General features: G+C 35.4%; 1 protein-coding gene across 1 annotated transcript; it reads left to right on the plus strand.

Annotated features, from left to right (window-relative positions):
* The first annotated feature begins 14,762 nt into the window (after positions 1-14,762).
* LOC149773245 (neuronal acetylcholine receptor subunit alpha-7-like) lies at positions 14,763-55,594 on the plus strand. The gene is made up of 9 exons (XM_089946558.1): positions 14,763-14,775; positions 16,829-16,974; positions 21,448-21,492; positions 27,550-27,659; positions 43,956-44,212; positions 44,896-45,090; positions 47,304-47,390; positions 49,073-49,182; positions 52,847-55,594. The coding sequence occupies exons 1-9, from the start codon at positions 14,763-14,765 to the stop codon at positions 53,339-53,341; spliced, it is 1,458 nt and encodes a 485-aa protein (XP_089802684.1). The 3' UTR covers positions 53,342-55,594.
* Positions 55,595-72,089: the final 16,495 nt, after the last annotated feature.

A 72,089-nucleotide genomic window follows, 5' to 3' on the forward strand; every position in this document is an offset into this window, starting at 1 on the left:
ACTTGCAAGTAAGTACCTACTGTATTTAAACTTCAAGAATGGCTGTTTAAAGGATTATGCTATGAGATATAGTGAATCTGCCGAGTCATGTTGTATTCACGAGTGAATCACAATTAAAAGCGCCCAAAAACTGGATATTTTTATGTACATATTTTAATTACACGTAACCCAGATCCGGAATGAAAGCAGCAGACATATCAATTTTGCACAATATAATGTAACTACAACTGAATATAAAGAATGTACTTAGAAACTATGGCTTGCCATTTAAATGTGGGATGTTATTGGAAACACAAGGAAATTATGTTTCGTATAAACTAGCTCTTTGCGGATCATTTTGAAGTGGTTCCAAGTGATTAACTTTTGCTCTTCAAATTAAACTTCAAAAAGGCAGACAACAATCAGTCGAATTTATGGGAATCTCGAAAATAAAAATGTGTTTTCAGTGACCCTTATAACTCTGAAACAACCGAAGATCGAACAAAACTTCTAATCGTGCAACATATCAAGGTTTTAAATTTCTGATGTATATCATAATTATTAAGACCTTTTACATTCAGTCTGTCGTAGCCGTCACAGAGATTCTGATATTGGCACCGGATATATCATCGAAAATCATTGACATCGACCATCTATTAATCCTTTTTTACTCAAAAGCTGTTTTCCAAACGGTGAACATCATATTTATACAGTTCCGCAAAATGGTCTGGTAATTAAACCATTATTTAAATATACATTAGATCCTGCTTCATGCCAAAAGATCTATTTGATGAAATATCCACGAGAGTGACTTCTTATTTATTGCACCGTCTAGAAACTGTAACGTGTTCCATTAAAGAGTAAATCTGCTGTTCCCCATGTTTTAGCTAACTCTTCACTCATAAGAATGTACGTCAATAATTTTCTTACTAAATATTTTGGTCTCTTTATCAGTGAATATCAAAAAGGAAGATAAGAGGGAGAAAGAAAACCGAAACATTTTTTGGAAGAAATATTGTTAAAGATTTGGCTAGGTTTAAAAAGTGCATGCCCAAAATAATGTTAGTATTCACACATAGACTCGATTAATTATTATTTATCTTATATGGATTGCACCGGTTTGGTTCCAGTATTTTCGTAAATATCAATAAATACAATATACTTTTTTTTTTTTGAATAGCATAAGCTACAAAGAAATGTGATCTTGGTGTTTGACTTCAATACTATCTTGAGAATGCCTGTGTACCAAAAGTATTCTGCTTAAAGTCAGACAGACCGATCCGGATTCATGCTCTATCCAAAGCAACGCATAGCTAGAGGGGTGAATATTGACATCAAATGATGAGACCTGGTATAATTAGAAACGTTTTTCATGTTCGGCAACGTCAATTTATAGATTTGTACGGGGAAAAAAGAGATCGATACAAATATATAAAGCAAAGCGACTGTTCAGAAGTGACACTACAATGTCAAAGATCAACTGTATAATACTTAATCTGAGACAGCAATGATGGATTTCTCACGAAATTTGTAAGTAATAGTTTTTTTAAAGGAATGGTTTACTATAAGAAACGAAATGAGACATGTACCTACATTAACTTTTGAACATATTCAGGACATACTTTTCATGCAAGTAAATTATCCGAGTTCCCTAACTGAAATCTAATTTATAATCGCAAGTTACGTTAAGTTCGGTTGCAATGTGTCAGTTGAGGTTTAAACGCAATTTTCATAACGAAATTTAAGAAAAATACGTCACTGAGAGTATCATCCACGACCTAGAGTACTATCCAAGAAGGAGAGTAGAATTCGAGTACTAGAGTAGTAACCAGGAGCTAGAGCAGTATTCAAGAGCTATAACAGTATTCAAGAACAAGAGTAGTATTCAAGAACAGGAGCAGCATTCAATAACTAGAGCAGTATTCAAGAACAAGAGCAGCATTCAAGAACTAGAGCAGTATTCAAGATGAGAGTATTATCAAATAACGAGAGTATGATTCAAAAACTAGAGTAGGATCCAAGAACGAAAGAAGGATCCAGCAATTAAAGTAGTATCCAATAACTAGAGTAAAAGCTAAGAACGAGAGTAAAATCTAAGAACGATAGTATAATCTAAGAACGAGAGTAGAATCTAAGAACAAACGTAGGATCCAAGAACTATCAGGAGTTTGCTTACTGTGATTCCGCTACAAGCATGAGAAATTTCCATAATGTTGATGCAATCCTGAGTATCCTATCTACTGCATGTTTATTAATCTTCAGTTTCTTTCTCAAAAATGTTCGAAAGTAATGAAGCAAAAGAGTCTTTAAAATGGCCTAGAGTTATAGTGTTTGAAATTAATGGAGCATAGATTCTTTAGAATGACCTAGAGTTAAAGTGTTTGAAATTAACTGAACATAGAGTCTTTAGAATGACCTAGAGAAATAGTGTTCGAAATTATTGGAGCGTATAGACTTTAGAATGACCTACATTTATAGTGTTCGAAATTAATAGAGCATAGAGTCTTTAGAATGACCTAGATGTACATTGTTCAACAAAAATGGAGCACAAGAGTCTTTGGAATGACCTAGAGTTATAGTGTTCGAAATTAATGGAGCATAGAGTTTTTAGAATGGCCTAGAGTTATAGCGTTCGAAATGAATGGAGCATAGAGTCTTTAGAATGGCCTAGAGTTATAGCGTTCGAAATGAATGGAGCACAAGAGTCTTTAGAATGGTCTAGAGTTATAGTATTCGAAATGAATGGAGCATAGAGTCTTTAGAATGGCCTAGAGTTATAGCATTCGAAATGAATGGAGCACAAGAGTCTTTAGAATGATCTAGAGTTATAGTGTTCGAAAATAATGGACCATAGAGTCTTTAGTTCGATTTAGATTTATAACGTTTTTATACTGTAAGACCAAACTCAAGGTAACATGTAACACTCATTTTGAAGATAATAGTCCCTTCAAATGCAATACAAAAACAATCAACGGATTGAAGATATACATTGCGATTTACTACTGAAAAGGGATGAAACGGCTGAAATTAGCGATATAAACTCAAATAAATGCAAATAATCAAAACCATAATGTTAATATCAAAATACCGCATACATTTATGCTGTGAGATGCATCAAACACTTTTCTGTATGCTTCTCTATAAGTAACTATTAACAAAGCAACTGTCATACACTTCGAATTTAAGAGGTCATACTCGTGATAGTTCGCTAACTGTTGCATTTTTGTTGTAGAGATTTTTTTCATCTGGCAAGTGTAATTAAAAGTCTACAAATTTTTCATCTAGATTACTCTGCAATTATTCTATTCTTGCTTTAGTTTTGATATGTCACCCATAAAGACCAGTTGATTCAATTGATGAGATCTCTACTCATATACATATTACTTGACGACAAATCTACACATAAACAGACCACTTGGTGAGAATTCTACTCAGACCCATCAGCGAGAACTCTACACAGACCAGTCAGCGAGAACTCAAAATACTTCAAATCAGCGTGTGAATAATCATTGTGAAGAATGCTGTCCTGTATTTATTAAACACCCACACAAAGTAATTGCGGAAGTTTGGGATTTTGAGACATTTCTGAACCCTAATTGATGTCAATCTCCTTAAAAGCCAAACACTCCTGCTAGTTAACTGGCGTTTCAGCTACAAATGTTATGTTTTCAAGACAGATGTGACACAAAAAATAGTAGGCAAACGTTTTTGCACGAAAGTGACGAAATAAGTCTTCATTAATGCCATTTTATAACAATAGAAAATTGTCTGGGATCGCTTTTATCGATAGTGATGCCGGATAATAGATTTGGTAGGCGAGTTCCAATCATTAATAACTTTTAATTAAGGACACTAGTGGTTAAAGCGACTGTTTCGGATGCGGCAGGTCGCGGGTTCGAACCCCGCCATAGCTATACCAAAGATTTATAAAAATGGTACTAACAGCTGGCGCTCAACATTAAGAGATTAGTGTTGGGACTGGTCGGCCTGGTGTCAGGATAATGTGACTGGATGGGACATCATGCTACATGTCTGCTGCATGATGTCTCAGTGTTAGACATCACTATTAACTACCACACTGCAGACATAGTAGCGATATGACTGAACAATTGTTAAAACTACGTTTAAAATCCAAATCAGCCACGCACACTCTTTCGTTGTAAGAAAATATATGTGGTACTGATTACAAAGAAATGTATATTTCGGATACTTTACATGGTCCATTCTGTACCATAACGCATAATGAGTGACACCACTTTGTTTTGCCTTCCCAATAATAATAATAATAATATTAATAATAATAAAGTGGACTCTGTACAGCGACTAATCTTTAGAAGCTGTCGGCGTTTTTCAATATTAGATAACACATATAGACATATACAAAAACATAATACCTTGAAATTACAAAACAAAATTACTGACACTTATTAACGAAGTAAACATTATTAAATCTGTAAGTATGTTCTAGTAGTCGAAATACGTGAGTTTTAAGAGCACTCTTGAATGAGATCTCAGTGTCCTTGTGTCTAAGACCTATGGGGAATTCGTTCTACTTAGCTAGGACCCAGTACGCGAAAGAATGTTGTTCGTATGACTTTGTTGTAACAGTGTGAACAATGTGAACGAGAGTGTCGGAAGAGAATCGTAAGTTTCTAAATGAGGTCTATACCTGGGTAGGATCAATTAGGTATATTGAATTGGAGCTAGCCAACGACATGTAGCATAGTGAACACAAAGTTTGTTTGATCTGGATCAGACGGGTAGCCAGTAAAGGTTACAGAGCAGGGGGAGGTGTGTTCAGTTTATTGTACTCTAACGATGATCTGAACAGCGTGCTTTGAACGTTTTAAAGTTTCTGTACCAGATACAACCAGATAGAAGTGAATTACAATGGTCCAGTCTAGAAAGTACTGAGAAACATCAAATGTCTTAGTGGCATCGACGGAAATAAAATTGTCAATGGCCAGATATACAGTCTGCTCATTACATGTTTATGTAATGATAGCGTACTTTCGAGAATGACACGTAGATTTAGTACTGACTGTGTGAATTTAATGTTGGTACTGCTGATACTTATTGTCTGATATAAGGCATGTGAATGAGAAAGTCTTTGCGAGGTAATCATGATGGCTTCAGTTTGATCATCATTCATTTGCAGCTTGTTACGCATGACTTCACATCAGAAATGCACCTCTCTATGCCCTGGATCGTAGCATCAACTTCAGTTTGATCATCATTCATTTGCAGCTTGTTACGCATGACTTCACATCAGAAATGTACCTCTCTATGCCTTGGATCGTAGCATCAACTTCAGTTTGGCAGCTAGATTTGTATATTTGACTGTAATCAGCGTAGAATTGTTGAGACACCGGATGTCGATCCATGATACGTAAGAGTGGTTGAGTACATAGAATGAAGAGAATGGTGCCGAAAAGATAACCTTGTGGAACACCAAAACATATATCAACTCGGCTGGACTGTTTCCATTTACGGACACAATTTGTGTCCTGTTGACTAAGCAGGATTTGAACTATAGCAGGGCTGTGTCGTGAATATCAAATACACGATAGAGACTGAAGTAATACTATAGTAGGGCTGTATCGTAAATATCAAGAATTTGCCGGAGATTGAAGTAATACTATAGCAGGGCTGTATCGTGAATATCAAATACATGGTAGAGACTGAAGTAATACTATAGTAGGGCTGTATCGTAAATATCAAGAATTTGCCGGAGATTGAAGTAATACTATAGCAGGGCTGTATCGTGAATATCAAATACACGATAGAGATTGAAGTAATACTATAGTAGGGCTGTATCGTGAATATCAAATACACGATAGAGATTGAAGTAATACTATAGTAGGGCTGTATCGTGAATATCAAATACACGATAGAGATTGAAGTAATAATATAGTAGGGCTGTATCGTGAATATCAAATACATGCTGGAGACGGAAGTAATACTATAGTATGGCTGTATCGAAAACATCAAAGATTGCTGGAGACTGAAGTAATAAATCATCTTCTATTGTGTCAAAGGCAGCAGACAAGTCAAAAAGGGAGAGGACCGTAATCTTTCCATAATCCAGAGCATTGAGAAGGTCATTAGCTAATCTCCGAAAGGCAGTTTATGTACTATGGCAAGGTTGATATGCAGACTGTACATTACTAAGAAGACTACTTGAATTCAGATGAGATACAAGCTGGCATATAACAACTTCTAAGATTTTTTTTTAAATGAATGAAAGGTTAGAAACAGGGTGGTAGTACTTTAGATCATTACTGTCTGATGTCGATTTCTTCATTAGAGGATTTCTGTATTTCTGTCTCTGTATCTCTGTCTGTATATCTCTATGTCTCTCTGTCTCTGTCTCTCTCTTTTTCTGACCTGTTAGTATTTTTGATGCTATTGCAAAATGCTGTAAGTAGTAACTTCGTTTTTGGTTAACGATAATAAAAATTCGGATGGCAGAGCAAGATAGAAATTTTGCAAAGCCTTCTTCAACTTCTGAGTCGTTTTGGAATCTTTTTAGTTCCATTAATTACTGAATTTTAATATGACTTCTTCGTAACAATCGCAAATGAGTGTGCCACGCATATTCTCAGAATGCTTTTTCCAAATTATTCTGACCCTTTCGCTGAACCTATATGAAACCAGCTTTTTACAAATTAGATACCATGTTCTTAAATTGCAGATAGATGCAACAAAATGGAAATAAACGGCAATACTAAACAAATTGAGAACTATACTGATAAATCAAGATTAAAAAACCAAAGTTTGTCCTAAATTTGATTTTTAAAAAATAATGTTTATTATACTCTCCAAAATTATGTACTCCCATTTCAGCCTTTTTGCTCACTGCTTTCACCTGAAGGAAAAAGTTTGAATAAAATGTAATATTACGCCTGGAAACAAGTCATTAACAAACTTTGCTGAAGATCGATTTGCAAATATAGATAAAACTGTTTTATTTAGCGCTGTATTTTAATAAATTTGAAAAATATAAAGAAGCGCTTATTAAAGTGTCATGTCTAACACCCTTCTTTAGCTACAAAAACGTATTAATCCTCACCGCCAAGATAATGGTCGCAATGGTATAAAAAATATGTGTTTAAACGCATTTTATATGTTCATTGGTAAATTGATTGTATTTCTTTTATGCTGTGCGAATTTGTTGCATGAACGATTTTAATAGTACATATTAAATTTAGATTCCCAATGAGACATTGCTTTATAATATGTACTCTCGTCTTTTGGGGGGAAATACAAATACAAAACTTCTTCCCGCATTGCCAAGTTTCTTAATATAATTAAATGTGCATTTGCTATGACGTATGCCTTCAGTTTAAAAATGTTGAATAAGCTGACAGTTTGAATTTTTTTTCTTTAAAACAAACATTCCCCAAGCTTATGTCCTTTGAATATTCTTACAATCTGATGAACATCACTGCGTCAAATGTCCTTTTGTACTTCGTTACATTCCGATGCACTTCACTGCGTCACATGTCCCTTTGTATTTCCTTGCATTCTGATGCACTTCACTGCGTCACATGTCCCTTTGTATCTCCTTACATTCTGATGCACTTCACTGCGTCACATGTCCCTTTGTATCTCCTTACATTCTGATGCACTTCACTGCGTCACATGTCCCTTTGTACCTCCTTACATTCTGATGTACTTCACTGCGTCACATGTCCCTTTGTATCTCCTTACATTCTGATGCACTTCACTCCGTCACATGTCCCTTTGTATCTCCTTACATTCCGCTGCAGACACCTGCGTCAAAGCCTTGAAACGTTGCATATCATATCTCTGTAACAAACAATATACACTTTGTCACATAAAATACTAAGAAATTTGTACAGACATTATTAAACCAGAATATATCTTAATCCTTAGAAGACTCTCCCTGGGACATTCTTCAACCCTATAGCAACATGTACGCTTTTTACAAAAAACAACGCAAAAACATGGCTAGGGCTATATAGGAGAGGGAACTGTCAAGGTCTTTTTAAATTAAGCGACGTTGCGAGGCACGTGCAAAGATGATGAAACGAGTGGCTGCTTTACGGGACGAAGATTTACATTGAGCAGGACTATAATCCATTCTGAAACTGTAAATTTGGAGGCAAGGGATATAAATAATATTTACAAAGCACGGTTGGATTTTCTATGGATGCCAGAAAAGTTATTTTTGTAGCTTTTATGTGAAATATCCTAATTACCCAAAACTATTTTCCTGACGTTAAGTCACTCCATAAACACCAACCTCTACTACCCTGTCATATGTATCCAATGATAAGTTAATGCAGCAAACGTTCTTCTCTTTCTTCTCTCTCTCACACACACGCAACACAGACACACACACACACACACACGCTTTTAAGGTTTGTTTGCAACTATTTACTAAGGATATCCTTGTCTGATTAAATAAAACCTGGACAATTTCCTTTTAGAAAAGTGCTATATATGTCTGATGCAATGCCCTGGTCCCTTTCCTTTTAGAAAGGTGGTGTGTATATATATATATATATATATATATATATATATATATATATATATATATATATATATATATATATATATATATATATATATATATATATATATATATATATATATATATATATATATATATATATATATATATATATATATATATATATATATATATATATATATATATATGATGCAAAGTCTTGGATTCTTAACTTTTAAAACAGTGTTGTATATGTTTGATGCAAGGCCTTGGATTCTTTCCTTTTAGAAAAGTGTTGTATATGTCTGATGCAAGGCCTTGGACCCCTTTCCTTTTAGAAAAGTGTGTATATGTCTGATGCAAGGCCTTGGACCCCTTTCCTTTTAGAAAAGTGTTATATACGTATGATGCAAGGCCTTGGACCCCTTTCCTTTTAGAACATTGTTGTATATGTCTGATGCAAGGCCTTGGACCCCTTCATTTTAGAAAATGTTGTATATGTCTGATACAAGGCCTTGGACCCTTTCCTTTTAGAAAAGTGTTGTATATGTCTGATGCAAAGCCTTGTATTCTTTCCTTACGGAGAAGTGATGTAGTAGTTGCATACTAAAAGCTGAGAACGGTCCCTGTCTTTGTTGCCCCATGACGTTACCCATTTTGCACACGCGAGAGCAGCGCGTAGGATTGCCCATCGCGTGCAACTCCACTACTCTCAACGAAAACGTCCGCGAGACAGGTCCGCCCGACTCCCGCTGCAGTATTTATCAGCTGTACACTTTTCAGAACTACGTCATAAACTTAAAATATGTTGTGGACCTTAATCTGAAAATTTTGGATCCTGCGTTCTCAGAGAGGAAGAGAACATTTTCGAATGAATCTCCACAACAGTCAGTTTGCCATCACCGATGGGCAAAGGACTTAAAGTTGTTGTTGGTGGATGTACTCATTTAGTAAATTGAGACATATAGATTGTCATAGTAGATGCAAGCTTTGATACCGATTGATAAACGCATGTGCGACCACGTAAACGATCATTAACAAAGATAAAAGCAAACATACATGGTATAATGGCCAGAAAGAGTCAATAACACTAGAAAGGGTCAATTACACTAGACAATCAATTACACTAAATAGGGTCAATTACACTAGACAGTCAGTTACACTAAAAAGGGTCAGTTACACTAGACAATCAATAACACTAGAAAGAGGCAATTACACTAGAAAGAGCCATAGCACTAGAAAAAGTAGGCAATGGAATGGACTTTTTAAAGGATCCATTTTACATTAGCAAAATAGAGAGAACTGCATGACGGAAGATTTTATTTTGCCAGTGTTGTTAGGTTTATGTATGACTGCTAACACTAAACCGTGGTCGAAGCTGTTAAACGGTTATTCCTTGATCAAGACCTTCCCAGTTTGAACACACTTTATATATATATATATATATATATATATATATATATATATATATATATATATATATATATATATATATATATATATATATATATATATATATATATATATATAATATGAAAGTCGAATCTGACGATGAACTTACAATTCGCATAGTTTGTTTAGAAGTAACTTAATTGACATTGACTAGGACACATCTGCTGACAGTATATGTCAAGTAGCCATAGATAGCAGGGTGCCTATAAATGTCTTAGAAATACAAGCACAATCCAAGCGGAGACTTTTTCCTTTTGTGTGAGAATACTGTATTTAACAATATCAGCGGGAATTAGAAAATGTCGAAAGTACCACGCACAATAGCGTCGAGGAATTCATGAGCACAGTTGAATTAAATTACTCACGCAGCGGTGTATTTGTAACATTACAGAAAAAGGCCAATCGCTGTTGAGTTTAAACGCATCATATCGATCGGTTTGTCAACGAGGCCCAAAGAATGTTATATAATTTGTCAGACGTGTTCAGAGCACATTGCAAAATTAACCGGGTCAAAAATCGTCCTCCAAGAAAACAACATTGCATTGCATTACTCCATGTTTACTATTTTCAAATAAATAAAAGAGGCTTTGTACGTCTATATATGTTCCGAATTCATTTATGGTATAGTTTTCACGATCTGCTCATTTATAATACGTAAATACTAGGTTTCATGTAAAATGCAACGTCTTTGGTTCTCATCTCAGTTCAATATCTAGGTAGCCTAATCAGTTTTAACGTTTCATAATGGCTGGGCTCTTTTGACGACGCCCTTTTGTCAGGGTGAAATTGATTGCACTCTTTTGTGACCACTGTGTCAATAACAGTGGTACTGAAGCTATATTATTTTGCTCCCACTGATATATTTCAGCATTTCATTGTGAAATGAAATACATAATAAAGGGTTTCCCCCATTGACTTCTCACGTCCGCTTCCAGACTGAAACGCAAACCTTTTGGTATATCAGCTAAAGTACAAACCCAGGTCTGGTTCCCAAGCTTGATTTGACTGACACAATCCAGTACCACTTCGACATGTCACGTTAACAATTGTCGTTAACCCAAAAATTACTTTTCTGTTTTAGACTGTTTTCGGCAAATAGCATTTATGAGTGTGAATCATCATTTGGTAACATATAGGGTGGCTTACTCTTACTTTTATTCTTGTCATTTTAACCTGTTGGCAGTTTTAAACGTTCACCAAAATCTTTTGTGAAAAATAGATGATTAAAAACAAATTTAATGCATTGTGCTGACTTCATTTGACTTGCTGTGTTTTATCATTTAAATAAGAAATTTAGTGGTGAAAGCATCGTTTTGTTAGTACTGTGGCTTGAGCTGTCATAAAAGATTGAGCTGTCCGTTTTTTTTCTATAGCCTTTACGGCCAGCACATTGCTATATGAACATGCATTATAACATGCATTATGGTATATGAAAAGTATATAATCATTTTTTTTATATAAATAATCATTTTTTCATATAATCAGGTTATATGCAATCCAAAGTCACATAAAGAAGCCATTTCGCGAGGGACAAACCATGCCCATTCTTTAACAATATTCAATAAAATGGAGAACTCAAGCGTGAACCACACTTGAAAGTTAGATCATAATTTTAGTTTATACTTGTACATGGTACTGCTTGGATTCAAAGAAGATATTCGGTGACTGTAAGAATTTCTTTTCAAATACACTATTTAGCCCTTAGAAATATTATCTGTGGATCGTGCTCTTTTGCAAATGATCTCTTAAGGAATACTTTACGGAAATATGTGGTAATTACCCTCCAAACAATATTACAAGACCGTCCTTATTATAAATAAAGACACACTTACGTATCCTACTCGTATTTTTAAATACAGATACTGATCATGATAATACATAAACGTAATTATATGCCACACATGTCTATTTTTCAGAGTACTGAAAAACATAATAAACAAGTTACCTGTCTTTAATAGCCTAATAAGTTTGAAATGAAGGTGTAGAAATCTTTCATAATCTTTGTCTTAGCTTTCAAAATATTTATTAGTTTGTAACACTGATGGATGAAACTTTCTCGCACCGGAATGTCCATATACTAAAAGCATTTCAGATGTGTTCTCTTTCTCTCTCTCTCCTGTTGCATTTTGTCCTCCTAGTTATTTATATTACCATCACAATAACGAATTGCTTAAAATTAATATAGCAAGGATATGACTGATACGTACGTCATTTTCTTTTCCAGGAAACGATTATCTCGCATAGACCATTACAATGCATCATTTACTGGAACGTATTCACTAGATGACCGGAAACCCAACTGCATTAGAAGACGATGGATGTTCAGTTGTTGACTTTCGCTTTGCTCTTGCTCATGTTATCTCGAGGTAGCTCATGTGTCGTTAAAACTTTACAATTCCTGATTTCAATCTGCAACCATCCAATCAGCATATTTCTTAGATAAATTTCATCGATAATATAAAAACGAATAAGCGATTATTATGTGTTTTGTCTAGTCAAGCGATACCTGCAGACTAAACGACAACCACTCAGGCTCAGGTAAAATTTATGCTCAGTTACACGTGGGATATTTCTCAAGGTAATGTGGAAACTTTCTTTCAGGTATTTTTCTGAGAATATCTGCATCGGAAATTTTCAATTCGTCAACAATTAAAAACTTAATAAATTTAGAGTATGCACTGAAGATACAATACTTCCATGATGTTATTAAATTTTAAATTTATTTTAAATATATTTGAAGAAAGGAAAATCATTTCCACCTATTAAGGTTCAAACGTATATAGGTCAATATTCCTTCTAGCTTGCGATATTGTAAGTTTATTACACGCTAGAAAGTTGGCAATTTTTCTTTATGCTAATTTTAGCTGATGTGCATCGTTGATATACAATTTTTTAAATTTTGTTTTATGTTTTCTTGTTTTTTTATTTGTATCTAATTTATTTACGTTCAGAAACATTAATACAACTGAAAAATTTGTCTTCCTTGCCGATTAAATTTATCTTTTTTTATAACAATTGTCTATGATCGTAATTGTGTTGAAGACCTGAGGGAATAATCCGTAAGTGAACTTAAATGTGTAGTTTGATCTGAAGCAACTTAGCATAACGCTTTGAGGTTACTTGCGAGATATATAAATTTCATTTTTATTACCTTCCTTATAATACATTAACCGACTGGTGCCTAATCATTCTTTATTTGGTTGCTATAGTCTTAAATTCAGATTATTGAAGACGAGTGACTAAATGCAACCTCAAAAAGCAACTGTGAATCCTAATGCAACAAATAATTACAAATAAAAGCAATTAACAAAACGTATCGTGACGAAAATCAAATAATACATTTCATTCTTGAAACCTTGATAGTGTATTAGCATGTTTTTTATGCTTACATTTTCTAACAGCAGTTTCGTTAGATACCCTTACTGAATTGTTGTTTTTGTTGTTGTTGTTGTTGTTGTTTCTGTTGTTGTTGTTGTTGTTGTTTTATTGTGTAGTTGGCTTAAGCAAAATGTTGTCAACCCTTTCCTGTTTTTGAGATTCAAATTATGTTAATTTCCATGTAGCTGTGTTGAGTTGCTGAGGGCGGCCAGGTGGCCTATTACATTATCTGTCGTGTCCATTTACATTATCTGTCGTACCCATTTACATTATCTGTCGTGCCCATTACGCGTTCAGTCCAATATTTACAATAGTTGTCTATTCAATGATTACTGTACAAATCACTGTTTTAATGATGGACATATGTGACATATCAGGTTCTGTTCAAAGTTAAACATTTTTGTTACAAATTTGTAATTGTCAGCCAAACAGGAATCCGCACAGATGACCCGCCTATTCTTAAATAATACCCTTAGTACGTTTTGTCCAGTAGTAGTAAATATATCATTGACATCCAAATCAGCTAAAAACGATACAAAATATTATTGAAATTTATTGTCGTTTAGGAAAATAATATACAAAATAGTAGAGGCAGAACATGCTAAATTTAAATACGTTCAAAGCTATGACTCAGCTATAAAGCTTAGTAGAAGCTATTAAAATATTTCCTTCTGTTTTAAAACTTACGTTTTGTAGTTGATTAATAATTTATAATCTTCACTTTTTCAACAAATCTGCTGACACTGGACATGAAGAATAGAGACCGAATTCTTCTAAATACAGTTGCTTTTCTTTTCGAAACATTTAGACATGTTGATTTGAGATTATTTCTACGATGTACCTCTATTTATTCCAAACGGAACAATTCTTCGATTTAGTTCTAGTGCGTTTCAGCAAAAACATAGAATTCTCCGAGTCTGGCAGTCTAACAATTGACTTTGATGACATGTCTGACAGCCTAACAATTGACTTTGATGACAGATGTCTGACATCCTAACAATTGACATTGATGACAGATGTCTGACAGCCTAACAATTGACATTGATGACAGATGCCTGTTCAAAACAAACAAGCTGCAGTTCGCCTCTTGTGGCTTTCAGATTTGAGGCTGTCGATACTGACAAGTATTCTTATGATATCAAACACGATACGAACACAAGAAATGTCTTGATGAGACTAAACTTAAAGCAAACTGAAATTTGATTAACTCATTATCAAGTTGCGTTGCATTTCTGTGTTTAAATAAATACAAGCTATTTGAACTTTGTACGAAAATCATTGAGAAAGAAAAATTAGGAAATTAAGAAAATAATCCACTAATTAATTTGTTGATCGTACGATATGTTTCCCTAGGATAGAACCAAACGTATGTTATACAATCTTTACCAACATTCCATTTCGAAGAATATTTGTAAAATAGGCGAAAATACACAATCGTCGTTCCAAAACTAATGTAAGATTGTTGTCAGTAAAAATGGCCTATCACTGTTAGTATTATTATAATTGGAGGTTTTGATTTGTTGAATTTTGGTCACAGTGTGTCTTTCACCGGTAGAGTTATGGAATGTTTGATACATTTATCGCGGTAGATTTGTTTGAGAATATCACATCTTTGTTACAGAAGCAATATTTTAAGCACTGCGGCGTAATCAGCGATCGGACATGTACGATGATATCAAGTTGGTCTTGAGTTGATATTGGTACAGAGTGGTCCAAAGGGTTGGTTTCTACTTGGACCATTATATTACCATGTATACGAGGGTTGGTTAGCGCCACCCTGACAAATATATTTGTGGACAAACTGCACAGAATCACCATCAGTTTTGACACTCCCTCCCAGTAGATCCCTTACGCAGAAGTACGTAGTATCTGTAGGGCGCAATCAATTCCTTATTCAAGACTTTTTGTGCAAACATTTATGTTAGTGTATTTACATTTGCGTAGCTGTGCGATGAATATACACTTTTATCGGCACTTAAATTGCGGGATATGGCTGTGAGTAATAATATAATCTAAGAAGAAATAGGTTTATTCCTTCTTTTCTTTTCTTTCTTTGTTTCTTTGTTTCTTTCTTTATTTCTTTTCTCTGTGTTTCCTTGTTTGTTTGTATCTTTCTTTCTTTCTTTCTTTCTTTCTTTTGATAGTTATTTTAGTACAAAACAGAAGCAAACATGTGCAACCACAATTTAACGGTTTCAGTAATCATAATCTAATATGATGTTTATCTTTTATTATTTTGTATGCTTTAGTACAAGATGTCAATGTTGTATATTATTATTTTGTATGCTTTAGTACAAGATGTCAATGTTGTATATTATTATTTTGTATGCTTTAGTACAAGATGTCAATGTTATATATTATTATTTTGTATGCTTTAGTACAAGATGTCAATGTTGTATATTATTATTTTGTATGGTTTAGTACAAGATGTCAATGTTATATATTATTATTTTGTATGCTTTAGTACAAGATGTCAATGTTATATATTATTATTTTGTATGCTTTAGTACAAGATGTCAATGTTGTATATTATTATTTTGTATGCTTTAGTACAAGATGTCAATGTTATATATTATTATTTTGTATGCTTTAGTACAAGATGTCAATGTTCTATATTATTATTTTGTATGCTTTAGTACAAGATGTCAATGTTATATATTATTATTTTGTATGGTTTAGTACAAGATGTCAATGTTGTATATTATTATTTTGTATGGTTTAGTACAAGATGTCAATGTTATATATTATTATTTTGTATGCTTTAGTACAATATGTCAATGTTATATATTATTATTTTGTATGCTTTAGTACAAGATGTCAATGTTGTATATTATTATTTTGTATGGTTTAGTACAAGATGTCAATGTTGTATATTATTATTTTGTATGGTTTAGTACAAGATGTCAATGTTATATATTATTATTTTGTATGCTTTAGTACAAGATGTCAATGTTATATATTATTATTTTGTATGCTTTAGTACAAGATGTCAATGTTGTATATTATTATTTTGTATGCTTTAGTAAAAGATGTCAATGTTATATATTATTATTTTGTATGCTTTAGTACAAGATGTCAATGTTGTATATTATTATTTTGTATGCTTTAGTACAAGATGTCAATCTTATATATTATTATTTTGTATGCTTTAGTACAAGATGTCAATGTTGTATATTATTATTTTGTATGCTTTAGTACAAGATGTCAATGTTATATATTATTATTTTGTATGCTTTAGTACAAGATGTCAATGTTATATATTATTATTTTGTATGCTTTAGTACAAGATGTCAATGTTATATATTATTATTTTGTATGCTTTAGTACAAGATGTCAATGTTATATATTATTATTTTGTATGCTTTAGTACAAGATGTCAATGTTATATATTTTGTGAGCTCTAGTACAACATGTCAATGTTATATATTTTGTGAGCTCTAAAACAACAGGTCAATGTTATATATTTTGTGAGTTCTAGAACAACATGTCAACGTTATATATTTTGTGAGCTCTAGTACAACATGTCAATGTGAATTGTAGGTACTCTGCAGGGTAGCAATGAAAGGCACTTGCTACATTACTTGTTTAAAGAGAAGTTCTACAATGTCATGGAGAGACCAGTTGAGAATGAATCACTTCCTCTCGTTGTAAAGTTTGGAATGATCCTTCAACAGATAATAGATGTGGTATGTAATACGAATGCATATAAAATTATTCTTTTTCTGACACATTCGGGTCACATATTCAAGGGCTTTGTTTTTTTATATTGAATAAAAAGTTCAATATTCCGTTTTTAATGTTCAATAAAGTTATATAATGTAACATGTATCTGTGTATTCAGATTACACATAAGTTATATAATGTAACATGTATATGTGTATTCGGATTACACATAAGTTATATAATGTAACATGTATATGTGTATTCCGATTACACATAAGTTATATAATGTAACATGTATATGTGTATTCGGATTACACATAAGTTATATAATGTAACATGTATATGTGTATTCGGATTACACATAAGTTATATAATGTAACATGTATATGTGTATTCGGATTACACATAAGTTATATAATGTAACATGTATATGTGTATTCGGATTACACATAAGCTACTTTTTAAGAATTAAACTCGATCTTTCTTTTAAAGTCATGTGACATTCTAAGAGTTAATGGTGATAGACTAAGAATGAACGATGATGGACCAAGAATGAAAGGTGATAGACTAATAATGAACTGTAATAGACTAAGAATGAACGATGATGGACTAAGAATAAACGGTGACAGACTAAGAAGGAACGGTGATAGATTAAGAATGAATGATAACGGACTAAAAGTGAACTGTGAGGGACTATGAGTGAAGGATGACAGACTAAGAACAAACTGCGATTGAGTGAACGGTAATGGAGTAAGACTTTACGGTGCTATACTAAGTCTGAACGTTCATAGAATGAACGGTGATAGACTAAGAATGAACTGTAATATACTAAGAATGAACGGTGATAGACTAAGAATGAATGGTGACAGACAAAGTGTGAACTGTGAGAGACTATGAGTGATGGATGACAGACTAAGAACACACTGTGACTGAGTGAACAGTAATGGAATAAGACTGCACGGTGATAGACTAAAAATGTAGGATGACAGACTAAAAGTCCACGGCGATAGACTTAGAGTGAAAGATGATAGCGTAAAAGTGGACGGTGGTAAAATAGTAGTAAACGGTGGCAGACTAAGAGTAAAGGATGATAGACTAAGAATGAACGGTGAAAGACAATGAGTGAACGGTGATGGACTTAGAGTGAACGTTGATAGATTAAGAGTGAAGGATGATAGACTAAGAGTGAACGATGAGGGACTATGAGTGAAAACTGATAGACTACGAGTGAAAGATAATAGACTAAGAGTGGCTGGTGATTTATTAAGAGTGAATGGCGATAAACTTGGAGTGAACGATGATGATAAACTATGAGTGAACTGTGATAGACTAACAGCGAACGATGATAGACTAAGAGTGAAGGATTATATTCTAAGAAAAAAGGTGATAGACTAAGAGCGAACGGTGATAGACTAAGTGTGTACGATGATAGAAGTGAACTTGATAGGCTAAGAGTGAACGATGATAGATTAAGAACGAACGGCGATAGACTATGAGTGAACTATGATAGACCAAGAGTGAAAACTGATAGACTAAGACTGGAAATTGATAGACTATGAGTGAAAACTGATAAACTTAGAGTCAAAGATGATAGACTAACAATGACCAGTGTGAGACTAAAAGTGTAATATGATAGCATCGGAGTTAACAGGGATAGACTAAAAGTAAACTGTGATAGAATAAGAGTGAAAACTGACAGACTAAGACGATAGACTAACAAGGAAAGATGATGTGATGTGATGTGATTTGGGGTTTTAACGTAGCTTTAACAATTTTTCAGTCATATCGCTACGATGTCTGCAGTGTGGCTTTTAATAGTGATGTCTAGCACTGGAGAATCATGCCGCAGTCATGTAGCATTATGTCCCACTCAGTCATATTATCCTGACACCAGGCCGACCAGTCCTAACACTAACCTCTTAATGCTGAATGCCCAGCGAGGCAGCTGTTAGTATCATTTTTGTGAGTCTTTGGTGTGACTCGGCCGGGGATCGAACCCACGACTTCCGCATCCGAGGCGGACACTCAAACCAGCGAAAGATGATAGACTAACAGTGAATGGTGATAGACTAAGAGTGAACAATGAGAGACTAAGATTGAAAATTATAAGAGTAAAATATAATAGACTAAGAGTGATTACAGACTGAGAGTGAACGGCGAGAGACTTGAAGTGAACGATGATGATAAACTATGAGTGAACGATGATAGATTAAGAATGCACGGTGATGGACCAAGAGTGAACGGTGATAGATTCAGGGTGAACGATAATAGACTAAGTGTGAACGATAATAGACTAAGAGTGAACGATGATAGACTAAGAAATAACGATGATAGACCACGAGTGAACGGTGATAAGACTCAATAAATGAAACTGCGTATTATATCAGATTCCTCGACTGTATTTGAATATCATGATTATCTATAACTTATATATATATATATATATATATATATATATATATATATATATATATATATATATATATATATATATATATCTGTCTGTATGTCTGTCTGCTTTCCTACCTGCTTGCCTACCTATCTATCTATCTATCTATCTCTCCATCCATCTATCTATCTATCTATCTATCTATCTATCTATCGAATAAGTAATATGTCAGTGAATATTGCTTTATTTGTGCATGATTTGTTTAACACAGATTAAATAAAAATGTCTATTGGGTCGTCTAGAATGGAGCAGCAGTCATGATTAAATTCACTGGATAGACGTCAATTACAATCATTGACGATAACAAAGATACCATTACTGTGATATGATATAGGACACAATTTTACTTATTTTATCATTAGCCTTATTGTACTTGTTTGATAGCCTTCAAACTATCAATTTATTAGCCCTATTGTACTTGGTTGATAGCCTTCAAACAATCAATTGTTTCCTTTTTCTGATAAATGCAAAGAGGTTTTGCGTCAAAAGTCTGTAATTTGACCGTTTAGGCTGCATTTTTCAAAACAGCATGATTGAATCGGATTCGAATTTATCACTAAAAGCTGTCTTTGGAGTAAAGACATGTCATCTTGTTTTCCGCTCGTGGCTTCTTATGTTCATTGTATGCTATCTTTAAGGCGTCACCAAGCGCCGTTTCGATTTCTTCACAATATGTTATTGCTAACTTACTTTGGTCGGGCAAACTAAAGTAAAACGAATGATTTCTCAAATGTTTCGGACTCATTGAACATCATCTTTATCTGTGTATAAGTTGAGTCGAACTGCAAATATCATAGACTGTGAGCTGCCGTCGCATAATCCCCAGATAGAGTATGGTCTGTGCTGTTGTTTTTACTGATTGGTACTAGCAAGCTGTAGAGATTCAGTATCTGCTGGCACATTATCTGCGACGGCAGATCTGGGTCTTTGCAGTTTGCAGTTGGACTCGATAAATGATCGAGTATATACGGTTCTAATATATGTGTCGCATTTACTATTTGCCAATATATTGAAGGACACATCATGAAGTAAAAAAGGGGCTAAAGACCTTTGCTCTCCATTAAATATTCTATAATTCAATTGAAGATAATATATCAAAGACCATATAAATGTACCCCGTATTATGAGGAACATGGGTACATTTAATACGTTCGGGCGAACTTGTCAATTGCGCTTGAAGTATCCATATAATCACGGATTCTGTTTATTCTATCTCGAAAACTTGCAGCAGTTGACTAGCAAATGTTTGCATTGCTTTTCTTAATACAAAATGTATATTTCTTGCAACATTATTCCGTGCAAATGTTTTCAAAATTTTTAAAACATGGAACAAACAGAAAGCTAACTCAAAAACAAAAATGGAAATATTGAAATGAAACGAAATACATGAAATTTCTTTGCATTTTCCATGTACATATCCCATTCTAAAAATGGATCACTAGTTACATATATTATTTGTGTGTGTGTGTGTGTGTGTGTGTGTGAGAGAGAGAGAGAGATCTGGATATTGTCGTAGCTTTTAACAATTTTTCAGTCAAATCGCTACGATGCCTGCGGTGTGGCAGTGTATAGTTGATCATTTAGTAAATACATAACGCCAGTGAGATGCAGCTTTCATAAAAAGAGATCATAAGTTCGCAAACCCCCCCCCCCCCCCCGCCAACACTATCCCGGAATTGAGCTACATGTATCACTCAACAATCGGGTCACCATTTACATATATCACTCTAACAACGGGTCATCAGCTACATGTATCACTCAACAATCGGGTCACCAGCTACATGTATCACTCTAAGAACGGGTCATCAGTTACATATATCACTCTAAAAACGGATTACAGTTTAGCTAGAAATGCATAGTTTCTCGGAATATGAATCAATTTCATGTTTTTAAGGACGCCTAAATTCATGGCTACAGACAAAAGAATGTTAGAGTATATCATAATTTTATTGAGATTTTTATTGGGAGGGGATCGATACACAATCAAGCAAATTTTCTAACATCCGTATCGTACATTCAGCCTAGGATAATTTTTTTGTCTTTTTAGGACGAGAAAAACCAGATCATTTATACGAACATATGGCTTCAGATGGTAAGTAATCAATACAAGATCCTTCATAGAAATATATCGCTTCAGATGGTAAATGTACACTTCTAGGTTGTTAATACAAACATGTAACTTCCGATGGCAGGTATACACTACTAGGTTGTTAATACAAACATGTTACTTCAGATGGAGGGGGTATACATTACTAGGTTGATAATATAAACGTGTAACTTCAGATGGCAGGTATACACTGCTAGGTTGTTCATACAAACATGTTACTTCAGATGGAGGGGGGTATACACTACTAGGTTGATAAACAAACGTGTAACTTCAGATGGTAGGTATACACTGCTAGGTTGTTCATACAAACATGTTACTTCAGATGGAGGGGGGTATACATTACTAGGTTGATAATAGAAACGTGTAACTTCAGATGGCAGGTATACACTGCTAGGTTGTTAATTATAAACATATAACTTCACATGGCAGGTATACACTACTAGGTTGTTAATACAAACGTGTAACTTTAGATTGCAGGTATACACTTCTAGGTTGTTAATACAAACATGTAACTTCACATGGCAGGTATACACTACTTGGTTGTTAATACAAACATGTGGCTTGAGATGGCAGGTATACACTACTTGATTGTTAATACAAACGTGTAACTTGACATGGCAGGTATACACTACTTGGTTGTTAATACAAACGTGTAACTTGAGATGGCAGGTATACACTACTAGGTTGATAATACAAACATGTAACTTGAGATGGCAGGTATAAACTTCTAGGTTGATAATACAAACATGTAACTTCAGATGGAGGGGGCATACACTGCCAGGTTGTTAATACAAACGTGTAACTTGAGATGGCAGGTACACACTACTAGGTTGATAATACAAACATGTAACGTGAGATGGCAGGTTTACACTACTAGGTTGATAATACAAACATGTAACGTGAGATGGCAGGTATACATTACTAGGTTGTTAACACAAACATGTGGCTTGAGATGGCAGGTATACACTACTTGATTGTTAATACAAACGTGTAACTTGACATGGCAGGTATACACTGCTTGGTGCTAATACAAACATGTAACTTCACATGGCAGGTATGCACTACTAGGTTGTTAATACAAACGTGTAACTTGAGATGGCAGGTATACACTACTTGATTGTTAATACAAAGGTGTAACTTGACATGGCAGGTATACACTGCTAGGTTGTTAATACAAACGTGTAACTTGAGATGGCAGGTATACACTACTAGGTTGATAATACAAATATGTAACTTGAGATGGCAGGTGTTCACTACTAGGTTGATAACACAAACATGTAACTTCAGATGGCAGGTATACACTACTAGGTTGATACTACAAACATGTAACTTCACATGGCAGGTATACGCTACTAGGTTGATAATACAAACATGTAAATTGAGATGGCAGGTATTCACTACTAGGTTGATAATACAAACATGTAACTTCCGATGGCAGGTATACACTACTAGGTTGATAATACAAACATGTAACTTCAGATGGCAGGTATACACTGCTAGATTGTTAAAACAAACGTATAACTTCAGATGGCAGGTATACACTGCTAGGTTTATCCCCATAGCAGTTTGTTATCTAAAAATAATGAATTATTAAAAACAAAAACTTGCCAGAACCAGGAAAATATTTTTTGCAAGACAAGAATAACATGTCTTAATGCGGCCAGTGTACAAGACATATCAAGCATGAGTCATATGTCTTAATGTGGCCAGCGTGCAAGGCATAGCAAACATTAATCATATGTCTCAATATGGCCAGTGTGCAAGACATATCAAACATGAATCATATGTATTAATGTGGGCAGTGTGCAAAATGAATCATATGTGTCAATGTGGCAAAGTGTACAAACATTAATTATATTTGGTTATGTGGCCCAGTGTGCAAACATGAATCATGCGTATTAATGTGGCCAGTGTGCAAGATTATTCATGTATGTCAATGTGGCAAAGTGTACAAACATGAATTATATTTAGTTAATGGCCCAGTGTGCAAATATAAATCATATATATTTATGTGGCCCGGTGTATAAACATGAATAACTGCCCTAATCTGACCCAGTGTGCAAACATTTATTATTTCTATCAATGTGGCCCAGTGTGCAAACATTTATTATTTCTATTGATGTGGCCCAGTGTGCAAACATGAATTATTTCCAATTATGTGGCCCAGTGTGTTAACTTGCATCGTTTCTATTAATGTGGCCATGTGTGCAATCATGAATCATAACATGTTTGAGATGCTACTTCGGATTTTGTGTCCTTTTTCATGACATATTTTCTGACAGTATTTGCCTTCATTATGATGTCATCATGCATTTGCTGTTCTGTTCAAATGTGTTTCTTTAATGACTTGTTTTGGAAAAGAAAACTATAGACATTTTCTCTATTGTTTTGCTCCACTAATGTTACAACCGTATTTTGCTTTCCACATGACGTCATCACGTTATAGTCGCCAGTAGACCTATTTATACTGCGATGGACCCTCAGTAAGTGCATTAAATAACAACAATTGGTGCTCCATATTCCATTGTGCACTAGACTTTACGTTTTGTGTCTACATTCATCGTTACTTTTAACAGCAGCTAAAAAAATAACTTTGTTTCAAAGCCCTGCCGGCCTGGAAAAATTTCAGTTATTGTACTCTCGTCCTTTTCTTTATCGTGATTTGGAAACTAGACAGTTAATTTAGAAAACTTCATCAAAATTCCTTTTATATCGTCAACCTTGTAGTATGATCAACCACTGTGCATTGCATTGTTTTATGCCCTGCCTGGGGGACCACCGGAAAGGTGCACAGAAATAGTTAATTGTATCCACGGTCATGATATTGACGTTTTTCTCCTAACATAAAAAAGACTGAAAAAAAATTAGACCATGATACAGTGTATGTGGATCTAACGGCATCCGGTTACTCCATCAAATCGTTCCCACACCACTCCCACGGAGGTGGAATTGCCTGTCAATACAAATAACTCCATAATTCAACGCTGTAGCTACACTACAACTTTCATTTTGAACATATATCGTATGAACTGTTCGAAACCTCACTCACACTAGAAGAAAGGTCAGTTTATTTTTCTGCCTCTGCCGCTCCCCCACCCCCAGTAAAAAAATAAAAGCTGACAGAGTTTCGCTGTTTCGAGCAGTTTCCTGACCTCATATGGAAACTCAATTGGTGGCAACATGATTTGTTTTGGAGATTATACTTTGACTTTGTTTGTCTTGGAAACCCATATAATCAGAACTACTAGATTTGATTGACATTTACAACCTCAAGCAGCCACTTATCCATATTTTAGACTGGATTCTTCATGTCTTCTTCCGTGACAAAGTTCAGTTCATTAGAGATAGGACTGACAACACAATTTCAAATGGCTCATCGTCACCATGGAGTTATAGTACAGGGTATACATTTAACAGCATTTGAACCTGTCTTTATTGATTTTGTACATGCAATTGTGATGAAGATCGCCCCAAATTCATGTGAACTCAATCAGATTCTTACATGACTGTTTCTTAAATGCTTTGATTGAATATTGCCTTCACTAACCGATATTATCATTACTTTTATCTCATCCAAGGAATTCCAATCATTATTCAAAACAGCCATTGTAAAGCTTTTTTTTTTTTGAAGAAACCGACACATGATCGTAACGAATTAAAGAACCACCGCCCTTTTCCTAACCTCTCATTCATGTAAAAAGTCTTAGAAACAGTTGTTCCATCCCATCTTGTATCTCATCTAAATTCAAATAGTCGTTTTACCAATTTACATCCTGAATATCGCCCTCGCTATAGCACTTAAACTCCCTTCTGAAAGTAGTTAACAATCTATTCTCTGCTTTGGATATTGGCAAGATATTAATGTTCGCCCTCCTTGACTAGCCTTCGGCATTTGACACAATAACGTATGATATATTATTTCATTGTCTATAGCATGTATTTGGCAATCACGAAACAGCGTTACTATGGTCCAAATCTTACTTAGTCATCCGGACTTAAATTGTTTCCGTAAATGGAAAACATTCCAACTCAGTTGATTTATATTTTGCTGTTCGAAAAGACTCTGTTCTCAGCCCTTTTCTCGTGATTCTATACATTCACTGCTCTCAAATGTCATAGATCAAATGACAATCAAATATACAAATCTAGCTGACCAAGTTGAGACTACCATCGAAGGGGTTGAGAGTATATTTCCGATGTTAAGTTGTTACTGACACGTAACAAGTAGATGAATGGTAATAAAGCTGAAGCCGTCCTGATTACCACATAAAGACTTTCACATTCACGTCCTTTAACTCAAACAATAAGTTGTTGTTGTTGTTATTGAGTTTAATTATAGTGGCGTGCGCACAATTGTGTATGTGCCACTTTTTTCTGACTGCACCGCAGTCTGCTAGTTGTTCCTGAGGAAGGGGATGGTGCCACCTCCCCCAGGCTTTTATGGATTCAAGGAACCCTGATAGTTTGGCCTCGATCTGTGGGTCCATAAAGGTCCCTACAGTTGAATGGTTGGCTGTCATTAGTGGGAAGGAGAGCTCGGGAACGGTCCTGCTTGCTTTACATCGCTGGTTTCTTGTTGCATTTGACTGGTGTTTCTTGCGATTTTTTTTTGTTATTTTTTTTTTTTTTTTTTTTCGATTTTTTTTCTTCTTCAAAATGTTTTAAAAGGAGGGGGGTATGTTCTATAACAATAAGTTACTCAGTGTTGAGTGAAACAATAAGTACTACAAGTACCAAAACTTAATTTACACATTAGTAAGAAATCTAGGTGTCACTCTCGACATTACGTCCTCATTACTCCAACACGTAATGAGCATATGCAATGCTGTATACCTAGAGCTTGGACGCATTAGCACCATACACAGATTTCTTTCGGTTGATGCCACTAAAACATTGATGTGTTCCTCAGTACTTTCAAGACTGGACTATTGTAATCTGCCTCGTCTGGTACATCTCAGTATCTACTACAGAAACTTCACAAAATTCAACACACGGCAAATCGAATCGCCTGTTTAGTCTGAAGAACTGAATACACCTCTCCCCTGTTCTGTAACCTTCAGTGGATACCAGTTTGATCGAGAATCAAACATAAATCTGTTTCAGTATGCTGCATTTCGTTCGCTAGCTCCAGTCCATTATACCTATCTGACCTCAACCACGTGTACACTATATCTAGAAATTTGCGCTCCTCTTCCGACACTCGCAGTCTCATTGTTCCCACTGTTAAAACAAAGTCATATGGACAAACTTCATTTGCTTACCAAGGCCCAGCTACGTGGAACGAACTGCAGATAGATCTTTGAGACAAGGACACTGTGATCCCATCCAAGAATGCTATTAAAACTTAACTATTTCGACTACGAGAACAGCCTTAAAGACGTAATAATGATTACTTCCTTAATTATTGTCAGCATGATTTTAATTTCATGGTGTTTGTTTCTGTAATCTGTTCGTTGTATATCTTATCACGTGTGATCTAATATTGTAATGCCCATAGAATTTCTAAAAATTAGGCGCAGTACTAAGTCCACATTATTATTATTATTATTATTATTATTATATCTATTAGTGTGGCGCAGTGTGCATACTACCGAAATACGCGGCAAACAATAACTTAATCACTTGATAACTTTAATAAATACTTTAATTTGAATTTGTTTTTTAAAGTAAAACAATATTTTCTCTTATAAAGCGATTGTCTTCCTGGAATGATGAAGACATTAAAGTGAGCAGCAAACATATATTACAAGCATTCTAAATTTTTATTATACTTTGTTAATCATGCGAAGTTTAGCACATTTCATTATTAATGTTATATTAACATTAATAAAATTATAAGGAAAGAAAATAAAATTCCAGAGTTCCATTACACAAATTTACATGCTTTTTCATTCGACACTTTTAGGAGAAAAGGAAAGCGACAGTGACTGATAGGCAAATGTCAGTTCACCGATTTTGTTGCATGTTTTTAAGGTCCATAGTTTATATATCACTCTTCAGTCATTTGGTTAAGGTCGACACTTCTGGCTTTTCTTCTTTCAGAAATGGAAAGACACGAACCTCCAGTGGGATCCATACGAATTTGGTGGTATCACGTCCTTGCGAATTCCAGCAAAGGAAATTTGGCGTCCTGATATTCTTATGTACAACAGGTAAGTAAGAGTGATGGATAAAATACTTATGTACAACAGGTAAGTAAGAGTGATAGATAAAATACTTATATACAATAGGTAAGTAAGAGTCATGAATAAAATACTTCAAAGGTTTCACATTTACTTCCTTCTCTAAGTAGCAATTATAACTTTACATAATTGTATTACTTGTCCGTATCTAATTGCCTATATTGTTTAAATCTACGATTATGGAAGAGAAAATGTTAACGTATAATGTTATCAGAGGGAGGAATTTGCATAACACTAAAATACACACGAAGAGGTTGAGAAGTGTATAGAACTGTTTATCGATCATTTCATAAGTTACTCAGTGTCGAGTGAAGACTATTGGGCGAAAAGTGGAGTTCATTTAACATAGTTCGTCACGTGATGTGGACGTATAATTTTAATAAAGACAACTGAAACAGATGGATACAATTGAGATAACTAAATTTCTGTCCCATCCTACACAACAGAATAGACTAACACTGAAGCAGCAAACTTAAACCAGACGAAACCATGGCAAACCTCAGAAATTCCTTCAACCATCAACCTTTATGTCATCGTCGTTTCTTGTTTAAATAAATGGTTTTATGAGTGCAGATATGAAAATATCTATAAAACAAGAGGTCACAGTATAATATAAATTTTCCAACATCTTACACCGACACACACACAATGTCGAATAACGAATGGCAAAGAAGCGTAATTCTTTTCCGTACAGGTAGGTGAAAATGGTTACTACTGTTAAATAGGCGTGTTAAATACAAAATATACAAAATGCCAAAAATAACATTATTTTACGATTTTCCTAGGCGTCTTAAGTATGCATATTAATCCATTAATCCACCACGGTGCTGTAAACTTACTGCAGCATTTTCATTATATATATATATATATATATATATATATATATATATATATATATATATATATATATATATATATATATTTATTTATTTATTATATGTTAAATTTTTTCTCCGTTAAGATTGTACTGTCGGAATCGTTCAGTATTTTTACTATACTGAACTCTCGCTCAACTTCATATTGCACTCATAAAGGAACTACTTTCTATTTGTAAACAAACACTGGACGCAGATGGCCAGCACTTGTAAACAAATCACGTACACTCACATAGTAGGCGGTTTACGTTTTGGTTGATTACATTTGTTTCTGAATGAACTAAAGCAGATGTTTCGTGGACTGCCACGTACCAGCTGCTTTGCTTAATTCCACGTTAACGTTTTTGATACAATGTTTCGGATTTAGGCGGGAGATGCCAGATTTTATAAAATTACTGGGTACATACAAATAACATGCAAGTGACAAGGAATAAACTGTCTTCTATAGCTGGTAATAAGAATGGAAACAAATATACTTACAGTTTTACATCCTGAATTTCCTTTCTTAGTTCTGCAAATCCGATTTACATGAGCCATATCATGGGTTCTCAAGCTTGATTACAGATTTCGAAATTGTACTGTAATTTCAACTATATTCCAAGTGCAGTTACATCCTCCTTACTGCACTCAAGATGAAATAAACATTAAATTCCATAGCGTCGTTTTGAGTATTGCAATTGAAAGACTTCATATTTTTCCCACATTATGATTTCAAATATTCAATGGCAAAACAGAAACACACTTGCAGATTTCAACACTCTTCTCACCCACTATTTCAATCCTATGTATTTCATGTAGAATTTGCACAGATGAATCAAATCCAGAATCGACAAACCTACCAAAATATATTTATTCCAGATCAAATGGAAAAGTTATTGCAATGCGCACTCATTCACAATATGAATCTAAATTTCAGTTTTAAGTAGACCAAAACGCCATTATCTATCAAAGTTTATGTCTAGTACGCGACTAAGATCAAATTTATCAGGGCGGAGTTATGTGTGCATTAATAATGTTGTTGTGTAATGATGAATCTGCGCTTGTGTATTTAGTTTGGAATACAATCAGTTACTTTGTTTCTTGAAGTGTATTTTGTTCATATAATTAAGCCTTAGGTAGAATAAGAAAAATGAGCATATAATAAAAAGGTTACTGAATTTGTATGGGTAAATATAAACTCGTGTTGTCGGATGGATATACCGAACTCAGAAGGTCGTGCAGTATTCCATATCAAGGGGGAGCAGAGCTAATAAATGGGGGACCGATTTTATAGGGGGGACTCATAAAGGCTCGTTTTGCCAAAAATGTTGTTTCAGGCAAGTGGTGTCGATTCTTTAAACTATTCGAAAGGCTAATCCGAGTACGCTACCGATTGCTTTTGAGAGAGTGGGGAGAGGGGACGACCCAAAAATGGCGGTCGATAAATTTATCTGACCTAAAACAATAGCGAAAGAGGAAGTTACCGCGACCAGGTTGAATGACCTTGGATGTCTCCTAAACCTCGGGTAATTGTTATATTTTTCTTTTTCCATTGCAATAGTTCGATCGCAAACTGCGAAATTTTAGAGATTTAGAGGATTTTTCTTTTTCCATTTTTCTTTTCCATTGTCCGTGAACACCACCACTCCGGTGAATAGCTAAGTGCGAAACGAACCTTTAGATATTCAGAGGGCTGTGCTAGTTGAATTTTAGTTTTTTAATTTGTGATGAAGCACGCCCACCCTCCCTCTGCTAAGCAAACCCTGGGCATTTTAAAATGAATTCCCTTTTAGGAGCTGGAGGGGGCAGGCAAGTTGCACCTGGGTTAGTTTTGTTTATAAGTTTACAATTACCCATTTTAGTGTATCTCGTCTTGTTTCGATGCATGGTGGGTTCCCCTACTACAATATCATGTATCGCCCACACTGACAATATGTCTATTGCGTTTTTCGCATGTTTGGATTCGAACCCATGAAGTAGTGTCCACTAGTCGATTGAAAGTTTGTCTGTACGCTTTAACCACTTCGGCCATTGTCTTCGCTAAGAATATACGATAAAATAAGTTTATGAGCATACGACGTACTGATGAGACAGACAGACATTAAACACACAAACGTATTTAGATCGTAATTTATTTATCGAGTATTTATATTTAATATAACATGTAGATTTCTCTTACACGTGACCTGATGCGGGAATCCTTGCGTGTTATTAATAGCACAATTTATTTTTAGCGCAAACAGCTGACCAGTGCAGTATCTAAACTGTGAGTATAATTGACATTCCGGCAATTTATTGCTGCTGAAGAAAAACAAATTACGTTACGTTACTGTAATACGGCAAAACCTTGTAAAACTGCTGACTTAATTTATCTGTAATTTAAACGTTGTTGTACTAATAATAATGGGTGGTTCTGCGCTTATCATGGGATCTCATACAGCTAAATTGGTTCGACAACTAGTGGATGCAGGTAAGAAGTATATTCCAGTCCGTGATTATGTGAAATAGTACCTGCAACATCTCCACGAAGCGAATGTGTAATTTTAATGAGCGTACACAGCAGTTATTTAAACCAATTGTCTAACCAACCAAAAAAACATAACAGCGACTGAGGCAGCTACTGAGGCAACACAAACAACTCTTGAGACATTATTACTGACCGTCTTCAATCCCCTACGCCAGTTCGGCGACCACCCGAAGTCTAACTGCCACCATTATCACCAAAAGTTTACACCGACATGATGCATACATTTTCCTAGGAAAGCATTGCCGCAATCAAGGATCCAGACCAAATACTTGACATTTACGGGTTTGTGTGGCAGGAAAAAGAAAATTATGTGAAACCCGAACATATAAAAAAATGTAGTTCATGATGTCTGACGTAAATACGTATATTCCAGTACTCAACAGGTCAGATGTGATGATGAAAATTTTAAATCTTCTAACAGGGTGGTGGATGAGTATGTTGAACAAATAAAACAGAAAAGGATAGAGTCACACAAAAAATTGAAGCTTACAATTGACAAAACGAGAAAAGAAAGAACAAAAACAAATCCTCAAGCAACGAAAGAAAGAGAAAAGCTGCATTAGAGGAACTTCAACAGCGCAATCCCGAACCAGAACCAGAACCAATTGAAGGAGCAACGGGAAGTGGTCTTGCCATTCGCGATTGACGTCGTAAAAATCAAGGTGGCAATGTGATCTTTGAATCGTCGGTGATTCAAAATAAACTTTGTCCCAATAACATCCTCAGTGAAGTTGATCGACTATAAAATTTGATTCGTGGAAGACGATCCGGCAACAATTCCACGAAATCATCAATGAACCAGCTGACATTTGTCAGCGTTTAGTTACCAGTGGCGTCACGGACAGTAGCGTCTATCGGGCTCTGATCGATTAAATTACCGACGATTATCGCCGTGAGCTTTCAGTTAGATCGGCGATAACAAAATAACATGAGTATATACAATGACCAAAGTGGGCATGAAATCATCAGGGAGATAAATGCACGATTACCGGTTATAAAATGATCTACGGAGATGGACTCGGCGATGTTTTTCAATACCTTTTAGAAGGATAACCCCAAAAGCTATCCCGATTGTAAAACAATTAAGTATGAAAGCCATTGAAGTTGTTCGTGCGAAGGGTATTGGCACTATTTGTGATGTTGGTGGTAAAGCATTCTCGGCTATGCAAGACAGACTCGCACGATTAGTATGACGAAAACCACTGACAGAAAAATTGCCCTCCTAGCACCGAAGTGATGTCACCAAGTGTCAGCAAAATAATAAATCAACCTGCAAATGAGTGGTTGAAAGAATTAGTTGGAATGCCATCACCGACAAAACAACAAGAGTGGCCGAGAGAGAAAAAATATAATAACAAGTATAATGCTGGTAAAGTGATCCTGACAAAACTTTCATTGTGGATGACAACGATATAACGCTATCACTCGTTGAAGAACAATGGCTGCCCTCTTTCATGGACAACGGCAGTAAGTCAACGCCGTCGTGGTTGACGATGACTACAGGCAGCGTCCAGAGTAACGGTGCTGGTTTATTCACATGACACATAGCATTACAGCAGGGAATGTTGGTGTCACGATATATATTTATAATGGTTCAGGAAAACGCCAGAGTAGACTCACAAGAGCGGACCCCAATGGTATTTGATACTCTCGGAATTAGTGACGTTTCTCTGAAAATAAATGGACATCAAAAACGAGCCGAACAATTGTTACTGAATTTTGAAAACAATCAGGTTGCACGTGTGAATCATCGGTTGATCATTTCTCACTGGAACACTTGGATTCGTTTAGGCAATCTGTTTAGCTCGTGTAGCATGATCACCAGCTAGTGGTTACATAGCAACCTCTGTTATACTGTCAGACAAATCAGTGTTGCTTGAAGGTTTTGGAGGACGAATGAGAATGATTGATGCGCCCGTAGAAAACATGTGTTTTCCGAACATGTAATTTGATCTCAACCAATCCGTAATTAGATCATTCATGATGTTATAATGTCATTTTATCACGTCAGTGTTACTCTGACACCTGGACGAAATAAAAAAAACTGCAACCCGCATCGGAGAAGAATTCCGGGGCAAAAATAAATCTGAAATCAGATGCGTTGCATGGCCAAAAAAAGTATTGTTGACTGAAGGTCATCACAAACACTACAATAACGCCAAGAAATCAAAAACTGGCGTTTGACTTGATCTTACTGCGAAGGCGATCAGTGACACAACAAAAACCGAAAATATATTTCCGTTTCTTGCAGCGATATCAGCACTAATTGCAGTAGCGGCTGCAGCTGTTGAAAAAGAATGCACAGTTGGTGCTTTTGAAACTGTTGACGGCATGGCACTGAAAAAAGCGACAGGACATGGAGTGCCCCGGTACAGTTTAAATACCTAGAAAAAGGACGGGGTCTCAGATTACCAGGAACACGATATGGTCAAGGTCTGAGACTGCCGAAGACGCTTCCTTAAAGCTTCCCATGTCGCATTTTGATTTACTTGCTGATGTTAGGCGATTAAACATAAAAAGATTCAGAGTTGTTTTCATGCGTGACCAATTAGCGGAAAAACCAAACTATGTTGAAACTGGTATCATTAATTTCGATTAAAGTTCTGGTCCAGGTCCTCATTGGATTGCATACGCGGTTGAACCGCGTCGAGTTGTGTATTTTGATTCGTATGGATTGGCGACACCAAAAGTATTTTTACGGTATAGTGGCTTAGCCGGTGACATACCAATATTGTATTTAACATTACCAACACAGACAATAACGGATCCACCAACATGCGATCCAGAAGTACATGCTGTACTTAACGCTATGTCAAAGTCATCAGTGCCTCCATATAAAGTAGAAATATAAATAGAACCATGGATAATTTCTTTGGAAATCCAATGGTAATCAACACCAAACTCTCTGAAATTCAGACACAACTTCTTGATTTAGTCATCAATACAACAACAGTATAAATCATTAACAATAAGCCCACCAACATCAACTCAAGAATCAATTCGATAAACACTGGACTCGATAAAATTGAAAAGATTACCGACGGTGTAATTCACTCGACTCATCAACATGGTATACACAGTAGTAGTGTCTGGATCGGGAAGATGGTCACCGCAAAACAACTCTATCAAATATACAGCTGAAGTTACTGTGGTATACAGGTTATCCCTGTTTGGACCTAAGCAATTTAGGATAGTTCCACTCTTTTCTTTGCCTTATGACTACGAATCTTCTTGATCTAAAACAATAAGAATTATGATGGAACATAATATTTTGGCAATATTCGTTTTGGAATTATACGAGTATACCTTAACCCAAGTGATATTCTACTACTGTCTGGACTTCTTCAATTTGTGTACTTTAGTATATACCATACTAAATCCCACACAATCATTTCTGTATAATCAAGCATGTGCGTGGTAGGCTTCGCTGGAAGAAATCTTCGGGGAGCACGTGATGAGACAAAAAAATATATATGTACAAAACAAAATCATACCAGCGCTAACGTTGCCAACGTTGGCAACGCCACATTTAGAATCCACGGTATACATGATAATAACCGCAGAAATAACTACATGAATGGAACAGATCATCGCTAAAACAACGCCAGAATTCGATACTGGCTTTCCACCTCCAATAAAAGCTCCTAATGGTCGGCCACGTGAGATCGCATTGGTACAATTACAACTTGATTATAATTGGCCAAGTATCAGAGAAGAATCATTTCGTTAATTAGATGCCACCAACAATACACTGATATTCTCGTATAAAACCAAGCCGGATGAGAATAGTCTGCCAATACCAATTTGGAAAGTCGTCAGAGTATCAGCAGGATCATATCAAATCGAACAAATCAATGATAAACTTCAGCGTAGTATAACGGAAAAAGAATCAAAGATCGCTTTCAAAGTGCACGAGTCAACGATGAGCGCTGCCATTGAAATATCTGTTGAATCAAATTACACCGTTGATATATATATACGTCATCGATCAGAACTGTGCCGGGGTGGCCATTGGTAGCACCAGTAGCTGCTGAACAAAAACCTGAACCACACAAATCTCATTTTACTCAAGAGAAAATAATGGTAAAAGACATCGAAGATTGTTTTAACCATTATTTGTATAATAAAATTCTGGGAGGTAAGTATTGTGTGTATAAATATTTAAATCGAGTATTCATCCTGCACGATGGTCATACCCTGACGGACCTACCAGTGGAATTACCTGTGCTTGAATTGAAAGAATTTAAAGATTGCACATATGATGCTGGGGTTTATTTTCAAGGATCTAAACTGATACGTGAAATTAATAAATATATCAAATATTTCCCATGAGAAATTATTATTAAAATATCTGATAGAAGAATAAAAGGAACTGTTATATTTATACATATATTATGGGCACTAAAATATGAATTAGAATTATTACAACAACTCTAATAGAATCAATGATTAACAACTGGGAAAATGAGAAAAAAGATCACCAAAGTCCAGCTGCCAACATTCAAAATACAGTGGGTTCAAAAGACAATGGGTTCATACCGATATATTGCAACAGGAAATCAATGACTTAACTGACGAACAATTTTTAAAGATTTACGCTTGGTGGAAAAAAAACTGAGGCCTAGCTGATAATTTTCTGACATAATAACGATCCTAATGCTGGTGGTCGTCATGTATTGTCAACATCACGTCGACGTTTTCTTTAAATCTAGTGTGTGACACAATCCGTGGTAGCTATACTGCGTCTGGGCAAGCACTACAAGGGCAGGTTCAGCAAGGATATTTCTTGACAGCATTTCTCCAGATGTCCCCCCGGGACCTTAGATTTTGTTGGTGCCTCCTAATCCTGTTTATTTACGATGTCATAATCCATAGCTGTCACTAATAAGTTTTCGTCTAACCTACCAAGACAGTAATTTATTGGACACAGGCGGTGAAGAATTGACTTAGTTTTGTATGTGCGAGACATGCCTTGAACGGCCTCTCTCGGCCAACGAAAAAACAAACAAAAAAAGCTCAAACATTTCTTTGTCCTTAATTTGTGTTTACTATCTGAATTCTTTTTTACCATTGACGTTGATATTATGTGGATTCCTTGGCGGGTTCTGCTGATATATTAGGGGCGGACTGCAAGGAATCTGACACAAGTTTTTTCAGACGTTTCGCATATGCACTTACAGCCGCTCATATTCTCAAGACAAATCCGACTGTATTTTCTCAATTTTATACATTTAGCTATATCATTTTGTACGTGCAAATCCGCCAATGACAAATCCATTTCGCATTGGAGTAATGTCATAAATCTGTACTCAACCGCGAGTGTATATCTGCCCTCTTCCCGTCGCTGCTGATTCATCTCAAAATCATTGTTGATTTCTTCAACATCAAGTAGAATCGCGAGACCCTCCTGCTGAAATTGTTCGATCGTAGAGATAATCTTCCTTAATTTGTTCCGGGATCATTAAACAACAAATGTATTTCGTTAATAAAAGAATTTATCGAAACCAATGCGAGAACGTTTTGCTAGATCGTGTAAAAGTATCGTAATGAATCCATCCGGGGTATCTTGAGCATCTGCGAAGAAATCTTTAAACTTGCATATGTCTGTATCGTCGGGACACCTTGTCTTATGAATATTTCGAAGCGTATGCGTATCAACCCCGTTAAACATGACCAAAATCTTACACTTATCTCTAATTACTCTGGGAATCTGAGCATAGTCCTGAGTAACGTAATGACATCTGTGTTACAAGTCTGCCCCGTGGGAAATATTCTGGCTTGATTTGCTTGTTTTTCAAGCATGACAACATAGTAAACCACTAGACTGTTGATATCCCCATTAATATCCTCAATGGACGGCGCTTCATCAATGTCTGTAAATTCAATAACAAGGTCTTCAGCCGCTTCAGATTCATTAAATTCCTTATGAACATAATAACATCGTTGGTCATCCATGGATGCGCTACTAAATAAAGTTTGTTCCATTTGAGCCACCTCATTTTCAGGATGAGCAACAACTGAGTTTTACCCAACCCAGATAGGCCAATTATAATAGCTCAAATGGACATTGGTAACACTGGATGATGTTTGACCAGTACATGTTCACGTATCGCTGTAAAGTCAATCACGTTCATATTGTACAAGTATAATATTTCTTTGCAAATCATGAGTTTATATTGTGTTTGATGCAGGACAGTCACCGGTACATTTCTGACAGGAACCACGCTGAAAAAGAACACACATGCACTCACAGGTAAATGTGTAAAATGCGGCATACAAAAATATAAGTTTGTGAGTATTCCTGTTGAAAAAGAGGGCGGTTATTTTGCTAAGGCACTCAGGAAAATACCTGGAATTCCATGGGCTAAGTATCCTGGGAAAAAACATCTTCCAGTATATAATTGTTGTGGACCTGGAACTCGCCTTGATATTAGACTTGACGAAAAGAAATCAACCATCCCGGGCGAATTTCCGGTAAATGAGATTGATGAAGCGTGCTATGTTCGTGATGTCGCGTATAAAAGTTAATTCACACACTGAATTTTATTTAAGATTAAAAAAAATACGAGAATCACTCGCCAACAATTACATAATCGAATTTATTTACTACAGTCCAAAAGGATATCGAAGAGGTACATCAGCAATTAAACAACTCGCCGATTCAGCAAGAGTCATACGCGCAAGTGGCAAATTTATCTTCCACGTCCCAAAATGATTGAACTTAGACGGTTTGAGGTCACCACACCCACACCCACACCTTGATTTTACCACTTGATGTACATAAATGGCGCACATACAAATACGCATTAACTGTCGTAGAAGTTGCAAGTAGATGCAAAGAGGCTGAACCGTTATGGTATAAAATCGTAGCAGGGTTTGAACGAATTTATGGTGGCGTCCGACTGCCACAATTACTACAGGTTGATCCTGGCAAAGAATTTCTCGGTGCAGTAACGACGCTGATGCAACAACATACCTTTAAAATTAGACGTGGACACACCATGATACATCGCGATCAGGCAATCGTTGAACGATTTAATCAAACACTTGTACAGCGCCTCTTTGGACATCAATATGCCCAGGAATTACTGCATGTTCAGGACAGATCTCGTGTGGTGGCCGCGTTGAATTAACATAAAACCTATCAGTGCAATTGCAAACAAACACATCCCACGAAGAAAATGACCCTATCAGCTACAACAACCAGTGTTAGGTAACACTGGACAACAAATTTTTACAAAAGTCATGTTACTGAAATAAAATTAGTCAATTCTTATCAATTTTTATGTGCTGAACACGAATATGACAGTCAAATTGCAAAATTGGCTCTAGTTTTTTTGTAATCTGCAAGAAATTAATGTTTACATAACGAAATGCATTCCAATAGTAAAAGGTCAACTGTAATAGCCTACCTATAAAAAATCAAGTCATTGACTACATCTTAGATTTCTTCGCCTGTCTCTTGTACAGCTGTTCGGGAGCATCTCTGAGGAGTGTCCAGCAGTAGTCAGCCAGCATTGTAGTGGACCATTTTCCCTGGTATCTTTGTTCCATTGTTGCGATATCTTGATGAAAACGTTCGCCGTGTTCATCACTAACAATACCACAGTTGCTAGGAAAGAAATCCAAATGGGAATGAAGGAAGTGAATCTTTAGAGACATATTGCAGCCAAGTTTCTTATACTTCATCAACATGTCTTCTACTAGTTCCTTATAGTTTTCTGCCCTAACATTTCCGAGGAAGTTTGTAGAAACTAGGCGAAAAGCATTCCATGCTTGTTTCGCGTCACCTTCCAGCAAGTTGTTGAACCGGTCATCTTTGAAAAGCTCTGAGGACCCACAAAAACTCCCTCTTTAATCTTTGCTTCGCTGAGTCGAGGGAATTTTTCATGCAGGTATCGGAATGCTGGCAAAGTCCGGTCAATGGCTTTCACGAAGTTCTTCATCAAACCTAGTTTGATGTGAAGGGGTGGTAGCAAGATTTTCTGAGCCTCAACCAGAGCTGGGTGTTGGATATTCTTCTCTCCAATGGCTACATTCTGCCTGTGAGTCCATTCCTTCCTCATGTAGTGCATTTCCCTTGCTCGGCTATCCCACTCGCATAAGAAACACATGTATTTTGTATATCCTTGCTGCAGTCCCATTAAAAGGGCAACTACCTTCAAATCACCACAGAGGTGCCAGCTGTACTTGTTATACTCAATGGAATTCAGTAGCTGCCTTAAGTTATCGTATGTCTCTTTCATGTGGACAGCATACGCTTCTGGAATAGATGGAAGAATGTTTCCATTGTGCAAAAGCACAGCCTTGAGACTCAGTTTCGAAGAGTCCACAAATAGTCTCCATTCTTGTGGGTCATGAGTGATTTTTAAAGCATTCATGAGGCCCTCAATATCGGAACAGAATATCAGATTACTTTCCTTTCTGAAGAAAGGCTCCAATTGCTGGTGGCGCTTTCGATATGCAGTAATTGTGACATCTTCTTCTAGAAGATTCCATTGTTGGAGTCTTGATCCTAGCAATTCTGCCTTGTTCTTTGATAAGTCCAAATCACGAATCAGGTCATTTAGTTCTTCCTGTGTTATTCTGTGTGGGGTTGATGATGCACCACAGTGAAAATCTGGATCACTGCATGCTGATGGACCAGGAGAAGAACAGGTCGACTCACCTTTGTCTTCGTCAGATGAATCAAGAGAATATTCTGCTGGAGGTTCTGGAATAGGAAGTCCCTCACCATGTGGAACTGGTCTCAATGCAGACGGAATGTTTGGGTAGACTATTCTCGACTTCTTTCGCTTCGTTATTCCGCCGGAAAAAGGAGGAACCAAGCAGAAGTAACAGTCATTTAGGTGGTTGCTTGGCTCTCTCCACACCATTGGGACTGCAAACGGCATTGATGACCTTTTGCAATTCAACCACTGTGAAAGCTGTGTTGTACATGTAGCACAGCATATATGCGGAGCCCAAGGCTTGTCTTGGTCACCAACCTTGCATCCGAAGTAAAGATGATATGCCTTCTTCACTTGAGAATTGATACTTTTCTTCTGGTTGGCAAATGTCACTTCCCCACAAATATAGCAAAAATTGTCCGCGGTATTAACACACTTTCGAGGCATTACTGTTCTTTATTGTACGTAAATGGATAAAATAATAAGTTTTATGTAACAGTAGCTTGAACTGTCTCGCACAACGTCTAAAATATTTTAAATGCTGAACCTATCTGATTGGGCTTTATATAGTACACTGCTTACGTCAGCTTCAGCAGCCGCCTGGCATTAGTATAATAGGCCTACACATGTATAGTACACTGCTGACGTCAACTTACTTCAGCAGCCGCATGGCATTAGTATTGCATTGCATCAGAAAATGATGCAATCAACTGTGGATGATGTGAGCATGATGGTATTATGCAATGTTACATCATTATTCCGGATGTTGCTGCAGTCCTACTGGAGAAATTTACACAGTGAAACATAGAAAATGAGGTATATGAATATCTTCAAAACGAGAGCCAATACAAATTTTTCACGGTTATATTCGTGTTCGGCACACCAAAATACTACAGATTAGGGCCTTTTCAAGTCAGTAATGATTTCACTGTTGACCAGTGTAATAAAGAAACAGTGAGGTATTTATATGAACCTGGCGATTTTGAAAATGGTTCAGCAAGAGCAACTTGTCCCGTGAGGAGTATAACAACACATACAATTTCCAACGTGGTAAGATCTACTATGCAACCACCAATCTATGGACTAAATTCAGCAGCTCCTCAACGTGGATTCGTCCGTGAACAATTACAGGTAATTCCTGAAAACGCCCAGTCACCACCAGGTTGGATACACGCCAACAAAAAACGTTAACATGAGTCATACGCTCTGTGGAACGAAGCTCTTCGTCGTCAGTTACATTCAAGACATGACAGAGATAATACTTACGATTCAGTCCAGGGTAAATCGTCGTACGTTATTAGGAAAATATTTCCACAACATTATTATGCTACAGCAGGCGTAATGATCATTTTGTCGTTGCTTCAGAGTCATGACAAAGTTTACATCCAGGTCGAAATGGCGCTGTTTTTGTCATCTCTCGCATAACCATCTAATTTTTTCTTCACTGTGTTGATAATTCCTGATGACGCTGTTGTTGGTTTTGGTCAGCTCCAACACTTAGACAATACTGTGTAACTGAGATATTTTTGTTACTCTGAACACAGCCATATAAACTAAATTTGACCATTCTATGCGATCATCTACAATCCATATATTGGTATCTGATATTGTTAATCCCTGAGACGAATGAATTATTATTGCATATCTCAGAGTCCAGCACGATGTGTTTGGTCGTAAAACGAATTGCGCCTCCGATGCCGACAAGGCCTGTTGTACAGCCCCTAGAGTACAGCCTCTACTGTATTATAGTTGATCACCTATTCGTGCGATGATTCATCTGTAAACGGCGCAGGCTGTCCATGGTCACCACACATGATAATTGCAGTAGATTTTGTTAATATCCAATCAAGAAATGTATGCGATATTTCTTTAGATACTGTACAAATCTCATCCCAGATAATTGTTTTCGGGATATATTTCTCACCTTCTTTTTCGGGCGTCCATGCACCGCCTCGCCATCTAAATAAACTATGATACGTGCATGCGCTGACACAACGTTGTCTCATCTCTCTGGCCGGCCAGTGAGTTGGCGTCAACACAATCATGTCAGAGTTTTTAAATAATTCACGTGTTGTGTTGCCATAACCACCCAGACAATTCAGATAGACCATGCTATATCTCGTGCTTACTGAGGGTGATTATGATGGTCCTAATAAATTATCGCTGGGTATTTTAATATCAGCTGATTCAGAATATTTACATATTTGTTTGTGTTTTAATCGCCATGAACACCAGCTGACACAGCTGGTGTCTTCTTTAATAAATGGCTCAAAAAGGTCCATTTTAAAATGACTAATATAAAAAGAATCCATGGCGAGGTCATCTATGCTGACATACACGTCATTAAACCTAGCATCAACGATCATTAGGAAATCTGTTGATCGTTAATAGCAGGTTTAATGAGGAGTATGTCAGTATAGATGACCTCTAATGAGTAAACTGAGGAGAACTGCCGTCGCAGTAGCTAACGGTCGTGCCAATAATTATTCCATCTCGTGTATATGCATTTCTCCGTGACATCAATATACCGTTTTCCGCTGTCATTGATGACAAAATCTAATTCCGCTGGATCCATAATTAATCGTGTATAACGATGTGATGAACACTGAGTAAATTTCCCAAGAATGTTTCTGCATATTTCTTTGTCATCTTGCGGTACCCAAACTTGCTTTTGTTTTTTGTACGAAATTGTCGCAGAGGTTACTGTTAACGACGTTAAAATCTTAGTGCCTAACATATATCTTATTGATACTATTGGAGTCCAACCACTCTGATTTTGGTTATCTGGTTTATTGAAGACCCTACCAAACCAAATTGATATGACCGGTGGAATACTCGCTGAAAACTCGGTGACTCAATCTCGGCAAATCCAGTAAGATCGATATTTAGTAGTGGCCTGTTTATTGCAACTTATATAATTGCGTGTGTTGGGTGCCCAAATCGTTCAAAATAATGATGACACTCGCCTAGTCCAAGAAAAGCCGCCTGATAATCAGCGACATCGTCGACAGAAATCATGCTGAATGTTTTATATTTTGCGTTCCAAATACCGTCTTGGCCAAAGACACAAGAGTGTGATACATCATCAAGAAATTCTTTTGGAGTTGGACGCCATGAATTTCTTTGTTGGTTTATATGGACAGCTACAGATGACGCCGTAAAACAGTTTTTGAATAATTCATAGTTGTCTATGTTATATTTTACTAAAACATGTTTCATATGTCGTTGGAGTGATTCATTCCGATAAATAACTCTAGATTTTAACATAAACTGATTATGTGTTGATTCATCCGACTCGGAGTCATCTCCGTGAAATAGCCAGACCGATACAGGGTCAAGCTCGCTTATGTTGTGGATTTCCTCAAAAGTATCGCGGTCATAACATCCCAGTATTCTCTCCCTTGGACATTTTGTCACCGATTCGGTCCACGCATGTGAATTATGATCATATAAAATTATCGGAGCACCCTTACTACAGTATTTACAAGAATTGTACAAGATCTCGCTTCTGATTGTTATTATAATTATCGGAAACGTCAATGTGTGTGTGTTTTTTTTTTAAAATAACCACGTCATCTATCTTACCACCGTTGATAAACAGGGTCGAGTTTATCACAAATAATCCCAGTCTGACCATCTTCGCTGATATTTTCGACAATAGATTTTATTCTGAATATATACTTGCAGTCATCAACAAGATTATTAATAATAGTAGATGCTCGTTTGTCATTCACGGTGGAATCAAAGGAAATACCATCACTATCTATCTTTAACGTTAACAAAATCAGCTAACTAAAATTCATCCTGGACAGCCCTCTGAATCTCCTAAAGTTCTTTTCGCACTTAGCGATTCACCCGGAGGGGAGTTCTTGCACAACGGAAAAAGAAAAATGGAAACAGAACAATCCTCTGAATCTCCAAAATTTTGCACTTTACGATCCAACAATTGCAATGGAAAAAGATATAACAATTAAACAAGATTTAAGAGATACCCAACGTCATTCAACCTGGTCGCGTAAAGTTCCTTTTGCTTTCTTTATAGGTCAGATAAATTTGTCGGCCGCCATTTGTCAGTAGCATACTCAGATTGGCATTTATACAGATTGGAGCAATGAATTGTGCATATATATATATATATATATATATATATATATATATATATATATATATATATATATATATAATCTTGTGATACACTTTTTGCTTCATGAAATAGTGCAGATGAAGCCTTTGACGGGACATACCACACTAACGTTATTGTTGACCATCAGGGTAATACGTTATGGGTACCACCAGGGATGTTTAAAAGCACGTGCGCCATTGATATCACCTGGTTTCCGTTTGATGATCAAAAGTGCAGCTTGAAATTTGGATCCTGGACATATGATGGCCGATTTATTGACCTATACATGGATAACGAAGCTGGCGGGGATACAACGACTTTCATCAGGAATGGTGAATGGGATTTATCAGGTAATGTATGTATGTATGTATGTATGTATATATGTATGTATGTATGTATGTATGTATATATGTATATATGTATGTATGTATGTATGTATGTATGTATGTATGTCTATCTGTCTGTCTGTCTCTCTGTATGTATGTATGTATGTAGTATGCATGTATGTATGTATGAATGTACGTATGTATGTATGTACGTACGTATGTATGTATGTATGTATGTATGTATGTATGTATGTATGTATAGGCAGGTAAATATATATGTAGGTAGTTTGGTAGATATGTAGGGGTAGGTATGTTATTCTGCTTAATAGATCTAGTGTAAATATTTCCGTATTTTCTACAAAAAGCATTTTGTTGATCGATGTAAAATATCCTGTAGAGAAACACTCTTCGGGAATTTAAATCAAATAAATGCAATTTTCATTCCTTGAGAACACATTAAAATGATGATTAAAAATCAATTGGTGAACATTTATTATTTTGTGCAAAGAATGGTGTACATTAAAATTGTCGGTGAGGTCAATCTCTGCTGCAGCCATGTTTTGAAACTATGACAGGAGTTTAGAGTAATTCTTCAATGTAATGAACCGCAACATCTCGTTCCCATCCTGCTAAGATGTTTATTAGCCTCATCACTACAATGGATGTTTCCACGGAGTCACATTCATTATTTTTTTTTTACTCTATAGGGGTTCCTGGAGTGAAAAACGTGAAGACCTACCAGTGCTGTCCAGAACGTTATATTGATATAACCTATACCATCCACATTAGGCGGAGAACACTGTACTACGGCTTTAACATCATTATCCCGTGTCTGCTCATTTCTTCCATGTCTCTCCTCTTATTCATGTTGCCTCCTGACGCCGGAGAGAAAATTTCGTTAGGTTAGACGATTTATCTCTAGTCTCGTGTACAACACCTATATTGTAATTTAAAGAATATGACGAATAATTGTGTTAATTCTGGAATACATGCCGTATATGCATGCACCTAGTGTCTATGTAACGGTCCTAAACACCCTTAGGGAGCTATAACTTTAACATTGTCATGCTTTATGCAACATTTAGTCGTTATTTCAACATTTGTTTCATTTGTATGTAGAAATCCACATAAAATTAAACGCTTTCTCTCTTTATTCAAAGGGTATATCACGTCTCTACCGATCACAGCGAAGATAATGTTACGCACCGATTTGTCGCTTAGATTTTATCACGTCATTACTGTGCTACGAAAATTGGGATTTTATTTCATTTTTCTTTAAATGGGATAGATATAAAATGTTCAACAAACATATTGTTTTGATACCAAGAAAGTAAAGGTACTTTTTAGTAATAAAAATATAATGACTGAATTTTAAGCAATAATCTGAACCCCGTTACTTCCTTGATACTAATCATTTCAGTTGGAATAAGAAAGGAGTACATAGGAAAGTAACAAATGGAAAAAAGGAGATTTTAATGAACTATCAACGCAAACCTTGGAATAATTTGGTTTTTCTTTTCTTGATACTAGAAGTACTTTTAATGGTACTTTTGTACAATACATTTCAGTATAGAATAAAGGCACTACTACTACTAACAACAATAATAACAACAACAAAGTTATTTTTGCGAAGTATGTAACTGAAAATAAGTGCGTTTAAATAATAATAATAATAATAATAAAACATCTGTTTAACTGCTACTGTGCCAATTATTTGGAGTACTGTTCTGCATAACTTCACGGAAAATTTTTATATTATCTTTATTTTTGTTCCGCTATTTCTTCTTGAAGTTCTAGTGGAACAATTTGTAGTGTCTTATCTTAGCCCTTCAGCCGTGAAAACAAAGATGCTTGCTCTCATAACATCTAATTATGTAGGTATTTATGTATGTAGTAGCATTTAACAGCACCTCAGTACAACATTACCAATGGGGAACGGAGCCAACCAAATAAAATCAAATGATGTGTTTATTGATGTATGTAGTACCGTTTAACAGCACCTCAGCACAACAGTAGTATTTGGGAATGGTGCAAACTAAATAAACTCAAATGATATGTTTATTGATGTATGTAGTACCGTTTAACAGCACCTCCGCACAACATTAGCAATGAGGAACGGTGCCAACTAAATAAACTCAAATGATGTGTTTATTTATGCATATAGTACCATTTAACAGCAACTCAGGACAACAGTTGCAATATGGTATGGTGGCAACTAAATAAAATCAGGCGAAAGCACGAAACAAAACAAAACTAATAGCAAAAAGAGAATTGAATATTATACAAAGAAAAGGAAAGCAGGAAAGAAACGAAATAACAAAGGAATTTATTTAGAAAGAATCTCACTCAACACTCACATAATCGTTTTTCGTGATTGCCTTTAGGGCTAGTGAAGCTCTGTTTGATGGCAAGTTCCAGACTTCCAGATGTAACGTTGATTGTAAACTGAAATGAATTTTTAATGCTTGTATTATTATGTACTGTCTTCACTAAGCACAGGAAACTGTCATTCATTGGCTAATTTATATATATTTATTATTTATTTATGTATTTGATAACTAGGACAAATTCATTGCTATTTTAAGTATATGTGCGATATGTAATTGAACTGTGGCTTCGTTTCTTCAGACTTTTAAGTTATACTTATTATAGTTATGCATCTTTGGTGTAGCTAGGAGGAGATGACTGAAATATTGTAAACTGCTCTGTAAAATATCCAATTCACCATGCTGACACATGTATATTCTTATGTATGTATGTATGTACGTATGTATGTATGTATATATATATATATATATATATATATATATATATATATATATATATATATATATATATATATATATATATATATATATAAACTAATTATTGAGTAGAGATCACAAACAAGATCTAATTATGCCCTTTTAGCTTTTGCAATGCTATACTCGAAATAATTGGCATGTAAATTTGCCATATTACGCAAGTTAACTACTTACGCGCATATTTTTAGGGATGCTCATGACACTGTCCTAGAAGCTGAACTTAATTTCATTTACATTTGTTCTGCCAGTAAAGCAAACTTATTCAAGTAAGTCATGTGCTATCAACAAGCCTTGATTGACTGGTTTTCCAGGTGTGACGATACTACTTTCACTGATGGTCTTCCTGCTTCTGGTCGCCGAGACGATGCCTCCCACATCCGATGCTTTACCTCTCATTGGTATGATACTTTCGCACCTTCCAGTGAAGAACACTGTTGTAAATTATGGATATATTTCATTACTTGATTGTCGTCTTTCATCGCATGATCTTATACTGCGACTATAGTGCACATAAACTAGCAAATACTCCTCAACTTTTGCCATCAATCGAACATTCTTCTTAATAATCAGTATAAATACCTTAACATCCTAATTAAGCAGCAGATGAAGTTCGTATCACACAAATAGGATCGACCTAGCTATATGTTCAAGCTTCGTAGTTCTGTTTCAAATCGAAAACATCGCTGTTGTAAGAGTTTTATTTTTAAAAAATCCTTTTTGTGGATATCTCATTTGATCTTAGGCTTACGAGTGGACTTGATTCAAGTTTTAACTGTTCACATCGAAATCACTGCTCAAGTTATATTCATTGTGGGTCTAACGCATTGTGAAACACATATTAATCTGTACATGGTCGTCAGTATATCCGGGGGACGAAGAGCACAGGAGGAACCACCGATCCAAGAAAAGCTACTGGCAAGCTTTCTCTCATATCCATGTTGCTCGAGCCTGATCTTCGAACATACGCAAACAGAAGTGAGATGTAAGTGATCCCTAAACCACTGTCACCAGGGGCCTAACGGTCTCAACCACTATTCTTTGAACTCTGATTCGTATTTAAACGTCATTTAAAGTTTACACATGCTGTTTCAACAGAACATATTCCGCTATATTTAAGGTTAGAAATTTCACTGGGTGTTTCGCTGTGTAGCGCATCAGAATTCATAATACGCGATTTTAGTGTATAGTACCTATACATACACCGCATCTACATGAATATGATAATCCTTCAAAGTAATGTTGATGACATACACAGTTACATTAATGTTACTATCACACTGAAAAATTAAAACGAACAAAATAAATTTAATTTAATAAAAATTTAAAGATCTAAGAAGACACACCGAAAAACCTTGGTCCTAAAATTAACCAAATAGCTGTTTTTAATTGTCTTAATGCCATTATTTATATAACGGATTGTCCAATGATAACTTGATTATTTTTATGATTAATAGTCCAACGATAAGTTAAAGATTTATATAATGGGTTATCCAATGATACATTGAAGATTTGCATAATGGATAGACAGGTGTATGTTCAGTCACCTTAAACACGATTAGTATTAGTGTGATATGTTGTAAGAGAAACTGAATTACAGTCTGTAACAATTGTAAAGAAAAGAAATTGCCTTTGTGTGTTTTTGTTATAGAGGTCAATACCATCGGCATAATAACGAAAAACAATCTAATACAAGCGTTAACATTGGGGTGTGGGGAGGGTTGGCTTACCTGTGAGATATTTATGACTTGCATATAATTACACTTTGGCTAGAAAAAGGAAATGCCAGTTGCTTTTCCACTTGATAATATTTTGCGAAACCGAAGATTATAGCTATTGCTTGTAACAGTTTGTTGATTTATAGGCTCTATCAAACGAAGTATTTAACGAGAAGTCTTTATAAACTGATTGAGTTATTCAGTTTCTAAAATCCTAATTATAGTGGACTATTTTACTGATCTTGCTCATCAAAATAACCTAATTTTGATCATTTTGTTTATGTGTAACGTAACGACTGCAACTGTGATGCATAAGCAAGATAGACTTTGATGTCACGCCAATTTTTTTTCCCTTCTCATTCCAGGAATCTATTTCTGTTGCATAATGATAATGTGTTCGTTGTCTGTACTGTGTACAGTGATTGTCCTCAACTACCACCACCGAGGACCTGAGACACACAAGCTACCGCAATGGGTAAATTATTTACGAAATTAATGTCAGATATATTCAAATGTTTAGAGACAAACCAAATCCGTTTCAAAGATTCATACTTTCAGAATAATTCATGATCAATGTAATTTAACTGTATGATTACATAAAATATTTCAGAGTATAAACTTGTCATTTTAGCGAAGGTCAGTCTTGAAACAGAAAAAGTAGAATGTTTGGCGAAAACTTCATTGAATATCAACTTTTTATATTTTGTCTTATAAGGAATATACTACTACGATAACTACTGTGTCTGACACATGATAATCAAACTAATGGTTGACATGACACCTATGATACATGATACGCAAATTAATGTTTGACGTCATATGTATTATACATACAAAGCAAATTACTGTTTCACGTCATACCTATTATACGACATTAATGTAATACTATCTAAGTTATTTCCTGGCAATCGTGGAAGCGTTTTAGCTTTCATTCTTCACATACGAAGAAGATTTTAATTATACAGAAAATATGCTCAGATTAAACACGATCACGTCTTACAAACAACCCGTTGTTAACTGGACAGAAAATATGATCGCAGTAAACACGATCGTGTCTTCCAAACAACACGTTCTTAATTCAACAGAAAATATGTTCACAGTAAACACGATCATGTCTTACAAACAACACGTTCTTAATTAGACAGAACATATGCTCACAGCAAACACGAACATGTCTTACAAATAACACGTTGTTAATTCGACAGAAAATATGATCACAGTAAACACCATCATGTCCTACAAACATCCCGTTGTTAATTTGACAGAAAATATGTTTACAGTATACATGTCTTGCAAACATCCCGTTGTTAATTTGACAAAAAATATATTTACAGTATACACGATCATGTCTTGCAAACAACCCGTTGCTAATTTGACAGAAAATATGTTTACAGTATACATGTCTTGCAAATATCCCGTTGTTAATTTGACAAAAATATGTTTACAGTATACACGATCATGTCTTGTAAACAACCCGTTGCTAATTTGACAGAAAATATGTTCACAGTGAACACGATCATATCTTACAAACAACGCGTTGTAAATTTGCAAGAAAATATGCTCGCAGCAAACAGGATCGTACCTTACAAACAACACGTCGTTAATTTGACAGAAAATATGCTCTATGTAAACAGGATCATGTCTTACAAACAACAAGTCGTTAATTTCACAGACAACATGCTCGAAGTAAATATGATCATGTCTTACAAACAACACGTTGTTAATTTAACAGAAAATATACTCACATTATACACGATCACGTCTTACAAGCAATCCGTTGTTAATCTGACAGAAGATAAATTCACAGTAAACAGGGATATGTCTTACAAACAACATGTTAATTTGACGGAAAATAAGCTACCAGTAAACAGAATCATGTCTTACAAACAACACGTTGTTCATTTGACGGAAAATATGCTCGCAGTAAACACGATCAAGTCTTACAAACAATCACGTTATTAATTGGACAGAAAATATGCTCGCAGTAAACATGATCATGTCTTACAAACAACCCGTTGTTAATTCGACAAAATATGCCCGCAGTAACGATCACGTTTTACAAACAACACTGTGTTAATTTGATAGAAAATATGCTCACAGTAAATGCGATCATGTCTTACAAACAACCAGTTTGTTAATTCGACAAAAAAAAATGCCCACAGTAAACACGATCATGTCTTACATACAACACGTTGTTAATTAGACCGAAAATATGTTCACAGTAAACACGATCATGTCTTACAAACAACACGTTGTTAATTAAACCGAAAATATGTTCATAGTAAACATGATCATGTCTTACACACAACACATTTCTTTGGCAGAAAATATACTCACTGTAAACACAATCATGTCTTACAATTAACCCGTTGTTAATTTGCCAGAAAATATGTTCATAGTAAACACAATCATGTCTTACAAACAACCCGTTGTTAATTTGCCAGAAAATATGTTCACAGTAAACAGGATCATGTCTTACAAACAACACGTTGTTAATTTGCCAGAAAATATGTTCATAGTAAACATTATCATGTCTTGCAAACAACACGTTGTTTCTTTGACAGAAAATATGTTCACAGTAAACAGGATCATGTCTTACAAACAACACGTTGTTAATTTGCCAGAAAATATGTTCATAGTGAACATTATCATGTCTTACAAACAACACGTTGTTTCTTTGACAGAAAATATGTTCACAGTAAACACGATCATGTCTTACAAACAACACGTTGTTAATTAAACCGAAAATATGTTCATAGTAAACATGATCATGTCTTACACACAACACATTTCTTTGGCAGAAAATATACTCACTGTAAACACAATCATGTCTTACAATTAACCCGTTGTTAATTTGCCAGAAAATATGTTCATAGTAAACACAATCATGTCTTACAAACAACCCGTTGTTAATTTGCCAGAAAATATGTTCACAGTAAACAGGATCATGTCTTACAAACAACACGTTGTTAATTTGCCAGAAAATATGTTCATAGTAAACATTATCATGTCGTACAAACAACACGTTGCTAATTTGACAGAAAATATTCTCTGTAAACACTAACATGTCTCACAATTAACCTGTTGTTCATTTGACCGAAAATATGTTCACAGTAAACAGGATCATGTCTTACAAACAACACGTTGCTAATTTGACAGAAAATATGTTCACAGTATACACGATTATGTTTTACACACAAGACATCATTGATTTGGCAGAAAATATGCTCACAGTAACCAGGATTATTTCTTACAAACAACACGCTGGTAATTTGACAGAAAATATGCTCACAGTAAACACGATCATGTCTTACAAACAAGCCGTTGTTAATTAGACAATAAACATGTTCACAGTAAACGCGATCAAGTCTTACAAGCAACACGTTGTTAAGTGTTTCAGTTCCATGACTTCAGTACAAAGCCAATTCATCGCCTAAAACAGTTCATTCTTAATAACTATTATGACACTCTGGTTATATACTAAGTAACAGTAAGAAGCAAAACCAACTAGGTTTGTAAACTATAGTTCCACAACATTAAATGCATCTGCAGACTGATTTTAACATATGAAACACGAATAGCAATAGGAATGAATTCAACATAGTAATGAATTTGACTGCTCAATTTCTCATTATATACACCATCAAAAGTCTATTACGACTATATATTGCAATATACCCCACGTGACATATTTTACAACTCACTCTAATATTTCACGTATTTGCGCTAACTAACCCATTCAATTCGAAATAACTTCTTCTAAGAACCCACCTACCTCTACTAGCCATTGAGAAATTACTCCAAACTTGTCAATCTGTTTTATTACTAGAATTTCGACAAATCCGTGTATAGATGCTATGCAGACTACAGGCACTGTAATATCTTAAAATAGAAGGTATACCCACTTACAATATTAGCTAGGTAATATCGTCTTTGTGGATAACAACTACAATCTACAGTCGTGAACAAAATGACACAAAATATATATCACACTATAACATAACAAAGACACTACTGTAATTTGGAAGTGTGCTTATACTCATCGGAACTATGTCAATACCCAAACTGTTTGATTTCCACGTGATTTCTTTTATGCTTTGAAATCGGCAATGTTAAAATAAATATCTTAAATTTTGTAGGTCAAAAGAGGAATCAATGGCTGGCTAGCATACGCTTTAAGGATGAAACGTCCAGAGACGGACAAAAGGAAACAAAACATCGTCCACAGGGACAGACTTGGAGACACTCATATGAATGAACGAACAACGCACACACTTCTTCCAAATTTGCTGGAGTTGGAGGAAGATGTTTACGTGAGTCCAGCTGCTGAAAATGGAATAGGTGGTGTTCCTTCTTTCACAAGAGACGAATGGTTGGGGAACGTTAGTTGCGACAATTCTTCCAAAGTAACAGATTGTTCTGTTGCTTGTGGAAGAAGATATATGATATCAATTTTGAAAGAAATTAGAAAAATTACAGCAAAATTAAAAAGTGAGGAAGAAGATTCTGACATAAAGAATGAATGGAAATTCGCAGCCTTGGTTATAGATAGATTGTGCTTTTGGATATGCCTGACCTTCACCTTAACATCCACGTTGACCATATTATTCTCTGCGCCACATCTAGTGGCATGAAGATCCAACTAAATATATTATATGGAAATATTTGGATGTAGAAACGTACGATTTTGTAACTGAAGTGAATTGTCTTGTGATATACAGGCGAATGCTAGAATTAAAAATTTGTTTTATTATGTAAAACAAAATTAATTACCAGACTGGTATGCATATCTAGTCGAATCAGCAATGTTTTCTACAGAGCTATTGGAGCTATGGTGCATTTACAAACGTATGAGTGAATAAAAAAAAGATGAAAAAAGAAAAAGAAAACCAATACAAAAGTAAAAACGTTCTAAAGCTATTTTTACATTATTTGTATAAGTCCTCTTGGACAGATCAGCAATGATGCTTTGAATTTACGTCGTTAATTGCCATGTCCGCATTTCCGACGTTTTGAAATTGTACTCGTTTGCGCAATGATTAAGTTTGCGATTATCAGCTTTTTATTATTGCCACACGAGGAAGCCACGGGAAGAAAGGGCGCCAACAGGGCCGATTTCATCGACATAGAAGGGATCCTCATGAATATCACCTTCTTCATTCCTAAAGTCCGACTCCTCGCCTTCCTCCACCCATCCTTATGTTCGACTCCGTGAACCTCCCTGCTGTCACAATGTAGTTTTGCGAAGTCTATGCCCAGTTATCCTTACCCAAAAGCCCAAAAATGCAGTGGTTACATTCCCGCGTCAAATATTACTGAGCTGTGGATTTTCCTAATATGTAGCTTGTTTCATTTTGTGTACTGAGAGTATTAAATGTTTTCCGAAATAAGTATTATTTATGTTGGCTCATAGTAGTCCAAAGATTTTTGAGATCTTAAATTGTTTTCCGCATCTTCCTTAGTTCACGACAATGGTATCATCAAGAATATCCTTGTCTATTTAAACTTAAAGTTTATTAATTTAACTATTTCATAAGAATGCCATTTTCCATGTATACGACAGAATAAGACCACGGAAATTCCAATGCAACAGAACGCGAGAAAGCTTCATTAATGTATCGACCTAGAGGGAGATAATTCTGTTTAGCGGTTTATAATTATTTTCATTCCATAAGATCACAAAGACGAATTCTAACTGTAATTACAATATAAATAAATGTTGGATTACAGAGTTTTGTGTGCCCTATCATTTTGAAGTGTCTTAAAGAAGCAATGGTTAATTATGCTGTATATTATTTCAATTTATGTATGTACAACCTTTTGTTGAAGATGCATTTGACAACAGAATTAAAAGCAAGGTGGATACAAAATTAATATATGTGAATTTGAGTATTTCGTATGGCGTTTATCTATTGGTGTACGGAATGTATGATTATGTGTCATTGCCTATAACTTTGAGTCGATTGTTTTGACTGTATTAAATTATTTTATGGAATTATTGACTACTGTTGTGCATAGTTATTGTTACTAATAATGACAAGAGAAATCATAATGTTAGATCTCGTATATACCTTACATACCATATGACGATATGAGAAGAATAAAGGAAGTTGTCAGTGTTCAATTAGAATGGCACCAAAAAAAAAAAAAAAAAAAAAACACAATGAAGATGAACGACACCAATCAAAATATTGTAATTTATTCTTGCAAATATTTTTTCTTTCGACATATTGTATGCTGGAAAATATGTGTTTTCTAATTCGCTTTATGTGTGCAGTATTTCGTGTACTGAAGAAAGTATGTGATAATTACAGCTCATTTTGTTGTTGTTCTGTTTAACAATTCACTTCATGTTCCATTGAGAAGCATTTTACTTTGTAATGACAAAACGTAGTTAAGAATTTTAAAAAAAAATCAATTGAGGAATGACGTTTTATTTTGGAATTAAATCTTTCATATTATAACAAAGCAGAAGTCATTAACAACTATCATGGATAAAATAATTATTTCGCACTCTTTTATGAGCATTAGCTTTGTCAAGTTTTCTATCGTTTTACATTTTAGATGGTTCCACTCTGATAATCTATGTTACAGCTCTTGTTTGATTGGAACAAAATAACCATTAAAGGAATTCATAAGATATTTTTTCTGATAGCACATTTTAGATGTATTTTTCTTCTTCACTATTTTCAGAGTAGTTTACGTCAAGAAATATGGTTGTATGATGGAAGCAAACTTGCTCCAGATTGACTCAATATTAGATAAGAACTACAACAATACTGAAGGATTTATTACATAAGGAGTAACCTTTCTTTACATCACAATAGGTTTTGAGGCTCAGAAAATATTAGTTTTTCATTTTTCCTTTTGTGCTAGTCCTTATTTAATGTAAATATAAACATGTATACTTCCACACTCATCCAAATATACTATCATCAATAAAAATGCCAAACATTAGTGAGTGATTACTGGTGTTTTTTTCTTTTCTGTATGGCAGCATTGCTAGCTCGCACATACACATACACACATACACACACGCGCACGCACGCACACACACACATACACATACTTGAATACAATTGATGTAGCCACATGGGGCAATATCATCCCCGGTACTTCTGTCTTGGAATTATATGTATATTTTTCCTTACATAAAATATATTTCTATAATATATGCCTAATTTAGTTTATCAGTCAATTAATCTATCGATAAAGATTACCAGATCTATGATATTATATAAGTTCAAAAGGAGGTGACATTAACAAATACCTAAACCCAATAACAGGGTTTGAAGTATTAACATATATAAAATAGATTTCCAAATGAATCCTGCAAATTTTTTTTTGATTAATTTACATGTTTTGTTCATTCCTATTAACGAGCCAGTGTTATCCATAATTGTCAGACTCTAGTCCACGACAAACTCAGAAAGTTTCTTGGGCAAACTCTGCATTAAATATAATATTACAAATCATTTAATTAACGATTTTAATTCTCATTAAGCTTATAACCATGTTTGAAAAAGATAGAGAAATCAGGAATCGGTAGGCATTGGTTGCCGACGGAAAAAAGCCGACTATCAAACCTTTTGTTGCAGCATCTGTTACCGAATTAATTGGCAATGTTGCCGAGACCACGTAATTCATGTTTTAATACAGAAAAAAAAATATAAGCACCCAGTCGCTCTTTGAGGATTCTAGGCTACAGCAACACTCCTCACCGCGATAGAAATATTTCTAAAATAAATTAAGTTTCACTTTTATATCAAAGCAAGCATAAATGTATCATTAAAGACACAGTCTCCAGTTTTATATGTAAGAAATACATTTGTGAAAAGTCACTGTCCTAAAATGTTCTGTTTCAGGGCCTCACGTTGTCGAGTTAGTAATTCAGTTTTGTCCTTTCAAAGATATATAGTTTTTCACATCACCCGTGAAATATTTTCTTATATTTCGTCAAAAGCGTAAAATCTCTGTATAGTAGTACACACACACACACACACACACACACACACACACGTGTGTGTGTGTGTGTGTGTGTGTGTGTGTGTGTGTGTGTGTGTGTGTGTGTGTGTGTGTCTGTGTGTGTGTGTTAAAAGTAGTCTACATGCAGCTTTGTACAGTTTTGCTAATAACAGCGATAACTTGTAGTTTGGAGTTATGGAGGGCACAGAATAGGTTTAGATACCTTGAGGTGTAGAGGAGAAAGTGTATGTGTGTGTGCGTGCGTGGGTGCGATTTTTAATGTTTATTAGATCTTCTATTGCAGCATTGTTGAAGCCCATTTTCTCGCCGAATAAATCATGAACTACAGCAACTGAAATAGCCCACCTTAGCAAATCCCCACGCTCTGTACTGCGTATTCCACCCCACCACCTCCGTACCAAGCCCGTGCACAATGATACGACGTTATACTTTAAAATCCGTCACGAAATTTCTCCCAGCGGTAAACGAGAGGAAGAAATATGGTTAGGGACAAAAGTGGAAGCTTGTCTGACACCAATAGGACAAGATTATTAGCAACAAGCACGGATACAGCAGCTATCGTATGCATTTCATAATTATGATGCCGTTAATATTATTATTCAATGCAACACAATTGTTCTCAGTTCTAAAAAAAATGCAGATATACAGAGAAGCTACATTTTGTGTAAGGTGGCAATTTAAAATGCAACCATGTCAGATTTACAAATATTTGATTGGCAACGAAATGACATCTGTATAAATATAACATACAACAATATCTGTTCTATTTAAAGTTGTATCATTTCCTACCATGCAATCAATATATCAATAAATGAAACACAAAACGTTCCTAGTTCGATCATTGTTACTACTTTTTTTCCTTTAAATCACAATAAACAAATGAAAAGCATTAAGAGTTGTCTTCGAAAACATATCTATACACTGCATTAGCAAGCCGGCGGACCCAAACATAAGCTTGACCCTAACCCTAACCGTAACCCAAGCCCTGACCTAAGCTAACCCTAACCCGTACTCTGACCAAGCCCCTAGTTCACCCAGCTGACCCTACATAACCCCAACCCTTACCTTAGCCACAGACGGACACACAGACGGATAAACATAAGGTATCACAGTGTAGCATGCGCCTTTTGAAAAATAAAAAGCTTTGAATAGGAATTTTAGTATGGCTGAAGAAACGAAATCTACATATTGATCAACAACAACTTTTATATTAAAAAGGAAATGTTCGACGTGTTGCAGGTATAGAATACAACAAAAGCGCAGACAAATACAAGTTTCAATCAGGCACAAAATTTACCTTTTTGCTATGTGAATATCTTTCATTACAGGCATATCTGCATTTTGTAATGTTCAGTCGTGCCTATAACGAAATACATGCACGTTGAAATCAATCTGACTCAAACAAATTTTCTGGGATCTAATTTTCAGCTTATCGATGGCAGTAAGGTCATGAAGGATTGAGTGTCACCAGATTTACACGAAAACAGCTTTCTTAATGATTTGTTACATTTATTATCAAGGATAGAGAAACTATGGATAATTTTCCTAAGACTTTGCTAAATTTGTTATCAAGAATAAGTGAAAGGTGGTTTTGTTACATGTGTTATCAAGGCTAGGTAAATGTTGGCAAATTTCCTAAGATTTTGTTAATTTTATTATCAAGGTTAAGTGAACGATGGTAATTTTCCTAAGTTTTTGTTAATTTTGTTATCAGGGGAAATTGAACTCTGGTACATGAAGCAGAGAAGAGGCCTTTAAAATAGAATCAGATCGTGTTTGCTCATCTGAAGACAAAAAAAAGGTAGATTCGTTGGTTCCTGGAATCTGATGTTGTACCAGAAACAGATTAGTGTAGACATCTAGGCATCAATGCATCTAAGCACAGCAAAAATGATACTTGGATAAAAGAGGCTAATGATGACTCAATAAGATCCAGGTGCAGCTTAATTTATCTTGGAATTAATGAGCACATTTATAACCCGCTCAAAGCGAACATTCTGTATGGAAAGATCGCATTGCCCCGCGCATGGTATGGTTGTGAAATCTGGTGCAACCCTAACCCATACCAAATGCTTACATCAGAGATAGGCCACCATCTTTGCATTAAGTAAGTGCAAGGACTATGTTGATACACAAGAACTGAACATTGCACTGAGCTAACATGGTGTTTTACCCACTGAAGCGTGCATAAGCTATTTTTCCTGGAGTAGCTCATTAGACTGCCAGCAACATATTTTGCATTTAAAAACATTCTGCCTCTTCAACTATTAAAACCCAAGTGCAGAAACAAAACAAACTGGTTTTATTCCTGATATTTACAGAGTAAATGAAAATTTGACTTAAATAGATTTATAGAAGATTCACAATTTAAGGTCGATTCCCAGTATTAAAAAAATGACTGGAAGCGTATTGTTAAATACAAACGTCACTACTTTATATACTGGTTAGAAGTGTAGGCTAACTGAAGACTCGTCGCTCTATGGCAGTTTGATTCCATCTGTATTATTTAAATTTCCTAGAAAGTTCCCAGCTTGCCTTGAATCATGTCGACTTGTAGCCAATATTGTGTCCAACTTGTTTTCGTCTGTTGATGATGATTTCTGCTTGCTGTCATGCTTGTGTACTTCTGTCCTTGATCACTTCATTGGAGCAGGTAGATTTCTTACGCCAGACCGGGATAGGTTTTGGTTCCACATTATTGATCGATTCGTAATACACGTTTACATGAATTTAGATTCATTGTCTGGGAATGACGTCCCGAGACTTACCAGCTCTTATTATCAATGGTCATATTAAGAATTTTCATCTCCCGTGTATTACACCTGTTGCTTCACTGTGGAAAAGTACATAAAAGCATTTGACAGGGCACCATCATGATATTCAATGTGTTCTATACCGCTAGTACTCATTTGAAATGTATCTTAATGATACGACCTAAGCTTCTGTACTCTTATCGCCTAGCTTATTGTAGATTCACATGGTGTACAATAAGTAATCACCTTTCCATATTTGCCTTTATGCCAGAAATGTTCTTGCTTACGTATGTGCTTCATGATCATATAATCTTGTTAACAATTGTATTCTGTGTTTAATACTTCATCGTTTCTTTTCTCAAGTAGCCGCTACGATTTCCCCTTTTCATCCTTTATGTATTTGTACGACTGGTTCTTTGTACTCTTCGCATTACGGAGGAAATAAAGATCTCTCTCTCTCTCTCTCTCTCTCTCTCTCTCTCGTATGGATGGATAGATGAATGGTTGAATTGATGGATGCATGCATCTATATATGATTTTGCACTTGAAATGCTATTTTCCCTCAAAAGCAGTCACCAACAATGATTTATATGCAAAGAGATGTAATGTTAATACGTAAGGTGGACAATGTTTTGCTCTTGATACATCTTGAGCTTAATTCCATTCAACTGGCTAAATCGGTTATCTCGCGCAGGTTTCATTGCATCAAAATATTTATCCAAACCCTCTTGCTGATTGCTATGCCTGGTGAACTTTAGTTTTGTTCCGTTTTTTATTTGTGTTGCGGCGTGTTGTGGAAACTTAATCATTGTTTTTACTTTTTATTGATTCCCGAAAGATTTACCGAACTCTGAAGGACGGAGAATGAGATTGATAGAATGATTCATTGGTTGAACAACTAATTTGTTGATTTAAATGCGTATAGATATGTTACCATTCAGACGGAAAATGGTCCTCATCATCATCCAAGTGGTCTTTGACAGTTTGTATATTCATTAACATCAGAAAAAAATAAAAACTTTAATTAAGATAAAGTGGTTACACAGTTGATAGGTTGATTGAATGACATAGCGATAATTGTGTTTCAAAGATATTCTCAAGTTATGAATCAAATATGGATTGATCAGACAACTGTTAGATTTATCAAATTTAGGTAATTGAAGTGGGGGGGGGCTCAATATTTTCGTGCAAGTTAGATTTTTGTAAGACAAAACATTGACATAAGGGATTAATAAAGTATGCAAAATAATTGGTAAAGGCTATTAAACATGGCACATATGATGTATACATAATACAGTTATGTCACTGGACCGCTAGTCTGAACGTTTTCTTTGAATATTTATATGACGATAAATATTTATATGTTACTGTATTTGTATGGGAAAATACGAACGAGTTTTTGGGATGAAAATACTGCACGACCTTGGGAGTGCAGCATATCCATCCGACAAAACGACTGACCAAAGTGCAAACTTTAAAGCTTCAGTTCCTATTCAAAACCGATTATTTCCGTTTAGGCATTAGCTGACTTCAGACTACTTCCTAGAACTACTTTATTGCAAAATATTGTTTCACATCTTGTAAATGCAACCTCCGGAAATGAAAAGGTTGACAACGCAAATGCTTCAGTCATCATGATTAATTTTGTGTTTTGCGAATACGCATGTTTTAATACATTTTTACGGTGAGATTTACTTGGTTTTAAGTATAATACAAATATATGCCAGAATCAGTTTAGCAAGACATCCCAAAAGAGGTAAGGAGCAAAGTGTATTTAGAAATAGATGAGGCGTTCGAAATGAGGGGCATATTATTGAACCGGAACTATTAATTGTGATCTGATTCCTATCATCTTTGTAATCAAACTAAGATGGCGCAGAACACAGAAAAGCACCATATTCAGCACTAGCGTATGCACAAAGCCATGACTGCAGACGGGACGTCTCCATCTTTGTTCACAGTATACACGTTTTCTGGTTGACTAAATCTTTGTCAAATTTATATACGTTTTCTGCTTGAGTAATTCTTGGTCGAAGTTTTACACGTTTTCTGCGTTACTAATTCTTGGTTAAATTTGTACACGTTTTCTGCTTCACTAATTCTTTGTCGGAACATATTTCTTTTGTCTGAGCTCCAAAACACACTTTATGTTAAAATGGTCTCAGTGCAACGTCTAGTCACATGCTCAATGCGTGACCCCTGAAATACACAGGTGCACAACATATTTGTTCTAATTAAGGCATTTACAGGGCAGTAAATCTAAATCATACAAATGGATGCTTCTTTCGAAATCAATCGATAATATCATTGATTAAACTCTTTAATCGAAAATACTTGATAGAATACTTGTATAACAAGTAATGCGGGATAAACTAGGTATTCTCTAATTTTATATTTAAAAAAAAGTATAATATAAGAATATACTGCATTTGTCCCAAGGGGCCTGACAAAACTTGTAGACTTGAAAAGTAGCTCTAGCTTCAATATCACCCCTATTGCTCATGGGCAAATGTTGCAACTTTGGAAACGTTGTAACGATCCCATTAGCGATGGTCATTGATTCCGATAATAACACTTCGTGGTATGGGTATCATTTATCCATGCCTACGTCGTGCAACTATTTACACGTTTGGGGGAAAATAAAGAAACTAGCCATTATTTCAGGTGATTGTTAAGTAAAATTAAACTAATATCCACGTTATCTTAACAACGAGATGGTCTGGTTTTGCCTTCAAGTCAGAGATAGATTTATTTAAGAGGAATTGATAAAAAGAGGTATTTTCGTCCAAAACGAAGATTGTATTAACTCCGATTGACAAACATTTGTAACCTTCTCGATGTATATGATTGTTGTCCCTGACAACTGGTGGTTAGATCAATTTTCCCAGGAACCTTGTTTTCATTAAGGGAAAGTTGTATCTGTATCATCTGGGGAAAAAAATCGTTCTTCTTTGGTTGAAAACTAAAAACACTTTTTACAGAGATAAATGTTTGATACTTAAATAAATTGAAGATTAAAGTCAGAACGGGTTAGTACTTGGATGGGTGACCTGCTGGGAATACAGAGTGTTGTAGAATTGTTTTTTTTTTTCCTGCTCAAACGGTTATGCTATTTGCCTATTTATGAAGACAATTATTTAGCTTTACGACGGAGAAACCTTTTGTAGTTTGGTCTAATCTGACCTGTCTTGTTTTGCTTACAAAATTTAGCAATTATAAAAGTATTTAACTTGACCATGAAGACGTAGTCACCTTGTCTGTAAATAATGGCGGTATGCTCATCAACGAGATTAGTCATCGCCATATGACTTTAGCAGTCCACTTAACAAGATCGTTTATCACCATGTGACTTTAGCAGTCCACTTGATTGGGTCATTTATCACCATATGACTTTAGCAGTCCACTTAGCTGGGACATTCATCGCCATATGACTTTAGAGTCCACTTAACTGGATCAGTCATTTCTATATTACTCTAGCGGTCCGTTTAACTGGACCAGTCAGCGTAAACAAATAAGGGAATCCAAATTCAAAAGAGAGTAACTATTGATATTCCCAAACACAGCATGCGATAATTTCACCTTGATCATGTATCATCTTCAAAGCGTACTGGTCCGTTTTGATACAATAAATTATCTGTCCACATTTATTGGAAGCAAACACCGATGCACAATAGGAATATGACTTGAACATTCATCATGTGAACTTAATCGAAAGAGATTGCATACAGCTAGTGCGAGGAAATTAGTATACACTGTATTGTATTATATCTCACTGAAGTTTCCGCAGAGAGATATCGAACATCAGAATGTAGTGACTCAGCAATGAAAGTCATATTCTTGAAGTCGAAATTACTTCCCTCATAAGCATCACCGACATAGAACTGGCTTGAACCGGAACTTTAACCATTCCAGCCAAAGTTCGTCTTGGGTCGTTAACAATCTACCTTAATAGAAATACGCCTAGTTACCCAAGAATTTCCACAGCAGTATCGTAGTCCAGCATATAACGAGAAAATGTCTACCACCTCAGCTGATGCAGACTGCATTGGTTGCGCGAAATATGGACTCATCTGCGATGTGTAACCAAAGTCATGCCAAGAATAGGGCATATGTATGAGGCTTGTGTAATAAAACTTGCCCATTCATCCTACTGTGATAGTTTATTATTATTAAATATGATTTTAACAAATGTCGGGTAGTTATCGCTTTGTTATGTTTCCAGATCAAAGTGAACTTAACCAAGCACCTCACCAGTTACTGAATGGGGGCCTGAAAACTAGATTGCATCTTGAATCACCAATCATCCTCAACAGCGCTTTCTTCATTCTTTATATATCTGCAACCTTTGATACTATGGTACAGCAAACTGTTATCTACAGAATAATGCAAATGCAGGTTCTCAGATCTTAAACAACGTATTGGAATGCGTGGAGGATTGCATGCTTAGCCTTTTCTTCTCTATACCCAAATTAGTGATTAAGCCCTTCGTGTGTTGCAAAGGATTCTCTCTCTACATGCGGAGTGAGAACTATGGCCACACTGGTTTTAATCTTCAGTATATCTTACATTCCTGAGATACAAGTCAAGATGTCTTGGTTTTTAGGCAGACTGTTAGCATAATGTAGAAACTCAAAGCTTATTGTTAGCTACGTCTAACAAGTTCTGAGCAAACGAAGTATGTAAAGAGATCTGTTGCACTACCAATGAATATTCAAAGTTGTGTTATTCTATGAGGACATGCACGGCGATCCCATGATATCCAACTAAGTATTAAAGTCAAAGAACATCGCCATCATATACATTTAGATGTAAACAACTGCACATGCATTTTGGCAAACTTTCTAGCTAATGGAATGGCGTTTCGTACAGCACACAACATCAGATGAACTGCAATTAATCATGGATTCTTCTTCCATAACGAATATGGCACTTAATTATAAACTTCACAGTTTGCGTGGGATAAATACTTAAATAAGTTCATTGCTGTGAGAATAGCTTCGATCTGGCATTCACACGGTTATACCTCAGTCAGGTAGCTCTGGTGGTAGAGAAGGAAGATACCAACAAACATCATGATATGACATTATGGCCACAACCTACAACAGTCAGAAGAGTGAAAGTCACGCCTTGGTATGTCTTATGTAATGGGGTAGAGAAATAACATGTTATGGAAGCAGGTTCTAATTCCGTTCACTCCTGTGGTCTTATGCACCTGATTCGATGTTTATAGGACTTTTAGAGTCGTTTCTCTACAGTATCTGTCATGTAGTACAGAATCGCACATCGCCTCAGATAGCAGCCTTTAAACATTGTACGAGAAAGTACTATTATGTGGCATTAGGTTCGCAGACAGTTTGCTGGCTGGCGTACAGTTGTCTTTCACCAAGTCTGCCAGAACTCGCCGCCTGTCTTATAGTAAATTAAACAAAATCGCATGGTTCGTGAAAGAGACTGTACGAACCTGCTACACATCGTCTGACAAACATTCGTGCAATTGTTAAAAGATGTGTTGAACTCGTACACCGATATTTTGCTATTAAGTGTCCGCATATCCTAATGCTTTATGTGGTGAGGTGAGTTCACTTTTATTTGTCACTTAAACCCAACAACTCTTCTTTGCATTGGATATTTGTACTTCCACTCAAAAACCGTTTTTCTAAATTCCTTCTTAAAAGAAACACTTTCTGAAAGGATGTCTCTTTATTTACACAAATAAGATAAGATGTTTTCGGTTTAATTGCATTAAAAGGATTTCCTCCCTGTAAGGAGGTTATGTTCATGTCAAGCATACAACCAACCTTTTGTCACTTCCACAGATGACTCACTATCGAGAAATAGTTTCCTTCTTCTCCCGATACTTGTTTTCGTATACTGTGATAATACACTGGCCAGTATAATGAGCATTCCTTCTGCATTGTCAGCTTCCGCAACTGCAACACACCTGGCGATCATGAATCAAAGACTTCGTCGATGGCTATAATACTCTTACACTGAAGTTATGTAATCACTCCGCGGAGTGATATTCAGGCGGTCAGAGGTCGATAGCCGTAACAGTGAAAACGATAAACACCAGTGTTGATGATATTCGCGGTCGACATAACAAAACGAAGAGATCTTAGTTCACAGTATCGTTCATTATAGTGAGTATTTTCAGGGGATCTGTAGGTATTAGAAGAGGAAGACAAGTGACTGTGCATGTATAATACGAGCCAACTGGATTTCCTGTGGTTTGTTTGTGATCACTGGTTAAGTGTGGCGAGTTAAATAAATTACCCAGAATTGGTTGGATGTTAGTGTTACATTCTGTTGTCTAAAATCTAGTTTCTTCATATTGATCTATTTCTTCTAGATTCCGTTATTCATGCTCTCGAGGGGTGTCTCCAATGTAGTTTTCCATCGGTTTGGTTTGGTATTTTATGGTATGGCGACACAAATGGGTTGTTCAATACCAATTCAATTGCAATAAAGGGCCTTGCCTGGAGACTCACCTCAGTGACAGGTCGTGGGGTAAGATCGTATTTTCTAGAAGCTCGATCACGTTACTGCGGCTACCAGCTTCTGTAGTCGCCTCTTGAGACATACAGGAAGTCGTATCAGACACAGACCTTTTCCCCTATCTTGAAGGAGATAATACTGAAATATTTAAATGTGCAGTTTACACACTACTGACAGCTCTGAAATTAAACCATTAATCACACAGGAAACCGTTTTCGATTGTCTTTGAAAATAAATGAAAAACAAAAACGTTTGAATGTATCGAATAAAATCACACACACATGCGAAAACATGGTCTTTGTTGTTAAGAATTGTGTAGTAATAAGACAAATGCATCGCGCAGCTAAAGATGTGCATACTTTATATGAAGGTGATGATGACAAGAGACATTTAATATAATTAAGCACAATTAACAAAAACAGGATGCTAAATATTAGAAGGTATGCATGATAAAATGGGGTATCTGCAACGATTCCTATCTTTAAACAGTTTTTGAATATTATAAATCAGCATAGGTTTCACTAAAAGTAATTTGACAGTTGTGGACGTATTTTGTTTAAAATAGATAACACTATTGATAGTTTAAGCATACCGTAACTAATCCGCATTACAGACTGCACAAATCTTGTATTTAACAGCAGCAGTACAATCCTTTTAACTGCGTGAGTAAAGAAAATGAAATAGAAAGGGATTTGCATCAATTAAGGGTAATAAAGTTTCTGGCCGAGACGGCATTGCAAGTGATCCGACAATCAATTCTTATCCGTACGTCTTTCTACTGGCATAATTAATTCTTGACTGTACCAGTTTCTATCTCACAAAAGATGACTAGTTATCACCTTTTTTCCATATCTTATAGGGATACATTAGGGACTCTTACGTGCCTATGGTGTTAAGCTAAGTAACATGAATTTAATAAATTTAATTCTCTAAATTATAAATCACGAACTTTCTAAATTATCCGTAATGTGAATTAAAATAGAAATAATCCTCCAGTTCATAACTCCAAAATAATAGATTGTTCCGAATAAATCGCATGTCTTGAATTTGCTGATGTACCATTTGCATTGCATGTGCTGAAGTACCCACAGTCTTGATGTATCACAATGGCATGGTTCATAAAATCTTTGATTGAATTCTCAATAATACCCAAATATTGTTTATTCTAAACAGTCATATGGGCACTTTGCAATTACAATAAATAATTTAAATAAATGATTCCTAACAAATTAAGTCTAAACACATCATTACATACTTATGTAAACAGAAAATGATATAAAAAAGGAAACGGGATAATTGATCTTGTGTGTGTGTATATATATATATATATATATATATATATATATATATATATATATATATATATATATATGCGACTCTATTATGACTCTATGTCACAATTCATCACCACGTGATATATATCGCAACACATCCACAAGAGACATATCTTGCAAAACTCAATCATATCAATGGAAATTACATCAAACTGTAAATAGGTTCAATATCAAGCCTGGAACTATAACCCGAACCGACGTAACCAACCAGCTTATAACATAATTATCTTATAATGTAAACTATAATCACGGACAAAAATTAGCTATGTAATATGTTGTTTACAAATTATCATTACAATATACAATCATGGACAGAAATTAAACATACATCAAGTTATACATAACGGATAAAATTGTCTCCACATTTATTTTCTATATATCATAAAATGTAAAGTATTTGAAATATTTTGGTTCTTGTTCGCATTTATTCTGTCAGATAAATTTGTTACAAGACCCATTATAGGCTGCAAAGTATTTATACTTGTATAGAACGTCAACACGACTGTCTTAGCAGAACCCGCTGAAGATCTGCAAAACGCTTTACACAAATTTCAAATTGTAAAGATAATAATTGATAACTTCAAACTGATACTGCTAACACAATAAATGCGTATTCCAATTCTAGGGATTCCCAAAATCAGAAACAATTTTATTTTGATCAACAATTGTATGAGACGGCTAGTACTTTTGTATTTCGGTGTTTCTTTGGCTACAACTGGAAAGATAAGAGCCCGAAGGAGGCTGATGGACCAAGCTAAGAAAACAGATGTCATCGTACGAAAGAGGCAAAAGGAAAAAATCCTCCAAATGCTAATCAGTGATAGTACCATATAGTCCTATTCTACTATAAGCTCGAAATTAAAAGGTTATTAAACACATAAATTTATAAAACTTTCCAACTAAATCAGCTTAAATTACGTAAAAACAAGTCTGTGATGTAAAGAGCATTAGACAGATTTCCATGTTTCATTCAACACAGAGCGTTTCATTTTGGGGCCAAAAAAAGTGTCTACTGAAGGAAAAAAGTAATCATTCTTCATTTGCAAGAAAGATCATGCCTCATTTGCAAACTAAAGGATCAGCTAAACATAAAGTTTGGTTTTCAATATTCACATAACAATTATGAGCACAATATATTAAATACCTTACGATTAAACAATATTTGAATATTGCAGCTATTTCCATTCTCTTGCTGTTTCTCCAGTATTGTAACAACGTTGTTTCAGGGTGAATTCTATGATAACAAAAAACCAGTCTAGTTCTAGGACGTACTTCAAACTGGACAAGCGTATTTAGATTTTTTTAGACAAATCCGTTAAGTAATCTTCGACGGTGGTAAGTTAATGTGCGATCATTAAATACAAAACTTTTCGTATGTGCATTCACAAAGAGCGTAAATGTAATGGCACGAACTTAAATGTAATTTCACTAACTTAAATTTAATGGAAGTAAGTTAATTGTGGTTGGCAGCATACAACATTTGCACCTAAACTCCCAATACACAATTGATGTTGAATCCTTATTTCAGATCTGTAGAGAAAATTAATCTTAATTCAGCAATATATTATAATTGTAATAAACATTTAATACCACGGAAGAGCTCCAGGATATTTGAAGTATCTGACACTACATTTCTCTCTATCCTCAATACACACAGAGTTAAGATTTATTTCGATATTACTGCATAGTGTACGATATAGAGACGGAAATATTTGAACAGACGGACAGATAGATAACAAACATATAGATGTGCAGAAAGAACGGTAGATAGACAAACGGACAGACAGGTGGATAGAGAAATCTCGAAAACATGTCTGATTATATCAAACATGTCTGATTATATCAACGTCTTTATAACATGAAAACTATTAGTGGCGTAGAACGTGACATTCACGAAACAGGCACAGTAAACAGTCCCAAAATTAGTCTGTTCGCATTGTTGCCCAGTGAAAAAAGTTACTTCGGAAAAAAGTATAACTCCTTATTCAACATTTTAGGGAGGCAAAGTAAGATAAAACACCTTGAAACAAATCATGTCAAAACTGACTGTGTGTATTAAACATTAGTGAGCCAACTAGAGAAAAGTATATTCTTTTTCATTAGTTTTTTTTTAATGTTGTTTGAACCCTGTTTTTGATAAGAAAGAGAAACGCATTTATGTTATTCTGTCATGCGAATAACATGCATTCAACGGTTGTGTTTTGTGACGTATGAATCATCATTACCTAGGTTACAGAGTAATGCCTTGGCACCAGATGAAGAGAAATTATCAACCATATGCATACAAATGCCTCCGAAAAGGTTAAGTAGCGCAAACATGCATCTAACATAGTCAAATAAAAAGCTTACATTTGCTGTATTGTTTCGCGAATGATTCCATATACTTTTGCCTGATTTCCTCTGCGGGGGTGGGTGTTGAGGATGTTCAGGACAGGACTTGAGCTGGAGAAAAATATGTAGGTCACAAAATCGAACGGACTAGACCGAACATAATGGATATTTGCTGCCGTAAGTTGGTTTTAAAGACAGAAAATATTTGCCTAAAGGTTAAGAAGATTTGCATTTTTTAGATCATTGTTTGATGCCAAAACACAAAATCACCACCAAAAATGTTTAGTAGACAAAATCATACTTCCCAAACCTGAACTAATGAATTAAAACGACCACTGTCCTGCTTTGGTCAGGACCCAAGGGGATATTATGACTGGCTAGGGAATAATATTCTGGCCCCTCATAGCTGACAATGCAATGCACCCATCGAAATAGATCAATAGTACTCACAAGGCGAACTACATCAATTCCTTCTCATAGTTCGATAATATTCGAAAAGCACATTCAAAACTGTTCGGGAAGATTCTGTATGGAAAAAAAACTTTCAGCAATTTTTTGTCATGTAGGAATATAACATAATTTCTTTCAGTAGATCAGAAAGGGGATATTAAGCAGTGAGATTATTTAAACTTATATTTCCTCCCATTAACAAAAAATAATTCATCACAAGGATTAAGCAACAACCAACAGATCTTATTTTTCAAACTACTTCTCAGAGATCGGACAAAACACCACATATGTCCATTGTATTCATTTCAGAAAATGCAGCAAACCGTTCCTTGAAACTTCGCTATTCTCGTTTGAGCTGATGCACAACACATTCGGTTATTAATTTCACCCTGAACATCTGAAGAAAGTGGGTTTTTTATTTTCCTTTTCATTGCTGCATAAACTGAACAAAGGATTGTTTGGGTATTTTTCCGTTTCGTTGCTACATATACGGAACAAAGTGTTTTTTATTTTCCTTTTCATTGCTGCATATACCGAACAAAGTGTTTTTTATTTTCCTTTTCATTGCTGCATGTACCAAACAAAGTGTTTTTTATTTTGCTTTTCATTGCTGCATGTACCGAACAAAGTGTTTTTTATGTTCCTTTTCGTTGCTGCATATACTGAACAAAGTGTTTTTTGTTTTCCTTTTCATTTTTGCATATACTGCACAAAGTATTTGATGGATTTATGACACATTTGATGGATTTATGACATGACATATTGTACTGATTTATGAGGCACAATGTATGTCTTCGCATTCTGTGATATTCCCATTGGAGAAAGCACTATTTCAAGTGCCGAGTTGCAACAGCCAATACTAGCGTTCAAATTCCTTCTCATCTGCCTATGGCTTACTTACTTCCTGTCTTCTTACTTTGGATTTTGTTGTTTCTCCTTCACACCTGTTGTGATTAAGAACTAAAGTCAAAAAACAAAAGAAAGATATTACTATAAATCCAGATTCATTCATTATTTAATGAATCTTCGTCATCTGGTGTGTGTGTGTGTGTGTGTGTGTGTGTGTCTGTGTCTGTCTGTCTGTCTGTGTCTGTGTGTATGTGTGTGTTTCCTCGATGAATTCACCAAATTAAATGAATCATAACAGGAAAAAATAATAAACTTGATAGTAAACACATGAACAAGGACCAATAATCTAATTTTGATTTAAGTGCTCATGTCTCTCTCTTTCATCTGGAGATTTTGAAAAATGGATTGAATCCGGCTGTTGAAACTACAAATATATGATAGTATATTATGGCGATCCTGCAGAACTTTCAGTAATGCTTTCTTTGAAATCTCGGTTATAACTTAACCTACATGCATTAACGAATTCCACTTCCTGGGCATGACATAGACAATATTGGGTTAATTGGGTTAAAGTGCCGTAAAAAGAAAAACACAAAAAAAACAAAACAAGAAAACAAAAAAACAATCAACCACCTTTCTTGTGAAACGAAACTCAATTTATACAATTTATTTACCGGAATGATAATTACCATAACTTTAAGTGAAGTAGATGTGAATAGACGCACCGTTCATGTTTGTCAAGTCGTGGTTTCTCGTAATATGACCAAGGAATACAAACCTTATTCTCAGGCATTTATGACACTCTGGGTAAATGTATTGATTGCCTCTGCTGATATTTGTGAAATCTTCTATATTATCTTTAAGGAAATTCTCCATATAGGGATGCTCTATCATCGATGTTCTATCTTTGATTCTCGATCTGGGGATGATGTATCAGCAATGCTCTATCAAGTGTTGCTCTGTCAGCGATGTTCTATCTAGGGATGCTCTATCAGCAATGCTCTATCAAGTGTTGCTCTATCAGCGATGTTCTATCTAGGGATGCTCTATCAGTAATGTTCTATCAAGTGTTGCTCTGTCAGCGATGTTCTATCTAGGGATGCTCTATCAGCAATGCTCTATCAAGTGTTGCTCTGTCAGCAATGTTCTATCTAGGGATGCTCTATCAGTAATGCTCTATCAAG

Source organism: Sinohyriopsis cumingii, unplaced genomic scaffold, assembly GCF_028554795.1.
Source record: "Sinohyriopsis cumingii isolate HCF-2022 unplaced genomic scaffold, ASM2855479v2 utg000744l, whole genome shotgun sequence".
Taxonomy (NCBI): Eukaryota; Metazoa; Mollusca; class Bivalvia; order Unionida; family Unionidae; genus Sinohyriopsis; species Sinohyriopsis cumingii.

Bases quoted from the DNA above. Each gene is read 5' to 3' on its own strand.
- LOC149773245 (XM_089946558.1), top strand. The intron at 27,660-43,955 runs GTAAGTAAGAGT...TTCATGAAATAG, and splicing joins GATATTCTTATGTACAACAG to TGCAGATGAAGCCTTTGACG. The intron at 44,213-44,895 runs GTAATGTATGTA...TTTACTCTATAG, and splicing joins TGGTGAATGGGATTTATCAG to GGGTTCCTGGAGTGAAAAAC.